This window comes from Opisthocomus hoazin, chromosome 1, assembly GCF_030867145.1.
Source record: "Opisthocomus hoazin isolate bOpiHoa1 chromosome 1, bOpiHoa1.hap1, whole genome shotgun sequence".
NCBI lineage: Eukaryota > Metazoa > Chordata > Aves > Opisthocomiformes > Opisthocomidae > Opisthocomus > Opisthocomus hoazin.
This window is the reverse complement of record NC_134414.1, coordinates 74460366-74532454: the sequence shown is the minus strand read 5'-3', so window position 1 is coordinate 74532454 and position 72089 is coordinate 74460366. Positions and strand designations below refer to the sequence as shown.

The 72089-nt window shown below is 40.9% G+C and overlaps 1 protein-coding gene across 2 annotated transcripts; it reads left to right on the top strand.

Moving 5' to 3' along the window:
• The first annotated feature begins 37749 nt into the window (after window positions 1–37749).
• MRPS9 (mitochondrial ribosomal protein S9) lies at window positions 37750–71514 on the top strand. Of its 2 annotated transcripts, none has more exons than XM_075425982.1 (11): window positions 37750–37836; window positions 44142–44321; window positions 52826–52888; window positions 52980–53010; window positions 55300–55379; window positions 61717–61799; window positions 64504–64579; window positions 66993–67161; window positions 68778–68886; window positions 69751–69920; window positions 71308–71514. In XM_075425982.1, the coding sequence occupies exons 1-11, from the start codon at window positions 37759–37761 to the stop codon at window positions 71397–71399; spliced, it is 1131 nt and encodes a 376-aa protein (XP_075282097.1). In that variant the 5' UTR covers window positions 37750–37758; the 3' UTR covers window positions 71400–71514. The 2 variants fall into 2 exon arrangements, with proteins under 2 accessions (XP_075282097.1, XP_075282092.1); XM_075425977.1 differs by lacking the exon at window positions 37750–37836 and adding an exon at window positions 38256–38387.
• Window positions 71515–72089: the final 575 nt, after the last annotated feature.

Here is a 72089-nt window from a genome sequence, read left to right as displayed (position 1 = left end):
CGCTCACGCCGGCCATCTTTCGGTGCTCTGCCACCACAGAAGAATGACCAAACCTCCTCCCAACTCATGAAAGCAGGGAGCCTTAAGCCATCAGTGTTTGTACAGCTTAATACTTGTTCTATTGAAAGGAAAGTAGCTACCTACCTGCAATTTGTTGCCATTACTATTATTGTTATTATTATTACTAGATGAATGCAGAGCTGAGTTTGTTGTTAATTGAGGCACTGCTCATCCCAGCCTTTAGTCATCCCTACCTGAGATACCACATAAGCACCCATGTAAATGAAAGTTTAGCAGAGGATTAAGTGCTGTCCTGCATAAAGATGGCTTAAGTACATGTTTCCCAAATCAGCCTATAAGCTGTTATTTTACCATACTGTCTCTGCAGTACTACTTTTTCTACCTCATTAGAATGAGAGGATGCTTGCATAAATTCCTCATATTGACACACAAGACTATGCCTGTCTCTCTGAGAATTTGGAGATTTCTTTCCTTTTCCCCCAAATTAATAAGTGCTGTCACCTGCATCGCTAAACACCAATTTGCTGCTTACCGCTAACAAGACCTCCACGTAATGTAGCTAACAGTAGTATTTCAAAAATAGAGCTCTCCTGTTCCCAGCATGTCTGACAAGAATACATTAGAGGCACCTGTCCCTGGCACCAATATTTTGTTTTCTCTTCTTCTATGTGGGAAGGAAGAAATCTAAAGCACTGAAATTTTCCTTGAAAGCAAAGAAAATGCGAACACAGGAATCTCTTTTCCCATCCTGCATCCCCTCCTCCAATCCTCTCCAGCCGTAGGGAAATTTTAAAAAGTAAGTAAACATTAGAAACATATCCATTGGCGTAAAAAACCCTAAAATTATCTCTTTCTCAATAGTTTTCATTTAAAACCATCAGGTAGCAGGAAATTTTTTAATTACATTTGAAACTAAGAGACTGGCTCTGTGCTCTCCAAGTCAAAGACATACATACTGCAATATACCACAGATATACTGCACATATCAGCTATCTTAAAGCAAGTCCATCATATCCGTTATCTGTCTGTGTCAAGACCAGTAACAGTGGTACAACAGAAACTCAGGACTGGTAAAATCTAGATGTTCCCCACCTCAAAGGATGCGAAGCGGCACAAGATGCTTCTGTATCCTTTGTTTGAATTGCAAGAGTAGTTCTGTAGACTGTGGGATGGGCTCCTTCCGTCCTTAGCTTCAGACATTTGTCCTGTACACCTTGAGACCCGAGGCAGACGCCTTGCATCTCTTCAGTGTCAATAGAGGGGAATGGGGGTTCTGAAGAATCAATTCGTCTGGTCAAATGTAGATGTCAGCCCTAGGAGATAATGAATAAGGTATCTCCTAGAAAAGCCTGTTTCTCCATATTGACTTCAAAAGGAGCATGAAGTGATGTAAACATGTTGGATGGAAACATCTGTGTTTAGTTAGATGAATCCCAGGATGCTGGGCACTCAGATGCATCCTCAGACTTTACACGTGCGCTCAGCTTCTTTCTACTAGGCTCTACCTTCGTCCATTGGCATTAGTTTTATCTGGATGTCTCCTATTAGAAAACAACTTGATTTTTTATCCCTGTGACAATGATAGTGTAAGCTGACAAAGTACTTTTATGCCACAAATGTCTCTCCGGTTTAGGGTGATTTGTGTATTCTTTTCAGTTTTCCCTAACACTTGAGCAGCAGATCTGAATAATCTTAGCCACGGATGTAAAGCTAGATCAGACTCAGTGCAGTTCCCATTAAAAATATCTAAAAAATATCCAGTGATCAACAAGGAAACTGGGTTGGGTCTTTTAAGCGTAATACCATGAAGCCAGCCAAGGCAGCACTGTAAATCAGTAATACTAATTTCAGTGAAATCCATTGACAGTAGTTGAGAATGCAGGTGTAAAATTGTTCCCTTTCTTCTTCACCTGAGAAATTAAACATACTATAGGAGTGAAGGGAACACCCAACCAGCACGTTTGTGGGGTTTTTTTGTCTGTAATTTTTTGGGGTTGCTGTCATGTGAAGAAACAGATAACATTGTCTCATTCTCTGTACAATTTATACGGGATTTCAAGTAGGATCTCTTGTCTTGTTCAATGTTTGATCTCAGCCCAACCCTATGTTCAAATAATGATGGACCATTTATAAAAAGAAGCAGCAAAATGTACTGCATAATCAAACCTTCCAAAAAGACTGTTTAATGCTTGCTGCAGTTGCTTACCCAGATTTGATTCTATTTCTTTATACATGTCTCTGCTCAGCTTTTTAGTAGGATTTCCATATATCTGGCTTTCAAGCACCTGGCAGTCCTGAGACACTGCACAAACCTCGCAGAAGTAGCTCAGATAAATCTGTGTAAGGTAAATGTGTAACAGAGTGACCTTAGTCTGAAGTTTCCTTCTTGACTGTTTTCTTGAGTAAGAATCTAAATGCCATTTGAAAAAGCTGACCGTTTTTAATGAGGAGTTCACTTTATAAATAATAAGGTTTTATCCACTTTCTTTTACCAAGTTAGTCATCTTTTGACTATTTCATCTGCTTCTAGATCATGTAGTAATAAGGAATAAAGGCACTTTATGGACCTGATTTTCCAAACACTTACCTCACTGTACACCAGAAGTAACTCTCCTGTAGTCATTAGGTCTGATTTCTCTCATACTTCATTCTTGCCTGGCTTCCAAAAAATGGGGGCGTGGGGAGGGGGGGACCTGGGCTGGGCAGCAATTCTGTCCCTCTCCTTCTCAGCCTGCTTTAAGCTGTGGCTTACAACATCCTCGGGGATCGCACTGGTGGAAAACAGCACCAAACATCAGGAGCCCCAAGCCTTGGAGGGTCTCTGTTTTAACTTCTGTACATGTTTTGCAGTTACATTAAGTCTCATTGTGAAGAAAAAAAAATCCGTGCATTGAAATTGGCACTATTTTGGTCCATAACCTTTTGTATTCACAGTTGTTAAAGAAAGCAGGTTGAGTCTTCACAACAATGTTAGTTTGCTGGCAAAAAAAAAGCCGCAGTGAAGTGACACTTCGATTATAATTAAAAACTTTTCAGTTGATTTAACAGTTCACTTTGGGCATTTTTTGAGCTGTGGGAGTAGCAGTGCTTTTAAGATAATGAACACTGTATGACTGCTAATGAAATCCACATATGCATACATATATATACACACATGCATATACATATATATGTGATCTTCATGCTATGTATTTTTCCATCTACATACATATATGCTCCTCTTAGGTTTACTTAAAAAGAAACCAAGTGGGAGGGAAAGCACATTTTGCAAATGTGGCTCTAATTGTTTCGTGCATGTTCTATAGATCATTACTGACTGTTTACAAACCTTGCTTGGAATGGCTTTACGGCAGTAGAGAGGGTAACATATCTTCATTGTTTATAAAATGACAGCTCCTAATGGATCATATTAGCTTTAACACAAACTATTAAATCCTTTTCATTAAATGATTCTGTGCTCTATTTTGGAATCTTGTTAGCTCTGGGAAGTAGGTGCAAACTCCTAAGGAAACACGAGCACACATTGAGACTATTATAGATAATGTTTATTAAATAAGCCTCTGAGGATGTTTTTCTTGGGTTGCTCTCAAGCATTTTGAAGGAGTCATGTTCCATGTTTGAGGTCCCATGTTTCTTCCTCTTAAACTATGAGCAGCTGTAGCACATGACCTACTTCTGTAGAACCCTGTAATGATTTCCTTCCTTCAGTGGCTTCAGGAGTCCCTCTTCTGCCCTGTGAAAAAAGGGACAAATATTTTAATCCAAGCAAAATGCTAAAGCAGGTTTTGTTGGTTTCAGGGAAGAAACTCAATACAGCTACATCACCAAGCGTAGGCCTCAAATTGGAACCATCTGGCCTCCAGAAGCACCATGAGATCTTTGGGGAAGGCATGGATAGTTTTGCCTTGGGCTGTAACTCATACACCTGCAGAACGGGTAGACATGTTGGCAGACAAGCTGGACTCGTACAGCAACAGGAGCCTTCTCTCACAGCGCTGTGGCAGTGCCGGAGTTGGGAAATTATCCTGACATGTTTAATAAATGCAATCACTGTACTGCGTGTTCTCTGGACGGCAAATGTTCAGCTGCACTCACCGTTCTGTTAATTCGGACAGGTCCGCACTGCAAGGCCCGCATCTTTTTGCCCTTCTCGCACAGAAAGCCCTTTTGAAGGCAAAATAAGGACAAGGGAAGAAAGGCGGTAGGCACAACAACATGCATTACATCTTTAGGCTGCCTCTTGCAGGAGGCAGCCTCATGTGATATTCATGTGAACTGGATTAGATTGAGAAGAGATGCTTGTTGGTAAATACTACAGCTCTTTGGGAACACAGAAAGGTAAAAGAATGCAGGTGTCAGTGCCATCTAAAACAATCCGTCCCCCTCGGTGGGAGGTGTGTAAAACCTCTACGCTGGATGCAGAAAGAAAGAGGAGCCACACGCAGACTCTGAAGGTCGCGACTCAAGAAACTGTCAGAAAGAGGCAGAGTCCAAGCCCAGCCAGAAAATGAAAATACACATCACAGAAGCAGGAGGACATATATCCTTTGACTCGAACATTATTAAGCAATTAGGATCACGGGTTTTCCCAGAGCTCTCGCAGCACCCGGCTTTCTGCCTCCAGCCTGGCGGATGGCAGAGCAAAAGACCAGAACATGACATTTGCACCTTTGTGATCTGTAGTTGCAAATGCTCTTTTGCACCTGCAAATTTGTGCCCTGACCCTACGGGCACTCTTCAGACAAAACTCCCAGCGGTCCCTCGAGGCTAAAAGGTTAAGGCCCGCATAGCTGGACATCAATACCGTGTTATTCTCCTTTCAGTGATGCAACGCACACGGCATCCTAGGCAGAATTTCTGATGCTGGGTCAGAAAGCATTGTTGCTCACATCATGCAGCAGACACACTGGAGGGGAACAGGTCTTGCCCAGCTTTCTCCCTACTCCTAGAAATCGCACTGACTGTATCCATCTTTCTCCTGGGAAAGTTTACACCCAATCTCAATCTCTCCTTTCCCATGCTCCCAAAGAAGTCCAAAGAGAACATTTTGGCCCAACTCTGCTTTCAATGTGCTCCATATTGCTAGCGTCTGGAGTCACGTACACGGGCTGCCCCACCCCTGAGCCAGGGAATAAAACGGACAGAGCGTGTGCAAGACCGCAGTCTATCCCTGTGAGACGCAGTGTCCTGAGCACTACTGGCTCCTGCAGTCTTGTTTTCAGAGCCAGATCTTCAAGGCGACTTTCTAATTGTTTCACCGAGAGCTAGACTGGGGTAGGGATGAAGGAAGACTACGTACAGTATGTGAAAAATGAGATGAAAAGTCTCTAGCTCTCCTTTCCTGCACCCCTCTGTAAATGAGAAGCAGCCGACAGAACCGTGCCAGGGCAAAACGGAAGACGGAGAGAGCAAGAGCAAAATTTTTTTTTTTAGATCTGTAGAGATATTATGGAGATTTTGTGGACAGTCAACTAAATATAACAGGAATAAAAGTGGAGCTACCTCAAAGGACAGTGCTCTGAAATTGGCTCCTTAGCTCTCAACTCAGTCCTGTCTGATTTTGGAAAGGAAATCTGACGTTAGGTACTGGCATGTAGGAACGATGGGATACAGCATGTGTTGCTGGAGACAAACTTCCTGCTGCAATCGTGTTTGATTTGCTTTTGCTTTTCACCCTACCTTGGCTCACCTCGCCTCGCAGCAACTCCTCAGTGCTGTCCATGCAGCCAAGGTAGCTTTGCCTAATACGCAGCTCCAACAGTTTCCAGTGCTGTTTCAGCAACAAGATGAGAGTTAATGAGGCTTAACACACTTCCTACAAAACTTTATAGGGAAAACCCCTTGAGTGAGAGCAGGAAATCCATCTTGTAAGAATTACAATGTGGTCTCAGTTCCTCAACTAGAAACTGAAGAGAATATTGATATTTTCCAAAATATCAAATACTAAATGCGGGGGTTCCCCAGCCAAATTTCCCTTTGGTTCAATGGGGCAATTTTTCATTTCAGTGTCATTTAGATTTCTGAAATAATTTATTATATGCTCCAAGAATATTGAAAATTTCCTGAAGCCAGATTCTGCTACCTCTATTTGTGCAGGCTGTGCACAGGCAATCCCACTGCTACTAGGGAAAAGAAGTGCTATTTGCTATGAGGGAGGGTGGGCAGAATCAGACCCTTCCTAAAGCCTTCTGAAAGATGGGGAAACGCAAAAGTGCTCAGGTTTCAACAAGTGCATTTTGACAAATCACTAATCCGCCTTGTGATCCCAACCAGCAAACCAGGGAGCTTAGCGCAGCCTTGTCGATCGCCTTTAACAAACAGAAATTCCTCCGTTGCATCCTGGGAATAAAAACGACAATAAAAGGAAACCTTTCTGGGGGGAAAGCAAATGCAGCTGTGAACCTGGGAGGCCAGGTAAAAGGATATGCAAGCACGTAAAGAGAGAACTACTTTCCCTTAGCAATTTTTTTCAGTCATCTGGCTCTTCCCGCTCTCCCTGCCCCAGTCCTGGGGGTGATGGTCCTTGCAGCCTTTTTCCAGACACACACTGAACCTGACCCACGGGCTGCAGCCGCCAGCCAAATGCCTGCTTCCAGATGTGCCTGCCGGCCCCAGCGGAGCTGCTCCCCCGCCCCACAGCCCGCGACCCCACGTTGGCAGCTACACTTTCCCGGGGTACCCACCAAACAAGCGGCTGCCCAAATCCCGACCTTTCCTCAGCTCTGCCTCTGCTCTGGTTTCTAGCAAACACCAGAGAGATGTTCCCTGTCTCCACCACGTTTCACAGCACCATCTGCCCCTTCCCTGTCCAGACATGGGCGTTTTCTTCCTGTGGAAGCCACAGTACAGGACAGGAGGAGGAGGATTGATTTTAGACCCAGGTCCCATCCCTGCACACAGCCAGGATGCGGCCAGAATGTGATTCCAGAACCAGAAGCTGGCGAGCGCTCTGTGGCCCTGGATTTAGATGTCGTTCAAGTGCTGCTAGAGGAGTCATGCGCATGCAGTTTTCAGAAACGGAGCTTTTTTATGAGATACTTTCCCCTTTCCATCAGTAAAGGCAATAGAGAGCTCTTTCTCCTCCGGAGCTTCAGGCCGTGGAGTTCATTTTGAAATGCGCACAGTCTTTTGAGATTGACAGAGTTCCAGCTATTGATTTTCTTGACTTGTTCATAAGTTAATATTTACCATAAACATCTTAATGAGAAAATTTTATTTTAAAAAATGACATTTTCAAAACAGCAGAAGCTGGGGAGATAATGAACCAGACACAACTTTAAACAAGATATTTTAAAAAGCATTAAACCTTCCTTCCCTTTTTTTAATTAGTGGTAAAAAGAAAATATGAAAAAAACCCTCCAAAAACCAGAAGGGTGATAAGCAGCTTTTATTGTTGAGTTCATTACCGTGATTATTTTGGGAGAGAAGACATTTTTCTCTTAATTCATGAGCAAGAAATGAGCTCTTTGGAGGCTGTAGTAAAATGATCTCCTTAAAAATGACTGCGAAAAGATGACTTTGCTAGAAAATTCCAGCTGGTTCAGCCATATCCAGATGCCTGAGAAGCTTCATTATGGCTCGACTAATTCTCGGCTGCCCTCACCACAGCAGAGCCAAGAGCAGGGTCTCCCAGGAGCCAGCATCCCACCGGCAGCGGCACAGCAAGCGGAGGATGTGGTGGGCTGGGGCACCATCAGCAAAGGCAGGGGCTTCAGCTGTGACGAAGGGCTGTGTCGCGACAGCCAGACCGGTTGTTAGCGTGGGGGGACCAGCTCGCTCCCCTCCAACCCGTGGAAACCGGGGCACAGCTTGCAGCCCCACGGCGGGCTTCGGCAGTCTGCCGGCCGGGCTCCTGCGCTCGTTTGTCTCCACGCTGCCCTGGAAACGGCAGCGAACATAGCCCTCTCCCTTCCCCTCGCCCCAGGCCGGTGCCGGGGAGAGCTGCCGACAAGCTCACCGACAGCGAGGGCAACGCATGAAAGAAAACACAGAGCTGATGGAAAAATGAAACGCACATGGCGGGGGAATAATATTTCATTTGTGCGGTAGCAGCCCTGCGCGAGCAGTGTAAATAAAGCAGGTTACTGAGACGTGAATATACCACTGTTTATAAATACTAGCCCTTCTGCCTGGAGACGTGCGTGAGGAGAGCTGGACACTCGTGAGGTCACCCCGCCACGTTTTATGATTTACATAAATCATGTCAACACCGCTAGCAAGGGCGGCGGGCGAAGGGGGCCGCATGAAGCAAGCCATTCAGCCTCCTGTCACAGGTCTTAAAACAGGTAGAAGCTGTTAACGGGCCCACCAAATCTCTTAAAATGCAGAGGGGATAAGGGATAATCCAGCCAGGGAAGCAAGGCGTGCAGCCACCCCGCGCGCCTCAGCCGACGGAAGCCTTCCCGGGCTCTGAGGAGCAGAAAGCCAGCCAGAAAGCGGGCGCTGGCGAAGCCCAGGAGCTGAACTTATAATTAATGTTCACCTTCACAGAGGGTAGTGTGTCACGCTAAGCAACTGCTCTTATGAAGAAAATGCCTGAGCCGCCTGGTGAAGGTGAAGAAAATGCCCCACGTCTGCTGCGTGCGGGAGCCTTCCTCCCCTTATTTATGAAGCGCACAGAAAATCAGATTCTTTTTTTTTGCCAGAGGAATCAGTATTCTGGGGCTAAGTGGAAGTTCCTTGGTAGGTTTGCCTTGCATCCGAGTGTCTGTGCTTTGGGGGCCGGAGAGGAAGGCAGAGTGGGGACAGACGTAGGACAGCGGTGCGCAGCTTCCCACGAATTCCCTTCCGACTTCCCAGGAGCTCCGTGTCCAACCGGGATCGTGCGATACAAGGCCAAAGCTGTGGCTAAGGATAAAAGTGGCAGAGACAAACAGTCTTCCTTTCGCTTGCCACTTCACAGCCGCGTATCGCTAAGGGCTCGTCCTAATTTTGGAGGACAGTAGTCCCTTTCGGTCCAATTTGCCCAGCTCCGGAGACAGATGATGCCATCAGGGGGGGTGCCTGAAACATTGAGGATCTGGCTCACAGTCTTTAACTCTGCCCAAATTTCAGCTCTAATAACATGTAATTATGTAAAATAATTGTAAAAATTACAATTACACATGAATCATGTATAATTATGCAAAAGAAATGTAAAAAATATAAAAGCAGTACAAAATTCTTATGATACATTGTTGGTATATGGACATGTACTATTCACTACCCTTAAATGCAAGTTGATTTAGAAATATTACTTTGACCATAAATCAAACGTGCTCTGTGCGATTCCTGTTGATCTACAGCTGTGACACATTCTCAGAGAAGAACAGATGTAAATATTAGAGAAAATTGAGAAACGTTCTGGGAAATGTTTTTCACTAGAAAATGTGGATTTGTCAAAATCAAAGCCTTAGGGAGGAGAGGGGAATTTTTTATGAATATGCCATATTCAAATATAATTGGAAAATATTTTTTAAAATTATCAAAATATCCTCCTTCTGTACTTTCAAATGAAAAGATGTAATTTTTAGACTGAAAGTAAGCTTCTGTTTTGAAATCTAAGTAAATTTACACGAAAAACAGAGAAAAAAAAATTCCTTAAGTCAAAACACTTCAAAGTTTACCAAAGACCAACATTTCAGAACTAACTTCTTTTTTATCAGATCTAAATTTTTGTATTTTATTCTTTACTTTCCATCCTTTTTCCATATTTGCACTTTTGGGGCCAATCCGAGACAGGAAAAGTTCTTGCAGTTATGCAAAATACGACAAGAGCAGAAAACCATTTTCTTTCACCTCTGCTGATCTGTAAAAACGTGTTTTTCAGCAGACCGCAGGCAGACCACGCAAGCTCCATTATCTCCTAGAGAGAAGCTGCTCCAAGCCAGAAGGTGGGGGGGGTTGGATCTCAGTCCTTCAGCCCCAGACCTCTCCACCCCAGGGGGCCAGCAGGTACTCCCTGCTCTGCTTCCCCAGTCTTATTTTGGACCCCTTTTTTCCCAGAGGAGAAATGCGGAGGTGCCCTGCAGCTGGTGCCTTCCCTCTCTGCCCAGAGGTGGCACGGCGGTGGGGTCCGTCCCTTCCTTGCACAGGGGGTGACCTCTGTGTCCCAGTCTGGCCAAGGTGACAGCTTGGAGAAGCAGATACCTGCTACTTGAAAGGAAGCTCTGGCTAAAAACCAAAAGATTTGTTTTTCGATACTGTGCCTTCCTGACGGTGACTTCTTTTCAGGGGCAATTAAATGCTAAGCATCGGTCTGTTAAATTTAGTGGCAATTTCTGTTGTAGGCAGCATCAAGTCAAGGACAATTTCAATTTCAGGGCAGCTTTTATTTCATGTTTTGAAACTGAGAGTGCTTTCTGTTCAAGAGCAGCTTTTGTTTGAAATAATATAGCCTAGCCTGTTTCTCCGTGGCCCTGATCCCACATCTCAGATAGGACCTCACTCGCAGCCAAAATCCTGCTGAAAATCAGGAGTTCTCAGCAGGGAGATCAAAGTGCCCTAAGCACAGGCTGGGACTTTCTGTGCAGCCTGTCTCAGGGTGAGGAGGGTTATCAGCATCCAGGGGGTTTCTCCCTCAGAGCCCCCCCAGGCCAGACCCAGTGGCAAGACCCTTCGGGAGAAGAGTCATCTGCAGGATTCGACTTTGGATGCAGACCCGGATCAGAGCTCTGGCGGTCTGGAAAGGTATTTTGTCCAGGTGTGTCACTCAGTTGCCCACGGGAGCGGGTGTGCGTACCCACTCGTACACGCCTGCACGGCCGTACTTCATCTCTCCACAGCAGGAGCTTCCCTGAGCTGCCTTCCTTAAGACTCAGGTTTTATATTACCAGGTAAATTTCCTTTCAGCTTTATTTGCATGGAGCAAGAGTGACATTCTGTGGCCAGTCAGATTTATGGCAGCGTTCTCTCGCTCTCTTTTTTCCCCTCCCATAAATACCTCAGGGTATAAACCATCCTCTGATAGTCTTTTGTTTTGTTTGTGGCTTCTATCATGCTTTGCGAGAAATAAAAACAAAGGAAATCTCAAACACATTTCTGTGGCATAAAATCCTTAGGGACTGCTTTACCACGAATTCCTGACAAATTCAGATGTCTGTGTACTAATTATTACTTTATGAGAGCAATGCCAGATCATAGTGTAAGTAACCGGAAGCACGGAGAGACTACGACACGTTCCTCAGGCTCCGCTCTAGCTGGCTCAGCCCGTTGTACTTGGAAGGGATGAGGAAGCCATGTTCCAAAACCTCATAAAAAATGAAGCGGAGAGCTGTTTAAAACAAAGCAGTGGGCTTTTTAGGCACTTATGTGCTCCAGCTAATACACCAATGACACTAAATTGAACTCATTTAGCTGTAAACATGATATTACACTTGACAGTTTCCAGTGGTAAAACACCAGACAGCCCTTGCTGAGGAGAAAAGAACCAATATACAAGGAGCAAAAGCTCGTCACGAGAGCAGCCACAAAAGGGCCAACGGGGGAAAAAAGTACCCAGAAAAACCCCAGCATTTTTCAGTGGTTTGGAGTCGTAACTCAGCTCAGACACACATGCTACCAAAAGCAACCTTTAAACAGTGGAGAGCAGGCACTGGAGTTTATGTTGTTCCTCTGTTTATTAAAAACGGATGGTAGCACTTGACAGAAAAATCAAACTTCTGGTCACGGCTCATTAATCTCTGTTGTATCTGTCAGATATGTGTGTCTAGAGTTTCAACAAGGCTCTAGAATCGAGATTACTACTGAGTTCTGTTGTTTTCTCTAATTTTGAATGAGGGGAAATGCTGCCAATCACCTTAGGCAAGAGGGGAGCCCAGGGCCACTTCTGCAGCCCTTTGCAGCAGGCATCTCCCTGCCCCGTGGCCCGCGTCCGATTTCAGAGGCAGTGACACCTCTCCTCTCCTCTCCTCTCCTCTCCTCTCCTCTCCTCTCCTCTCCTCTCCTCTCCTCTCTCCTCTCCTCTCCTCTCCTCTCCTCTCCTCTCCTCTCCTCTCCTCTCCTCCTGGGTTTTGGCTGGCTGCCTGCCTCCACTCCCTCTCCCCTGAAAACCAGACTCATCACTTGCCACCAAAGCGCATCTCCGTGGGTGTCAAGGTGCTGAGGAGGGCGATCTGCGGCGCCACTGGATGCTCCTTCATCCCTGGATTCCGCTCTTGCACAAAAGCGTTAATCGCGTTAATCTGCTGAAGACAGTGGAGCTCCTCCAGTGTAAAACCAGGGTAAGTGATGGGCTCAGCAGGCCTAGAGTGGGCTCAGCAGGACTGAGACGAATATGGTATGAAACAATTAGCTGCAGATGGTATAGGAATCTCGTTTTCTGGAAATACAGATTTTGCCTGGAGATCTTTCTATATATATTGGATTTGTCAAACTGATAATGACTTGAACATTTGGAGAGAGAGGAAAACCCACTGCAGGGCCAGATGCAGCTGCGTCGGGGAGGATGGAGGATGTGCATTAGCCCCGCAACGTGCCTGTCTCCCCATCACGCCGCCATGCCAATCCATGGCGGTGGGAGGATGGCTGAGGCCCTGAGCAGAGCAGGGCAGGGGAGCTCACCCGCTGCCTCCCCTTATGCCATTACTTTCCTTATTTGCTTTGGACATTGCTCATTTCACTCACTCATTCCTTTCTTCCCCCCTTTCTTCTTTTTTGTTTAATTATCGGTGATGCTGTTTCCAGAGCTAGCAAAACTGCCAGGCCCTTTGAGGACGAGGCACAAGATTTAGCTGCTGCTTCACTTGAGTGCAAAACAGAGGCAGCTGCGAGTGGAGGTTTCCAGCTCCGTCAGCTGGAGGACAGGGTGGGGGACTCCTTTCAATCCTGATGCTGCTAGCAAGGGTTCTTCTTCAGGCACAAACAGTGGATTCACACAAATACAGACACAGGCAGAAAAATAACAAAGAAGACTCGATGTTTTACAACTGCAGGTACGCCGCCGGCAGGCAGTCTGACACTCACTGCTCACAAACTGCAAACGGCAACAGCAGGGCCGTGTAAGAGGCGTGTTTGCCAGCTCCCCTCTCAATGAAACACACTGAGTTCCCCTCCAGGGGATGTCTCTCCCGCCTGCCAAAGTCTGCCCTCAAGATCAGCCTTGCCCGCTGCGCCAGCTCCAGGCTTGCAGGCGCGGCTGCCGCGCGGCGCATCAGGTGATGCGGGATGCCGTATCCTCAGGTGATGTGGGATGCCGTATCCTCAGGTGATGCGGGATGCCATATCCTCAGGTGATGTGGGATGCCATATCCTCAGGTGATGCGGGATGCCATATCCTCAGGTGAAGCGGGATGCTGTATTCCCGGGGATGCTCGGGCCTGCTGGAGAGCCTGCCGGCGCGGCAGGCAGCTGGACCGCGAGTGAGCGGGCAGCAGCCAAATGGCAAAACGCAGAGCTTACCCTTTGCCGTGGTGCAGCTCGCCGCTCCCGAGAGGCGCAGGCATAGCCCCGCGTTTCAACTGTAGCAGAGCTCGCCCATGCCCAGCACTTCCCAAGACCGTGTTGCAGACCAGATTTATAAAGTCTGACCCATTTAGGAACAGAATGCCCTATTAGCTCTTAATGGACAGGGTGAATCCAGCTGCCCGCCAATCTACCTGCAGTGTGGTAGGCTCTTCTAATCCTAAGGGTAAATTCCCGTTGTCACAATGTTAGCTCCTATTGCTTAGAATATTTTTCCAGCGAGGTTTTAGGAATCTGGATTACTTGGCCTCTTGATCTGTTCGTTCTTGCAGACACGTGAGCACCTATACGAGCTGGTATAACATGCCGCTGCTCAGAGAAGCCTGTGCAGCTATGTGTATATTTGCAGCACTTCTGAAGCTTCTCTGTATTTAACACAATTTTTTTCAATAAAGCATAAGTGACGTAGGAGCCCTTTTCAACAGTTGCATCAGCACTTAAGCCCAGATCCTTTAAGCTATTCAAGTGCTTAAGACACATACACCTCGGTGGAAGTGTTTCAGACAACTTGGCGGGTTAGATCAGTAGCTTCCACTGAAATCTGCCCCCAGTTCCAGCTTCCCCTCAGTTGCTTAAGTTGTTCCCTTGGGATTTAGATACTGAGGTGACAGGTACCTAAGATAGACAATAGCTGGGTGACATGCATAAGGTAAAGATGGGTGTTTGAACACTGTGGGATGCAAGATCATCCTTAGCTGAGTGACAGCTCAGGAAAAGGCCACGCGGCCCTCCTAGGCATCTCCTGGCCACCAATAGCCCTGGAGTAAAATTGTCAGGTGGTAAGTGCTGGCAGGGGCCCTTGAGGGTGTGACATTTCTTATGCTGATACAGAAGGCATGGCACAAGGAAAATCTCTATGCTAGTCGGCTTTTTGGGAGCTGAGCTGTAGCAGTGAGCCTCTCAATGGAGAGCACCGCAGGTCAGCTTGGACATAACTGGGAGCAGAGAAGGGACCCACACACCAGCCCGGCAGAAATACAGGTTTGTTTCATTGAAACAGAGAGTGGGGGCATTTTTAAAGGCAAGCTGTGAGGGAGCTGGACTCTATCATCCAAAAAACCTGATGCAACTGCTGCCAGGCAGGCAATAGCTGAGCATCCTTGTTGGGCTGTTTCACTTCTTAAATCTGTGCATCGGTCAAACAAAACCACAAACTACAAACCCAGGTTTTGTTATCTTCTTCCATCTTTTTGGGTGCCAGCTTTTTTCAAGGAGACATAGAGAAATCTGAGGTTACAGACCTGCTCCAAATCTACTCCTATCTCCAGGACACAGAAGATCCAGGAGACCTTAGCATCTCATAATGCATAATGTGGCAGCAGCACTCCTTTTCTTGAAAAGCCTTTGTGTCTCTCTGGAGAGAATTACAGAATCATAGAATGGTTTGGGTTGGAAGGGACGTTTAAAGGCCATTTAGTCCAACCCCCCTGCAATGAAAAGCTGGGAAGTTCCCTTGGGTGATGTCATTTTGTGCTGCCATGTACCAGGAATACCATTTTTAAGCAGACACCATGTCCTGTACCTTCACTGTTTCCTTTCTGCTCTCTGTTGCTGGTAATTTTTTTGCACTGTTACTTGAAGAAAAGAAAATGTAACATCTGTTACTTGAAGAAAAGAAAATGTTCTTTTCAAGTGTGTAAATATACAGAAATAAGTTACTGGTAGTTTGCTGGGCAGGTTAGTGGAAAGCAATTACAAATTATTTTATGCTTAGCAAAATATGGCTGAAGATGTTGTCTGCTTTGAACTGCAAAACCAGAAAGTACTACAAACCCTTTTGTTATATGAGACAGTGTGTCACTGAATAAAGAATCTTTTTTATGAAGGGAAAGCTAAAAAACTCCAATGATACTACATTCAGTAACACTGAACCTGCAACCTTTCCCTCTGCATCTCTGCTTCTACCATCAGCCATACAAAGCCCTTCTTCTTACCACAGAATATATCAACCGCAGGTCTCCAGTTAACTCATGTGTGAAATGTGCTTGATACCAAATGAATGGATGATCATAAAAACAGCGTTCCTTTTTCCTGGAAACAAAAACCAGTGGTGATACGTATTGCTTCTGTTTTCAGCCAAAGACTATAGTACCAGATGGCTAACACAACTGTAACAGCTAGCTGCATCTGGATTAAAAAGTTTGGATGGTGTGAGCTAATCTTTAAAAAATGCCAGATAACTTTTATCTCTTTAAATCATGTTACTGCTCAGTGTATTTCCTGCTCACGCCATCCTAGGACTGCTCAAACATGCCTCAGACATGTTCATTAAGCATCATTAAACTCAATAAAAGGCTAGTAACTTTGTTACTTTGATCTTTGTCAAGTCAGAGGTCAGCTTTTGGGATATGATCCAAGACCCACTGAAGGCAAGGGAAGATGTCTCACTGATTTCTGTGGCCTTTGAACTAGGAGCTTAGTGGTTATTTCCCCTTGTCCGCATCTATTATGGCTGCAGATGAAACTTCCACTGGTTAAGGAAAAGAACAGAGAAGACAGCTCGTCTCTCTGGATAAAATGACCTGGCTTTTCATACTTAAATATATTTTTTCTCATGGAAGCAAAGATGTTTAGGTAACAATGTTTGGCTAGCTATGTAAACTGAATGCTGAACAGACGGAGAAGAAATACATCTTTTCGCTCTGTACGATTATGAGATACCCGAAACAATAATTTGTAGGGAGACCCTGGGCTTAGCTACAGATGCTTGCATTGCAACAGTCAGATATAGTTTCAAATGACTTTTAATTCAATATCTTTCAGAATCAGCTAGAAATTAAATTCAGACGCTGTTGGATGGGAGAGTTTTTGGCAAGGGCTTTGAGTAAGAAAGCATTTTGATTTTGTGAACAGCATGACCAAAATCTGTGGATGATGGACTAGGCACAGAGGACACTGCTACTTCTCTCCAGAGACTGTGCCAGGCTACCAGACAAGATTCTGAGTGCTAGCTCTTGAGTTGGCTTTGCTTTTCTTTCCCCTTCCATTTTCTTTCCTGTAATGGTAGCAGCGTAGCTTTAAATTCCACAATTTCCCACCCTAATCCTTGCCACAGTGTCAGACACTGGATGGGAAGAGTCTCACAGTTACTCAGCGTTTCATGATGTTAAAATGCCAGAAGCATTCGAGTATTTTTGATGTGGGAACTTCTACAAAACTGCATGACTCACTCAACAAGGACAGAGAACAGCTTTGCAATGCCTTCTGCTGTTTCTTGAACGTTGGCTATCTTAATGGGGTCAGCAGTGACATTTGTCTTGAAAGCCATCCAGTGAGGAGGGAAGTTCTCACACATCTTCCTCACAGATGGTGAGACCTGCCAGCAGTTTTACGGCTTGGCAGTGAAAGGCTCTGCAGCTGTACGGGCATACCTGCTGGAAGGCTGCCTGAGTGACACAGCCAACACGCGCATTAAAAAAACCCGGCGCCGCTGGTGGGTTCCTTTGTTTAATCTTCCTCCAGCAAACAAAAAGTGACTTGGCTTCAAAACAATGGGAGGGAGGGAGAAAAATAAGGGGAGAGGGTGCTACTGAAAGATTTAGTTAAAGTCTATTCTTCTCTGGTATTTCTCAGAGTAGGGGTCAATGGTTTAAGTACAACAGGCTTGATTCACTGCCTGGATGGAGCAGATGGGGCAGACTGCCAGGGAGCGGCTTCCAAATAAAAGCTGTGGAGGGCAGCTTTAGCTTTTCTTGCAAACCAAAGGGCCATTATAATAGTGAGTAAGTGGGACCTGACCCTACTCAGCCTTCGCTTCCATCTGCTCCGCAGAATTCTTCGTAAGGCACTTTGGGTCAGAAGGGCCACCTGAACCAGTCCTCTCCCCGTCCGCCGGCAGCCTGGAGATCCAGTACAGGAGTTGGCAGACTGTCTTCCCACACAGGGGAGCACAGCGACTGCCTAACACCATCCAGCACCGGTGTGTTGTCTTATACTCTCACCTGGAGCCCACATTGTACTGCAAGATGAAGTGTTGAGCCAGCAAATCACAAAAGATGCTTTTGCCTAAAAGAGGGGACAGTCTCAGCAGGAACACGGACTATGATAGGGAAAGACAAAGAAAGAGGGAGCTGATGTTGTGCAGCATCATGGGCAGGAGCCAGCGGTCTGATGGCTGTTCTGTGCGTTGCAGGCACCGTGATGCTTTTTTCACCTGCGAGGAGGCTGTAGTGAGGCAGGTGTTTGTCTCTTCTCCCAGCTAACTAGCGATGGGACGAGAGGAAATGGCCTCAAGTTGCATCAGGGGAGATTTAGATACTAGGAAAAATTTCTTTACTGAAAGAGTGGTCAGGCATTGGAACAGGCTGCCCAGGGAAGTGGTGGAGTCCCCATCCCTGGAGGTGTTCAAAAAACATGTAGGTGTGGCACTTCAGAATATGGTTTAGTAGGCTTGGTGGTGTTGGGTGGATGATTTGACTTGATGATCTTACAGGTTTTTTCCAACCTATGATTCTGTTATTCTATTATTCTGTGAAAGCAGGGATTGAGGTAAGTTTACAGACATCTGCTGGGAGCTCCTCCCAAGAGAAAGGTTGAGCAGAAGAGTGAAAGTGCTTATCTGGAAGTGTGGTAAGAGGGCAGTAACTGTGGTTACATGGAACAGTTAGATGCAAGAGTCAAAATAATGGCAGTGCTGATAAGGTCAAGTAGGAATAGACAGTGAAGACCCACAAAAATGGAAATTAGTGGTTTGTATCATTTGCAATACAGGAATCAAGACAGGAATTAGAAGAGACAAGGAAAAAGATACAGTCCAGCTGCAGTCTAAAAGAATTATTTTTTCAGTAGAAGTCAAAATATATTTCAGTGGCACTCAGCTTTCCACGATTTGACTGTGGTACTTGTACAACTGTTATCCAAGACTCCTTTCCCTTCTCAGACCTGGAATGGACCCTAAGAAATCCCTCAGTGACCTAACAGAGGAGTACCTGGAATTAACACAGAAAGACAGGTACTTCTTATTGAAGTTGTTAGCATCTGAGCATCACCATTAGTCTACAGAGGAGTCTATGTTCTATATCTTTTCCAGATTTTTAGAGACCCTGATTTTGAGCTACTAGCACCCATGTTGTTTCCCAGACTTTTCCACAACTTGAGTCACAAGCAGGCAGGCAGAGCCAGAACAACATGCATATCTGACGAAAGGGTATTGTACTTGGGATTTCTATCCTACATATGGAAAAGCGTGAATATGTTTTTCCATGTCTTTTTGGGCACATACATTATTAGACAGAAAGACTGACAGACAAAGAGAAAAAAATAAATCATTCCACATATTGTATGTTCAGAATATTCCACTGTCAGTAGTTAGTTATCTGTGTTCCCATAATAACATTTATTGTTTGCTGATTCATATCCTTTTCAGTTCCTTCACACCAACAGCTGCCTGTTTCTGGAGTCTCTGAACAGGCACAGCATAACTCCCTTCCATATGTCCAACGTCTACCATTGCCTTTGCTTTCAGCCATGAAGTTTCTTAGACACCAAGACAAAGCATTCTTCTGCATGTGGTCGAGAGCTTTGCTCTCTTACACCACAAGCTGGGCAGTTAGCTCCCACATAGTTCGGTGCTCTGCTAATCCAGAAAAAACTACACTTGCTCAAGCCCAATGGGATTCTAATTTGGGACTCCTTTTCTCCACGGGAGTTATGTATGGACCAGACTATAGATATTCAGCCACAACTTAGAAAAAAGTGCAACCAACGTGTACAGGGCCAGGAAAAGAGAACAGTGATGCAAAACTCTGATACTGTGGTCCAGGAACAACAGGGATCCCACGACCAGGTGGAGTCATCATTTCTGTCTTCTGCCCTGCCCCTGCACCCTATCATCAGTGTGTAATTCTTCAATTATCCCTGGATTTCTGCGATGAAACCTTGACTATTTTGACTTCAGCTGACTTTGAAGAACTGGGTCAGAATGCATGTGTGACAGATAATAAGCTTTGACTATAAAAGCTATAAAAAATGCAGAAGGTGCTAGTTGTGCAGTATAGTCCCATCAACATATCACACCAGAAATCTTAATTTTGGAATTTCATGAGGTAATTTTAACCATACCATCTTCACATTACACTAAAAGTCCTCTTTGCATAACACCTAGGGTGGGGTCAGCAAGTGTAGCAGGAACTGAAACGTGGGCTTCTGGGCTCAGTGACTTTAACTTCTGTTGCCTGACATTCAAGACGCCAGTCAGGAGAGACACAGAGTGGCAGCGTGGGTTACGGTAGCATATTCTTTCATTGTCTGCTACTCACACCCTTATTTTCACAGCAGAAAAGGAAGATCAACAGGCCTGAAGCAAATTGGATGTAAGTGTTCCTGGACTCAAAATAAAATAATTAGACTTATTTTGAGTACTAAGACACATATGCATACTTGGGGGTTGGGAGTGAGGGAAAGAAAAGTACTCAGCATGGGTGTTAAGCAGAGAAAAAGTGTCTGCTTTGATGGTAAGTATTTGGTGCCCTCTTCTGCACCCATCCATATTTTTAAAGTTCTTTCGAATCAGGAGAAGAGCATCTGTCTGTCGTCCATTTCCACACAGCAGTGCTTTGCTGCTAGGGGCAAAGGGTCATCGTAGCAGATGTCAGCCATCGTGGTGATGGGAAAAGCAGAGTCTTTTTTTAGGTGAGAGGAACGAATTTGTTAATAGAGAATAAAAGGCTGTGAATAGAAATAAAAAAATATTTAACTGAGATTTCATTTATGAGATCTAAATTATTATTTTAATAAAAGTAGATAGTATTTTGATTGTGACTGAATAAGAAACATACCACGTATATAAGGTATATAATCAGTTGAATCACATGCTGATCCCAGGACAATCTCATCCCAACATTTTATGAAATTACAAATAACATATAGTGCACACAATTCTTCATAGTAATTTAAATGTCACTTTGCTAAATGAACTTGAAGACAGATTTGCACTTCTTGAATGCAGAATATTAATTTCTATTTTTGCCATTACTGAAGATAATTTTATGCTAGAATTTCAAATACTTGAATCCAAAGGTTCACTAATTCTGCTCTCAGCTTCCGAGTTTCAGCAGTACCAAATTCAGTCGGAAAGCTTGCTAACTACCTTTCTGTTTCTACCTTGAACTTCACTTTATCTGCAGATGCACAAAGCATTGCAAATGTCTTAACAGCAGTCCTCCACCAGTCTGCCACAGCCTGGGCATCTCTTGTTTCCCGCAGGATTACTCATGTATTTTGAAGAGGGATGATATAGAGGTTATCAGTGTGCTAGCTCAGAGTTCCTCCACTGAGAACCGAAGAGAGCAATATCTAAATCATAGATGCTGTTATGAACAGGACAAGCCTCAGGTTCCGTTACGGCTGTCCACCTGAGCCTCTGACCCAGGGCAGGGTTGCTCGGAAACACCATCTGAGCAAGCAGCAGAGGACTGAGGTCTGGTTTTACCCTTCCAGGTATGTCTCTGATCCTGTTTATTGCTGGTTGACTACATGAGAAGAAATCCGTTTGACATTTTAAGATTTACTTTCTTGGATACATAGGTTTGAGCAGCTGCTGCTAACCTCCCCTACAGTTTTGAAGCCAGTTTGTTTTCAGTCAAGCTAAACCTTAGAGCCAAAACTGTCAAACTTGGGTGACTACATTCCACATAAAGACACGAAAGCAATTGGCCAGATTTTTGAGGATGAAAAACATTCAGAGTTTGCATCAACTCAGCACCTCCAAAACTCAGGCCATTCATTTAAGTGAGCAAATATGTATTTAGATTCCCAAACATAGATTCCTATTTGGAAAGGCTGGCCAGTATTTTCGATTTCCTTCAGCAATGAACTGCCAGGCTTACCAACCTGTCCTGCAAACTGTTACCTTCCTTCCTTTTTTATTTTTTTAACTTCGGCTGAGGGAAGATATGTCTTAAATCTAAATACAAAATTTAATATGTATGTCAGAGGATAGGTAGAAAGGGATATATCATAGAACAAGGCTCAGGAAAGTATGCAGACTGCCACTCTCAGCAGTCACCCGACCTCAAAAGCACACTCAGACTCGGTGCACCCAGGCGAGCTCATCCCAAATCTGACATATTATCATCCCTAAGCAGATCTGAGCAATACAAGAAGTCTTGCTATACTAGAAGATCTGCATCTTCTTGTGCAGGAGTGCAAATCCCAAATGCGGGAGCATCTCTGCAAAGCTAACTTTAGCTTAAATGTCGCCCAAGTTTAACTCCTACATAGGATCCTAGCTCCAGCGTGGTGACGCCTGTAGCGTTAACTGGCCCACCCACGGACGCAGTCCAACACCTGATCTCCCTGTAACAGGGACATACGTTTGCTCCATGGGAAAACTTCAAGGATGCACAGCCCTTCAGTGCCTTCTGCTCATCGGAAGAGGTCAGCCTTTTCTTATAAGCAATTAACTGGGGATGTTTGGCTTTGTTTTGTTTTGCAGCTTACTCCGGTAAAGAAATCCGTAGGATGCCCATCCACAGCTCTTGGTGTTACTTACAAGCATAGTGTGGACAAAACAAATGCAAGTGTTATTTCACAGCGTGGTTGCTTTCACGCAAACAGAGCTAACACAAACAGAGTAATTTAAGCACAGATAATTCATGTTAGCTGTCCACTGAAGACACATCCATCAGTGGCGCACAGGAAGTGATTTTACCCTTGCTTTGTTTTCACTCAGGTTGCTAATTAAGAGAAGTTAATCTAAACAAGTTTGAACTGGACTCAAAGTGTCAGCCTCAGGACTTTTTTTTCTAGTTTGCATAGATCAAATAAAATTAATTGATGTAAACTTGTTGAACTTTTCTAGTGAAGACAAGATCAAGTGCGGTAGCAAATATGAGCACAGACTGCAAAAAATAGATTCCAGATCTTATAGCACCTCTTTTTGTGATGTCTTATACTTTTATATCATATGACCATCTGCAGCTAAGTGGAGCTGGCCATCCAACAAAGGGACCAGTCAGGTCACTGAAATATGCAGTTGCCCTTTGCTTGTATTCCAATAACTCTGATGGATAAAACATTGTTCAACATTATTCAGGAATGACATCAAACATTTTGCCTCCAAACACAAAAAAATACAGTCTAGACTGAGAGGAGGCTTTCAGCATCCTTGTTTTCTTCTCAGTTTTGCAAAAAATTCTCTTTGAATTCATTATTAAATGAATGCATGTAAAAATATTAAACCAAAGCTGCCCTTTAAACTCAAACAAGGATGAAGTACTAGTGGAAAGAGGAAGGACATTTTCTTCCTTTTACTGCCATGTCTACAGTTTTTGAAGGTGATTAACTGTTGTATGCTCTAATATTAAAAGGATTTTTAAAAGGCATTTTATTGGGAAGATTCCTGATTTAAAGAGGTGCTTCAGGAAGTAATCAGCTGTTTTACTATCGTGTTGAGATAGCTATCTCTCTGCCACTGTAAGCTCAAGTAATATTCATATCAGTATAAGCAATGTTATGGCATACAATCTCAGAATAAACTGTGTGGAAAGTGGCTTCTAACATTGCATCATCTACGTAGTAAAAATATATGCCATTAATAGAATGTACTTACAAAGACAACACACAAATATCACGAGTAGGCTGCCTAGCAGAAACAGACTTTATCACTATGTCATCATCATATTCCTCTAACCTAATACAACCATAATAACTCTGATGAGTCAGTTAAGAACATGATGTCAGAATAAAAATACTTGGGTCTTCTTTTTCAGTGTCAGTCTACGAACATTGGATCAACTGCCTCAGCCTTTAAACTGCTTGCCTCGTGTCACACTGCATCAACCAAAATAAGCAGAGGGACTTGAGCTAGAAGTCTCTTCTTTGAAAAGGAGGGGTCTGGCAGGGGATGAATTTCAGAGGATTTTCCCTGAGTTTAGAAAGCATTCCCTCTGCCGATTGGTTTATCCAGGCTTTTTTGTGTTTGAGTCTGTCCTTACAGATTCCAGAAGCTAGCTGTTCTACCAGGCCCGGTAACAAGGGTCTGAAAAAGCCCCTTTTAACTCTAAACATCATCTACTATATCCAGAACCTAAAAACTCTAGCAATGTCCTCAGTCCAAGGGTCATGAGGAAACCACTCTGATCTGCTACTTAAGGTGGCTCGGCACTGAGCAAAATACTGTCAGTTCCTGAGGAGAAACAGCTTAATTCATCTAATTCTAAACCTATGGCATTCTACCTAAATACACTGATGAAAGGATTGAGCCCAAGAGCCAAAGTGACTCGTAGCTGCATCCTGAGAAAACAACTCAGATCTCGTCTGAACAGGATGAGCTCTGGATGTGTGTGCTGCCACCCAGCTCCCCACAGATCAGGGCAAATGTCACCTCACCTAGCGTTAACCACCCCTGCGCTTCAAGGGAGACAGTCATCCCCTTCTAAGCCCGGGACACCCAGACTGCAGCATGAGGGGAACACATCCCAGCAGAGGCAATACCTGTGCACAGGGACCTCAGGGTCATCATGAAAGGGCATCTTAAAGCCAGTAGAGGTTTTCTCCTAAATATGCCTGAAGCCAGGGCACAGAAGATCACATTCCTTGGCCTATGTCTGCTTCAGCAGAGTGCAGGAGAGAAGCAGGCAGAAGGCCAAGAAGGTCTGGACTGGGATGAAGAAGAAAGAAAAGAAGAGTTCCTGAGGGAACCAGAGGAGGAAGCACGGCTCTTTGCCATGCAGACCACAGGACAGCACTTGGTGGGTTTGGTTCTGCCTGTACTCATCCTCTAGCAGAGCAGCAGGCAGCTTAAACCTCAGCCGCATCCTAGGGCTGAAGCAAAGTCAAGTTGTGTCACGGAGCCTTGCTTACACTTGGCACGCACTCCTGACAGAAGGGTTCACCCGAGACCTGCTGCGCTGTTCCCGAAGCTGCTACTGGCTTCATCGATGCAAGTGATTCTTGCGACTTTGTTATTGAGCCCATCTCTAGGGCTATATACTAATAAAGTAAACAGTGTCAGGGAGAGTTCCTGGGCAGGAGAAGTCCATCAGCTATACTGTAAAATTACACTGTTAGAATAGTCCCAGGAACTGCTTTGGTCTGCGCCAAATGGGACTTCACCAAACATAGTTCAGGACTTGGTGCAGCCCTGGCACCGCTTCCAGCATGTGGTTTGGATGTGGCTGCCCTTTGCTGTAGGCTAAGAGCTTCATTAATATAGTTGCAAGTCACTTTGTGACAGTTTGCCTCAGTGCCAGAACAGGGCCCCAGGACGCTTCGCATACCACCAGATGTAGCCTCAATGCCTGCCAACTGAAGACATACTCAGCCTCTGCAGAAATTCAGGACCAGATGTAAGACGTTCTTCTCCAAAGGTCTGGAGACACTGAGAGGGTGGGTGATGAGACAGATGGCTTCACTTGCCCTCAGAACTCCGGGGCACTCTCTGACATCTCTCTGGAGAGCAACACATCATCCACGTGTGCTGCTGTTAGCCTGAGTTACGTTTGTTGATGTAACTGAGGAAAGTATTGGTTTTGGTGGCTACCAGAAATGGAAACTGAAGCACCACGGAGTGCGGGATTGCTGCTGTTATAGGCAATATGAAAACGAAAAGGATTATACATCTTTCCACTTAGGTGTTCATTTCCATAGTTGTAATTTTCAGATGAGAGGGTTACATCCTGCTGCAGTCTTAACTTCCAGTAAACACAAATATGGTTGTTAACAAATACATACTGTGGCCCTTAAAAAGTACAAATCATGTGCCTTACTACTGTGCAATAAACCTCTTGGATTCCTTTTATTTAATTAATCAATGCATAGGGAGATTTTTATTTTAACATCAAGTCATTCCTTAACTATTAGAGCTCACTCCCTGGAGAGAAATATCCCAAATTATCATAATTATGACACAGATCAACTTCTGCAAATTTTACATTATGCATTTAACTTTTGGCATCATAAAATGTGAAGTGCACAGTATACATGATGCACCTTCCTGAGCAACTTAACGGTAGTATTACCTACTTCCTAGCTTTGCAAATTTTTGTGCTTCTCACATGGAATTACGCAAACACTAGCCACTCATCTCTGTCACCAAAGTAAGAGAAAGCATTTATTTGCTTCAAAAACTCTTGCTATAAACCATTCCTCCATTATGGTAACCATTCAAAAACTCAAGTTTTAGAAAAATTCCCAATGAAATTCCTGAAATTATCACAACAGGTTAATTTTTGAACTGTTCTTTCAGGGCTGACGTATAAAAACTTCTCAAACAGATGTCTTCTGCCTAGATACATTCATTCAACTTGTCTGACTTCCTTCTCATTTATTTTTAAGAGGCAGGAGCTCTCTCTGTTACAGTAGCACTGACATACCAGGACTGCTCCCAGCAATAGTAATCTCTAAGATGCTTTCCAAGAAAGAATGGTTTCTCCACAGCTTCTAGGTGGTAGCCTGCTTGGCAAATGAGTTATTCAAGAAATTAACTTTCTGAATATACTTATTCTCCTGGGTTTTTCTATATATTTACTTGAGGAAAGATCAGAATAGAACACTGTTGGAAATTTTAAGATAGTCTTGCCCCTTGAAATTTTGGATTGCATTTTTTAATTAAATATAATTCATCTGTATTTTGTAGTTTTGATATAAGTTGCTCTGAATCTCTGGTTAAGCAGCCTAAGGACATATTTAAGAAATTGTTTCTCTGCATTTATGAATAAGAGCTTTTATTCTCAGTCTCGTTTATTTAGGTGCTTTGGACACATACTATCACTTCCTTTCTGCCATAGTCTTCTGTCCCACCATCATCATCTGTACATTTTTACTCCCAAATGCATATTTGGAATTGTCACTTAGGAGAACGCCTATTTTGTCAACGTCCTTCTATGGTCTACTTCACTTTGTTCTGTTTCTTTTATTTCCACATATTCATCTTCATTTCTTTAAATATTGACCTAGAAATTCTTTAAATCTGAACTAAGAAAAAAGACAGACTACTTTGCTGGTTTGTGTTATAATTACTTATAACGTACTATATATACCATTGCAATAAAATAAATTTAAAAACCATATATATATATAAATCCAGAAAATCTACCACAATTAGGACAGTAACAGCTTGTTAGCGAAGAGTGAGAACATTGCTGTGGCACAAAGGTTTCTAAATTATTCCAAAGTCGAGTAAAACAATGACATAGTGGTATTAAAGGGAAGAATCTTCAGATATGGAATATGGAGGAAAGTTCAAGAATGTGGATTCACTTGGAGCTACTCAAAATATTATCATATTCCAACAGTAATGCTTTTATAGATTAAAATCATAAGTATAACTGGCAGCCTAAAGGCAACTCCAAGTTATTTAGAGAAGATGAACCATCTTCTCATAAAAATGGGTTTCATTCTTTGAAAACATTTGACTTCCATCTGATACAAATTATAAAGCAATTACAGAATAGGTACAAAAGAGAGAATATTAATTATTCTTTTTATTCTTGTCTTTGATTTAAGGATATGATCTTACTCGTGTTAGCATAAACATACACTATATATGTTGGTGTAATGAGCATATTTTTAAGTAGAAAAAAGATACTTCCCTGTCTACTCCCTTTTATAGCTCCTCCTTTGGGTCAGCCTGTTCAGACATCTTTAGCAGGGTTCAAAGAGGCTGCAAGATGCACATACATAACTTCATAAGTGTAAATGAACTATTTATTGGCCAGCACCCACAAAAGGTTCCTAGGACTTAATATTTAACCATTAGTGTGCTTGACACCCTGAGAAGGCACCTGCTGACTCTCTGCTGGCCGGGCAGGCATCAGTCACAGGGGGAAAGGCTGACCTCAAGGGCTCCTGAGAATCGCCCCTCAGTGTGGCAGAGCTGCCATCTTCTGCCACAAGCTGAAAGACCCTGACCTGAAAAAATCCCACTAATTGATCCTGGAAACGCTTAGGACTTGGTTTTGAAGTCCCTTCTTGGGGTGAATGGCATTAAATAGTGTTTCATTAACGGTAACAGCTTTGGTCACTGGGTAAGAAGCTCTTGAAAGAAATATGGCAGCAGAATCCTGGCCTTGGCTCAGTCATAAGATGAATTTCAAGTGAACAGAATCCCCCCATTTTTGCAAATACATTCAGTCATTTATCCTCTGCTTTCATTGATGATATCTGTTCTTCCCAGAGGAGATAATTGTTCTTCAGTTTCTGTTCACAATTCAGATCTTCAGGTTCAATTTTTTTATAATCTTCCACTCTACATTTCCATTAATTTGCTTCACTGACCTTAAACTTCACTTCCGAAGATTCCTAATTTTTCAATTTTTCTGACTACCATATTCACTATCAGTAAAAGCAGTGCCATTACTTAGTGACATTGACAAGCTGCTCTGTGTATTCTAACAGTTGAAACAGACACATTACCATCATCTAGAACTAAACCTTAACTGAGAGATCTACTGAATATTGCAAAGAAGGTTTGAGAATTCATGAGGGTCCTCTAATATTTTAAAAGGAGAAGACTCACTCAGATATGTTGATTCATTTTGCCAGATTTGTTCTACTACTGGAGTGAATTTATCGTCTAATTTCCAGCGTGAACATGAGAAGATGAAAATTTGCTTTCTCTGAAGACTTTCGAACAATTCCAGTTTTGTACATCAAGTATTTGCATTAATCTGAGAAAAAATCTGCAGACCAATGAGTGTTTGCAAACATTCTCAAAATAATTAGAAGGTGCTTGACTATCTTATGCTGGCAGAGTGTAAAAACCTCTTTGAATAAACCTAAATAAACAATTCATAGTAACATTTAAACTATATATCATCTGCAGAAAATTAAAAACAGAAAAAGGCAAAACAAATTTTGTTTCCCCAAGCCTGCTCCTCATTGCTAGGCCAACTGTTTGAAGGCTCCAATAAAGTGTTTAAAAAGCGACTTGAGCACTCTCGTGAGTGTACTTTACAAAATAATTCCTCATTTAATTTCATATTCTTCAGTGTATTGTCCATTGGATGAAATGGCACTGAGACAAACCCCTCATCAGAAAGGTTTCTTATTTGCAAGTAAAAAGTACACAACTGTATTTCTTAAAACACTCTATCAGCTTGAGTAAGAGATATCATTATCAGGTCAAGATGGAGGAATAGCCTTGACAAGATAGGAAGGAAAATGTTCACATCAAGACAACAACCATAGTCCTATCAAGAAAAGTGGTGGGAAAAGGATAGGTCCAGGTATGTAAGGAATATCTCTGCCAGCTGTATCTCTCAATCCTTTACTTACCCAGATGTCAAGAAAAAGTAATTCTAGTGCAGGAACAATGACAAATGCCTAACCATGAAAGAACTCTTTAAATATTATTCAAAGCAGTAAAGTTAATCCTTTGTTCGAGCTTTTTCAGAATTAGACCTTTTATGACAGATGCATCAAAAAGCAACATTCTTCCCCAAAGAGTGACAACACTGGCAGTTTGCCAGGAAAGCACTTTTAAGAACCAAAGTAACCTTCCTTAATCATTCCACTGTTTAGTCCTCACTCCTGCAATGACATTTGCCTGTAATGGGACTGAAGTCCTGCTCTCAACAGTTGCTGGTCCTAGAACTGCTAAACACATGGTCATCTTTTGTTCTCCTATTTTAACAGAATGAAAATCCAAGGAAAATGAGCACATAAAAGCTATCCATCTAGTGAGGATCTGATCTAGCAGCCACAAGATCAGTGTCACACCTTCCGCAGACTCAGGCAAGTCAGATCAGTAAGGTCAAGCCTGTATAGGCAGGATCAGTAAGGTATGGAGCTGTCCCTGACGTATATCAGAAAGCAAAACACCACATGATGTCATCTATTGTGGATAAGCAAGCTAGGCTTGCTTTCAAGTTCTGGTTTAGTGCTAGCTGCAGAGGAAAGAGTGCTGACAGGAGAGCGACACAGAAATACAGAAGAGAGGTGAAGAGAAGAAACATCTATACCATTGATCCCACAAAAGAGTTGCATGTAGTTGACTCCTCTCCCCTTTTTAGTGTTTGAAACTGTAGGTTGTTATTTTGAATAGTATCACATTTTCCCTGACAACGCCACTCTAAAAAAGATTTTTTTCTGAAGGTTCCTTGCATAAAAAAAATTACGTGTATTTCTTTCTATATTTGCTCAGAACCTCTAGATGCCAACAGAAACTTTTAACGAAACTCCTGTTTGATTCTCTTTTTTTCATGTATCCAGAAGAGTGGAAAACTAGCAATCACATCCCAGGGGACAGTGAAGTCCTCTCCCAAGAGATATGTAAACAGCCTTTTCATTTTGCTTTGCTTTTATTTAAGTAAATGGAAATAATTTAATGTGATCTGTTTTAATCATATTGTATATCTAAGCACAGATTGACCTTTCCATGTAACTTTATAAATGACTGAGAAGGCTTGGCCAAAGAGACAAAATGTCTAGCATCCTTTAAAATAAGCTGCAGCTTACTTACCACCGCAGGGTTTGGGATATTTGCTGCCAGCCAACCATGTTCAGCTGGATTGTGGCAGCACATTACAAACGACACTTGACTTGTGCCATCAGTAAGTAAATCAGTCAGGTTCTTACTACGCTCACAGAAGTTGGAGATTCCTTCCCTTTTTCCTCCCCCAAATCTGAAAACTTTCTCTCCCCTGTTTCACCTCCCATTTTGAAACTGAACTATCATAATCTGAGAAATATAGTTGCTTGCTGCAGATGTTCAGATTTAGGCTGACATGCACTATCAGATTCTCACATGTAAGGAGGTGATGATTCAAGCAGTTTCTACTGATACTTATAGTAATCTTAATTATGCACGCTATTTCATGAGTTAGCTCCAGCCTGCATCATTTGCCCTCTTAAGTGGTTTCTTTGATGGCTGAAGACAGCAGAGCAAGAGATGTCAAAAGAGAGACTGCCTTTCTACCTGCAGGTCAGATGGTTGAGAAGAGAAACCGTGCAATAGCGCTTCCTACTCTTCTCCTCAGGATTATTTCCTGCAGTTGGAACTTGGCCCAAAGTGGTCAATGGCTGACAGGTTCTCCAGGCTAGCGTAAAACACCTGGACGCAAAACCATTTTCCAGGCACCAGCCTAGCTCTCAGAGAGCAGAGTGCTGCTTCTGTGTTCGAGTTAGCTCTTGCACTGGTGTTCGAATGCTAAAGAAGCTTCCCATGCTTACGTCCCCCTCCAGCTGTACCCACACAGGACTGTTGTGGGCTAAGCTCTTCTACTTGCGCAGCGGAATGACAGGAAGGGATCTTCTCCAAGTGGCGTGCTGACTGCGTCTTCAGGTCCTGGCAGCCGCCAAGCAGACCATGGGTAGTGCCTTGTTGCTGCAATAAGAGGGAAGCCAAAAAGAACAATCAGCTCTTTTCTCAGAACATCTGGGGAAGACATCTGTATTACGTTAGATACCTGGTTTTGCTGGACACTTTATAGCCTTGACATCAATTCAACACAGGCACATGAATTGCTTGTTTCTGTAAAGAGTTCTACAGCAGAAAACTGCAGATTATTTCCCTTATTATTTGAATATAATGGTCAGAAAGTAAGAGCAGTACTTGGTGCTTTTTTTTTTCCTTAATCCATTTCCAATTTGTCATTCTTTTTCCTTGTTATTTCTGTGAAAGATGCATCGTATGTGTTTCTTTAGACTTCCTGTGGAAGCCCTGATGATTCAGAAGCTTCTGCTGCTACGGCTGTTTTAAAACTTGAAATCTTATAACTCACACTTTCCTGCACTTCATTACTTCAGAGACTGGTCCAAAGCCTGTTAAAATAAAGTTAAAGCTTCCTTTTCAGCTCTGAATTGGCTGCTATTTTGGTCTTCATTTTCATTTTGAGGGGAGAAGAAATTTAATTCTGAAAAACCACTTTGTCCTCTTTAGAGCATCTTCAAGAAGCACGGAAAAGTGTTAGGTGCTGGATCTGCCATTTCCAGAGCTCCAAAGACACCGAGAAGACCACTTTTATTCTGTAACTTTTCAGCTCCCATCCAGTTTTTAGCAGATGACTGCAGCCTCCTGCCAGATTAGTTTGTGGCCAAGGTGACCACATCCTCGACAGCCTGGTCTCCTCAGCAGGAGTAACTTTGTGTCTGGGACCACAGCACTCTATGGGATAGTGCCTGGTCATTGACCGTCGTGCACCCTGAGTGAATTTTATTCCAGCAGCAAAAACGTGAGGCCACAGGAAGGCGCACCCCAGCTTTAAAACCAGAATGGAGCCTGCTGTCTGACAAAGATACAAATGGAGTTCACAACCTCCAGCAGCATCCATAAACTGTACGTTGGCAAGTCCCTCGCATTGTCCCAGGAGGGCACACTCTGAGACGTATTTTATGGTTATCTGGTGAGTTAGACAGGACATACAGTGTCTACTCCCTATCTATAAATGAATCTTGGGAAGCATCTACAATCTGAAAAACTACAGTTTTCTTCTATTTATTCTGAATATATGTATGTCTCCAGTACTTAGAAAAATCAGCAATGAAAAGTTTATAAATCTGAACAGGTTCAGTAACAGCAACAGCAATAAATTTCCTTCTGTGTGATGAAGAGATACAACCACTACTGCTCTGTGTCTATGGATGGGGGAGATTATTTGTATTTCTGGTTCTATTTCAGGCTGTTCCAAGCAGCTCTGCTGTACAGGGAAGATGGCTCTAATCAGCGCTGCTGTGATTCCATCAAGGTCACTTCGTCTCTAGGCCAGTCCTCAGGCCTCTTTTATTTAACAGCATGGGCACAGCTTCTGGATCTAATGTCAGCTCTGACTCAAAGCTGCTGCTAGGATCAGTAATGACATTAGTCTAATTATATAGAGACAAAAAAAAGTCTGATGCAAACCCTAGTCTAAAGAACAGCTCCAAATGATTCTATTATTGAAATACTGAATCAGCAATAGCAACAGTGATAAACATATGGAGGCAAAGCGTATGGTAGACAAACGACAAAGACACATTACATAGTCTAAAAGCACTTGCCAACTAAAAATAGACTCAGACACTGCATTTGAATCTCTTTGGGCTGATTCTGGCACCCATGTGGAATAAATGTATCTTCAGATGCCTCCAAATTACATCCATACAAGTTCTCGTGCTTTTTGAGAACTGTTTCTAAATTCAATGGGGGCTACTCAAGCACATAAATTACGACAGAGTTGGAACATAACACTGCAGAAAAGAATGCTCCCCAAAATGCCTTGCAGCACTCAGCGATACTCAGAAGATGTGGGAAAAATCCCCCAACCAACAGCCCTTGGACTGTGAAGAAAAGATGAAACAGATGCAGGGCTGTGATCCAAAGTGCAGTGAAGATTTGGGTAACACCTTCTTTCATGGAGAAGGAAAGCTGTAGGAAGGAACAAAACAGAGGGCACTGCTTTACAAGCAAAGATCTCCAGCTATTTTCGATTTGCCTTTACTGGTTCTGTGCTCAATCCAAATCACTTTCACTATAAAATGAAATATGATTCCTCTGTATTTGGTGTTGTCGTGTAAATTTGCTTTATTTTCATATTTGATAAATACTGTTGGAATAATGATTCTTGAAACCTCTCTCACATCAGAACTGATTGACAGCCCCCTGCTTGCTGTGCCTTTTATAGCGCAACTTAATTGACAGCCCTTAGGTAGCTAGTGTACGCAGGCTATGAAATGGAATGTGCTCGCTGCACATTTGCAGAAAAGTAGGTGCAATTAAATAGTTGTTCTCATTATTAGCTTTTTAAAGTAAAATTTATGTGTTTGCATTTAAGAAGTCATGACTTCTGGATATATCAGCCTTTCAACAGTGATGAAAAAGATCAATGCAAAACAATTTCTATGTTAAAAAGCATACACATGCCATAAAATATCTAGAAACTACTTAACTGGAACAGAGTTAAAATACTGCTGAATTCTCTGCATTTTTCACATGCATTTTATTTTTTTCAAACACATACTGATGACCTGCTGAAACACGAAGTCTTCTGTCAAGCCACCCTTCTCCAGTGCTCTCCCTAGCCAAAAACTGAAGTGATTGTTGAGTTCCAGTTGACTGGACCTGCATGTTCTTAAACATCCCTGGGTCTAAAGAGAATCCAGAAAGTGGCCCTGGTTAGGCTCTGAGGAATGTTCTCAGCACGTGTGGATGCTCTGTCTAGCATCCTCAGGCTCTGCCACCCAACCTCTCATTCCCTGGACCAGCACTGATGATTGGTGTCCGTCCCCAGAACTTCAGCCAAAATACTTATAGCCTAAGGAAGAAAGGCACAGAGGAAAGAGAACAGAAAATAGTTTATAAGAAGAATAACTATAGTTCAGAATTCAAACAAATCTACTCTTTTATTTCTGTTTGGGGAAAACCCTAAAAATCCTAGCCATCTCTTCAGGAGTGGATTTAGATTATGGCATTCTGAGAAGTTCTAACTCTCCTACATCTATTTGCTTTGTCTTCTGACTCATGAGGTTTCACCCTCTCTGTTGCAGATTAGCTTGTTCTGTTGCATGGCAGCAGATCCCGCTACATTGTCCATGAAGTCCTGCCCTCTTCTCCTGCATAAGTTTCTTGCATGTCTAAGCCTAAGATACTACCTCCAGCTCATTGCAGGTCAGGAGGCTTTGTCAGGGAAGTATCTTCGTATATTTGCCCTGTCTTTCTACACTGCTGTAAGCATCTATCATTTGCCACTGCTAGAGTGAAGCCACCAGACTCGATGGACCTTTGGTCTGACCCAGTACTGCCATTCCTGCCATCTTTTCGTCTGCACTTCTGAGGCAGCAAGCTGGAGATCCATACATCTCCATCACTGCCACTGGGATACCTGTTCCTCAAGCAACTGGTTTTCACATTATCCATACCAGTAACCTGAACTCATGCTAGCTACAAATCTTATCTCTGATTACAAAAGGACACCCCAAATCTCACTGCAGGACTGTCTGCATGTAGGCTGGTAATGTAAGCAATCAGCAAAATGGGACTGAAGCTCAGCCTTAGGTTTGTGCTCAAGAATTTGCATATACTGCAGATGTGCCCCTCAGGCTGTCCCCTGACCCATGCACGTGCAGGCTCAGCCTGGTTTCCTTACTTTGCATTCAGTGATTCTTCATTCCAGAAACCCCAAGCCCCACACAGAAGCACCGTTTTCTCAATGTCAGGCTGTCCCTGAAAGACAGCACTCCAAAGCTTTTACCATCCCAAATTCTATGCTTACGCTCATTACCTAGTCTCGAAACAAAAGCAGGTAATGCACTGCAGGCAACAGTCCCCAGTTCTGTGATTGCACAGAGCACGATTAGGAACTTACATGAGTGTATGGGTAATCAGGTTCACAATTTGAACCAATTCCCAGAGTTGAACACTGCCCAGCCGGGCTCCAAAAGGACATTCCTTCCACACAAGAGACTAAAGATCCGCTGAGGGCTTAGTGAAGCATCAGGGTAGTTTGCATGGATTAGGTAAGCATCTACACTCTGTCAACTACATACAGAGATAGAAAGAGAAGCCCTTTGGAGTTATTCTTGGGATAAGTAGATTAAACATGGTTTTCTTGCATTTCCCTCCACCTCTGTCTTAATAAACTTCTGACAGAGGGATGGGGATGCAGGGGGTTGAGCACATAATTAACTTCCACTCATTTGTATCTTACCTTGGCTTGCACTAAAAACTGATTTTGAACTGGCAAGCCTAGACTCCCGCCATTCAAGCAGAAGTGGCAATCCTTCCACTAGAAGGAAACCTTCTGGGCCACGTTAGCCATGCCCACCAGGGAATTACATTTTCTCCAAAGTGTCCCAAGTAATAACTACATGCACTCGCACCTAGCTACACGATCAGTCTAGCAGCTGGCCACCCAGGCATCTCTGGAGAAGTGTCTTCCCGGGATAAGCAAGCCCACATAAACTCCTTGGCAGCAGCAGGATGGTTGGGAAATACACCTGCATCCAAGGATTTCAAAGAAATATGCGCAAAAAATCTTCCACCTTGAAGGGGCAGCCCTTAATCTCTATGGGCTGACTGCTCTAAAGACACAACATGGCCCTTGTCACTCAGTGCTGGACTCCACATACACCGAGCGCTCGTCAGAAATTCTGTAACCTTGGACTGAAGCTATAGACCACATACAGACTCCTATGTCATTGAAAACGTGCTCCAGACTGCTAAAGCATTCAGTTTTATTTCACAATGGGCCCAGGAGTTGATAGACTTAAGGAGTTGGGAGAGTTGTATTTACAGCAGCCAGTCTCCAAGTACAAACGGACAATACTGTATAGGTGGCCCTGCTCCTCGAATTTAATTCATAATTAATTGCATGTGGGGAATGAAAACCGTCCACTCTAGCGGTGCTTTGTTTCTGTACAGCTGACAGGGGTGAGAGGTAACAATTGCTCAGTGCCCTGAGGACGGAGGAGCTCCTTCGCTGCTGAACAAAGCCAAGCCACAGGGAGACAGATGGCAAATAAGATTCACCACAGGCCTTGAAGAGGCCGTACCATCCCTGGCTTTCTCCACCCCTTCAGCTCTGCTGGCTGCTCCAGGAGGTGGGTCAGTGGGACTGTGACCCTAACCTAACCCCCTTTTTCTATTTTGGAGAAACAGCTGGAAACCAAATGCCATCCCTACACACCCTGCGAATGAAAGCACGGCTGCAGTTCCCAGCGCTTGGCCAGGTGTGCACAGGAGCGAGACACTCCACTGCTCTCCTTCAGTGCAGCGTTCATTGCATTCACTTCCAGGTAGCCATGTCAATAAAACTACCGATGTTTTCATTTTCACAGTTGGTAACTGCAAGAATCAATGCACTTTTCCAGGCAGCTTCTCCCTGACCTCCCTGCATGGGTGACTTCCCTTGCCCACCGCCAGTTTTCTCCTACCCTCTTTTACATCCCAGGGAGGAAATCATACCTGCGTCTGCACGGGGGGGAAGCAAGAGCCACCCATGGAAAAGTGAAAAAAAAACCCCAAACCTGGCAAAACAGAGATTCACTTCCAGAAATTCCTCTCAAATAGTAACTGCTCCTAAAGCAAAAAGTCTCAGTAAGTCTAAAGTGGAACTTTTAAAATTTTTAATTAATTTCCACTTTTCCTATGGTAGAACACGCTACTGCCAAAATCCAGTCACCTCTAAGGGTATATAGCAGGTAACTTGTGGAAACGATGAAAACTGTCAAGCTCTCCAGGTTCAGCGTCCAGACTAACGTCACCTTGGGAGGTGACAGTATTGACCCCAAACTCTCCCTGGGCAAGAGACAACCTCTGCATCTCCAAATCCTGGCATTATTTTCACAGAATGTTTGGGGTTGGAAGGGACCTCTGGGGATCATCTGGTCCAACCCCCCTGCAAAAGCAGGGTCACCTACAGCAGGCTGCACAGGATCTTATCCAGGCGGGTCTTGAATATCTCCAGAGAAGGAGACTCCACAACCTCCCTGGGCAGCCTGTTCCAGGGCTCCGTCACCCTCAGAGGGAAGAAGTTCTTCCTCATGTTCAGACGGAACTTCTTGTGCTTCGGTTTGTGCCCACTGCCCCTTGTCCTATTGCTGGGCACTACTGAAAAGAGTCTGGCCCCATCCTCCTGACACCCACCCTTGAGATTCATAGGCATTTATAAGGTCCCCTCTCAGCCTGCTCTTCTCCAGGCTAAACAAGCCCAGCTCCCTCAGCCTCTCCTCATAGGAGAGATGTTCCAGTCCCCTCACCATCCTTTTAGCCCTCCGCTGGACTCTCTCCAGCAGCTCCTCATCTTTTTTGAAGTGGGGAGCCCAGAACTGGACACAGTACTCCAGATGGGGCCTCACTAGGGCAGAGTAGAGGGGAAGCAGAACCTCCCTCGACCTGCTGGCCACACTCCTCCTAATGCATCCCAGGATTTGGATTTTTCCCTGGGAAAACCCCACTGCTAGGGTGAAACACGCTCTTTGCCACACCTGCCCGGAGCAGCGCTGTTGCGCCAGGCACGCAGCAGCTCCCAACGCCACCTGCTTTACCAGGACTCCCGATTTCGGCCTTTCCCCCCAGAGGCCGGGCTCACCAGGGCAGAGCCCGCATCAGCTGCCGCGCACATGCCCGGGGCCTGCCGCTGCCCCGGTCCCCGCTGCGACCGTAACGCGGGTTATAAACCGTCACTTCAACGACCAGTCTGAATTTTAACGATGCTGACGCGGCTGAACAGCTGAGACCCGCTGAGCCACCCCGCCCGACACGCGGCGCCACCGCCTACCGCGGGCCCGGGCCCGGCCGCGCACGGCACCGCGGGGCGCAGCGCGCAGGCGCGGACCCCGGCTCCGCCCCTCCCAGCCCCGCCGGCCAATCGGCGGCGTCGGGCTCCGCCGCGCCGCGCTTTCCCCGCCCCCCGCCGGCGGCCGGGACCGGGTGCCGCAGGCATGGCGGCGGCCGCGGGGCGAGTGCTGCGGCTGGGCGGCCGCTGGCGCGCGGCGGCGCCGGGCGGGCCGCGTGTCCAGGTGAGAGCCGGGCCCGGGGCCTTCGCCGTCCGCTCCGGTGCCCCGGGCCCTGCGGGGGGACTCTGCGCGGGGGCGGCGGGGCCGGTTCGCGTCCCCGACGCGGCTGCAGAGCGGGAGGGGCGGAGCGGGGGCGTCCCCGCCGGGGCGACAGCGGCCTCCGGTCTCGGAGGCCCCGGTTGGGCCGGGGTGTGGGGCCGCCCGGCCGGCGGGGCTGCGGCCTACCGGGCGCCGGAGGAGGCGGCGTTGGGGCGGGGAGGGCGAGCGCCGGCGCCGCGTTCGGCGAGCTGCCCGTCGGTTTCGATGGGCGCCGGTGTCCGGCTGGTTGCTGTTTAGTTAAAAAGCTTACCCGCTGTCGGTGGCGGGGACAGCCGCCGCGTTTGTGCGGTGGGGTCTGGTACACCCGTGCCTGTATTGAATCGGCGACCACCAGGCGGATGAAAAGGCGTGCTGGTAGCACTTCCGAGCTACGCAGTAATTTGGGACTATGGGGCCCGAAGAACTGTTCGGTGGCTGAACTAAAGCAAGCCCCGGAGCAAGAGAAGGTAGATGCGGTAAGGGAATGAACGTGGATACTGGGAGGAGCGATTTGAACTGTTTGTGTGGTTACTTCTAGATTAACTTCACCCGTGAGGGATGAAGGCCTGGCGCCCTTATGGGCAGTTCTTTGCGCAGCGGTCAGAAACACACGCGCTGAAGCTGCGCAAGGAATGAGAAAGAGAATAAGGCCGAAAATAGTCTAACACTTTATTTCGTTCTCAGTTGGAACAGTCTGTGTTGCTTTGGTTATCCTCTGTCAGAGAGATGATTGTGACAGTAACTTAGTTTTCCTGGCCAGGCAGCTGCTTGAGTTTGAACTGACGAAGATTTGTATTGTAAATGAGGAAATGATCTCAAAGGAGGAGTCACTGTAGAAGGTAGGGGTGGAAGGGCCTTGAGAGAGCATTTTTCTGCTGCTCTCGCCCCCAGGGATGAGATTGGTACCTAAAGCTATAGCTATATACAAGTCATCTAACTGCCTGTGGACCAAAGGCTGTAAAGGGAACTGATGGGCGGCAGGGCCCAGGAACTTAAGAGACCCTTCTTTGCCTTAAGTGTAGTTAACCTGTGGAACTGTTTGGTGAAGGTGTTCAGGATACTAAGTGTTTACGTGAATACAAAAAGCAACTTAAGAAGCTCAGAAGAAAATTAAGGAGGACTATTAAAAATAAGATATCAGCATGTCTTTGAACCACACGTTGCTGGGAACTGGGCAAGTGTCCTGGGAAAATTGCCACTACTTGTTAGTCCTCTCCTTGTGCCTCTCATACTGGCTGCTGTTCAGGACAGGGTAATTAGTTGATGTACCCTTGTTCTGACCTGCTTATAGCCATTTCTTACCTCAAGCACTTACCTGACCTTACTGTTAGGGAATTTTTTTTAAGATGTCTGTCCTGAAAATCTCTTGCTGGAGTTCAGCTCATTACTTCTTTTTTGTACTCAGAAGTCTCTTGCATTGAGAGAGGAAATGGGAGAGGAACTTTGTCATTCCAGTTCCCTTAGCTTTGACTTAACAACACATTTAGTTTCCTATTCTTTTAATGAGCAAACCCCACAGATTTAGCACAATTTCTGAAGAAAAAAACATGATCTGGCTTAGCTACTGTCGGTCACTTCTGATGCGATTAAATAGCTGTTCTCAACAGAAGAGTTCAGAGCACCGTATGTGCTATTTCAGTTGATTGGGTCCGGTACCTTATCTAAATAACCATGGATGATATATGTACTGATACCAGAGAGAGGTGATAACACTTGGGTGACCGTCTTTCAGAACTACATGTTTGGAATGGAGTAGCTTTTTCTGCAGGTGTTAACTAAGCTGGAGTTCAAGAGCCGGTGAGCATTGAATAACTTGTGCCTCAAAACAACCAGATCCAAATTCTGTTCCTTATTACACATGTCTGACACTTGCCAGATATCTATACAGTTAGAGCTGTCTTTATTTCCATAGTATACAGTCTTAAGCAAAACTTATTATGTAAATTTGGTCAAATATGCATAGAAAGTAGATTTTCTGGGTGGGGGAGACGCAGTTTTACAGTTACCTGTCAAGAGACTTCATTTTGAGAAAAAGTTTCTTCTGATGAAACGCTTTGTCAAATCAGGTGTAAAAAGTAGTACAAAATCACTTATGCATATTTGCTGACACCTTGTGATACTTTCTGATGTGTTTTCCAAAATGCTGTTGAAACGTAAAGCTGATACTGATTCACTTAATCAGTTCGTAGGCTGACTGAAATCTGAGATTATGTAAATACTGTTCTAAGTAAATCAATTAAAACACACTTTTTGTAACAGCACACTAGAAAGTCAAAACTCAGGTACTGAACAAAAAGTCGTTCTTCAGAAACTCAGGATGGGTCTGAGCATTTACATTCTGTGTGATCACTACATAATACACGTTTTTTCTTGTGCAGTGAGTGACCAAAGGACTGCATCTTGCCTGTCTGCAGGGTTCAGTAGCGCTAGCTGTGCCAGTAATTGGAGCAAGGGGCACAGGGCAGCTTTAGTCCTGCGTGCTGATGTGGTTATACAGCTCCAGCTCCACATCTCCGAGTGAAGTTCTGTCCCAAAGAGAGCTTTTTAGTCCAAATCCGTTTGTGCGCTGCATGGTTTTGGGAGAAGAGATGGTTGAAGTCTGCCGGCTTAGAGCATGGAAGCAGCATGAAAATGGTGCAACTGCATGTGTGCCACTTCATTTGGTGTTGTCTTCCATCTCTGTAACTATGTCATGTTGTAAAATGGACAACATTTTCTCTTGAATTCAAACCTCCTGTCTCTGATTCCCCATTCCTCCCATTCCAAAAGTACAGGAAGCTTGATTGCTATGTTAGTGATATGTATTACTTTTGTATTCATATAACTCCAGTGAAGCAAAATGAACAGGACAAGTAAACAGACAGGTCCTCGTTATTTCCCTTGTTGGAAAAAAACAGGCCAGAGAAGTTGAAGTTGTCTGAAAATGCTTATTTTTTTCTGAGGCAGATTTTACTTAAGATGATTTTCTATAAATTTACGTGTTCTCTGAAAAATCAAGATTTGCCAAGCTGTTTTAATGCTAGGTTCCTCAGGAAGGGGTTGGGAGGGAGGAGTTGATACCAAGAAGTTGTGTCCAGAAGTAAAGGCTTTCCCTTTTCCCCTGTCCTGGTGGATGTGTCTGTTAAAATTTCAGGAGGACTGTTAATAAATGTTATTATTTAAAAAATGGTGACGCTGCTGTAATGCCTTGTGAAATGTGTAAGAAGTGAATACAAAACTCTGTGGCTTCCTCTAGAACGTAGAGGAGCGTGCTTTCTCGTTTGACTGAAACACTGGAAGCGTTTAGCTGTGCTTTGCCATTTGTGCCTGTACCAGCCATGAAATAGTACTCTTATCCCTGAAGAGGTACCCAATACAATAGATATTAATTTGCATAAGAGGCTGTTTTCTAATTATGAACAGTTTATGTGTCCAGGGACTTTTGATTAGTGATGAATTGAAACTAGGGAAGAATATGAATAGCTTGAGGGAAGGAGGACAAAAATGAGAAAATTACAATAGAAATTCACAGGAATAAAATGAAAGCAATCTTTTTTAAAAGTATTCTGTTTAAAGCGTAGCAGAGAGAAAGCAATTTTGGGCCAACTAATAAGGAATCATATGTTCATTAACAAGAATTACAAATAATTAGTTACTATTAAGGCAAGTAAGACAGAAGATGAATTGAATTCTTTCCTGAGGAGTGACTAGGAGAGAAGAATAGGGAATATGCAGAAATACCTCTGCTTTCCTTTACTGCTTTCTAAGGAAATCACTGGAGCCTTGCCTGTGGAAAATGTGTACATTTAAAATTTTGATTATTTTTCTTTTAATTTTGTGTATGTCAATATAACCGCACAGATAACATGACTACATAAAAAAAGAAAAAGGAAGGGGCAAACCAGGACTAGCATTGCATATGATACATACAGGCTGTGGAGAAAACAAAGCAACAAGAGGCTCTTTGGCACTAAATTCTGCCTGAGAGCTGTTTTTAAATCTTTTCTAGCAGAGTTATTGGTTACTTTTTCAAGGTACATACCTTGAGGGGCGTGTCTTTGTCAGGCTATAAAAGTGTAGAGGGTCAGTTCTTTCTGTCTCGTGTGACCTCGTTATTCGAAGATTACTTTCTATATCAAACATTAGTGAATTCATGGGACCTATCCTGCAGCACAGGCATGTGCTATTCATTGGTTTAAGGCAGGGTATTGTAGTCTTTACTCCAAACTGAAATTTTGAGTGAGGTTGTTAGTTTTGTATGTTGAAGCCTGAGACAGTCACAGACAGGTAAACAGATCATGAATAGCTTTACGTACGTGCAGCAAATTGGATATGTTGGACCAGTCCATCCTGGGCTGCCAGATGTCCAGAATACCAACCGGGCTCTCTGAAAGCACAAGAAAGGACCAGGCAATACAGAACACCCAAAGCTGCTAGGCGCAGGTGAAGGTCATGTAAGCTAACTCGTGTTACTAACAGAAGGTGGAAGTTTGATCAGCTTTTGTGTTCGTCTTGCAAATATATCCAAGTAATCTCATTTTGGTGAGGTGTGTGTTTGTATCATTGTGGTTATAACTAGGTTTGAAGATTGCTGTTGTATTTGTCTTGGTTACAGGAAGATAGCAAGTATTTTATGCTATCCCTATTAGCTTAACTTGAATGGTAAAATCCGTCACAATGGTCAGCATGTCTAAATAGTGAAGAGAATACAGTTCCTGTGACTCACAGAACATTTAATGGTTTCAAATACTAGTTTTATTCTGTTCCTTGCAGTAGGAACCCTAACTACGTGACTTTGTTGTGTGTGTTTGGGTTTTAATGTTTGGCTAAAGGTAGACTGAGGCTGCAGCTCCAGGAGCAGCAGAAGAGATTTCATAATTTGCTCAGAGAAATGAAGGTAAAGAGAGGACTCCCCCTCGGCTTCCTTGCTCCCAGTTGTGTGGTTCAGCCACCTCCTCCTGTCAGCTTTTGCTCTTCTCCAAGCCTTCTCTGAACCGCTGGGACCTACCAGCTCGGCTGAGAAGTGCCCGCTGACTGGGAGGAAGCAGAGGGTAGTGTTCTGCCGCATTTAGGGAGCTGAGCTGGCTTGCAGAAGAGTTCGAGTGCCAGAGCTGGCACAGGGCGAGTGAAGGGAGTGGAGCAAAGAACGCTAGCGGGGAGAACCGTGAGATGGGCTCGCTCTGCCTTGTGAAGCTGCGCTGTCTGCTCACGAAGCCAAGCCGTGGCACGCTGAAGGGGCTGGAGAGAAGTGTTTCAGGGTACTGTGTGGTGAACAGAACAGGGTGTTTTTCTGATTCAGAAGTGATTCTTTTTCTGTCTTTGCTTTTCTGTCCCACACTCCCTTTATTCTTGTAATTCCTTCCCTCCCCCCCCGCCCACAGAAGACCACACAAATAATCAGTTCTCATTCACTTTATGGAATAATTAGGCTGTGGAGGATCTTAATACTGATGTTGTAGAAACAAAATAGTGCATAATATCAGCACTAGGCCAGAACTGGGGCATTACTGCTCTGTCAGTGAAGCTCCTGTTTGGCAGAGAGTTTGTTTGAAATTAGTCATCTTAACTACTGATTGTCTTGACAGAAGAAAAACTGATTCTGTGTTCCACAAAGGTCAAAACATAGTTATCCCCTGAGTTGTGACTTCTGAGCTGGAACAATGCTCAGTAGTATTTGCTGGTGAGAACTACCCTACTAGTTTTCTAATTGTTCTAGCCAAGGCTGTGCAATAGCTTAAGACCCATTCTGGCACTCTGAACAAGGAAGGAGCACCCCATAGCCTTTCCAGAACCTTTGGCAGTGTTTGTGCAGCCACGTGCTTCTGAAAGCCACCGGAGAGCTGCCCCGTGGATGCTTTTCATACTTCATGCCTTCAGGCGAAACCTGCTTATTTGCTGATAGATTTTTATTTTCTTTTAAGACTGCATCGGTTGTTCAGTGCCGTATTTTGCTTATGCTGGATGTTCCTGACATAGGATACTACATTTCTTTCCATCAGAAGAATCTTCTGAATTAATTGTCATGTGTGAAAATGTTCAACTTCTAGAATGTGTTTATCTGTTTATGGGCATTAAACCATTGGAAGAAACTGGTTTCATGAGTAATACTGCCTTTTCTAACTTATTACAAGAATGTGTTGAATCTTGTTATAGGTGTGAATGGCTTGTTATACTGTTCATTTTATTTAGAGCTCACTGTGCCAAAAATACAAAATAAATCCTTTGCTTTTGTTTTTTCTTTTTTTTGTTAGACATTAAGGCTAATCTATACCACTACAGCCATGCAGAGGAAAAATGTAAGAGCCTCAGGACCTGAAAAGTACACAGAGGCATTTATTAAAAAACAGATTGAAGAGTTCAACCTAGGAAAGAGACATTTAGCCAACATGATGGGAGAAGATCCAGAAACTTTTACCCAAGAGGATATTGATGTAAGTACAGTTGCTCTGTTGGAGAAGTAATTTACTGTAGAGTTTCAGATATTGAAAGCACTTTACTTCAGCATGAGCCCCTCAGCTCTCTGTGAATTTTAATCAAACTGTCAGAATAAGAAAGAATGCTACTATACATTGCAAACATTGCAACTGTGACTGTGAATAGAGATTCTAACCCTGCTGCCATGTGAGGTCAGACATCACAGTACAGAGCTGTATACCATATCTTGCTAAAGCACAGTAGGTTCTTTTAAAAAGTACTAATGGATAATCCCCTTGATCTGAGGTTATAAGAGGCACTGTAAAGGTTTATGTAGCACTTCGAAACGTTTACCCACAATTTGACCTGCTGTGTATATTTAGGTCAGGTTTTCTTGTATGATACTGTGGTTGCTTGTAATGCAAATTAAATTTTATAGGATGTTTTACAACTAACACTCTGGTTTAGGGTAGGGATTTTAATATAGACGTGAATTTAAGCTCATATCAGTAGCTCCAAACATGCTATTTTATTGCCATTTTCTCTGGAAGCTGACAGTTGGGTGGTCTCCTCTTTCTCCGTGTCATTTAAGCTCATGTATAGATATGCTCCGTTGCACTTGGAAAAATGTTTTTTTGCATGGATTTTTTTTAATGTCCCACCTGGTCTTCACTTCTGTCATTTTTGTCTTACTTTATCACACATCAGAGGCAGGAAGGAGAAATGTCATTTGGTGACATTCACTCTTAGGTGGAGCTGCATGAAATCTCATGGCTGAAGCTTTCTCTGCGCAGCAGCAACACTATTAGTGTATCAGCAGGACCCTTAGGGTAGATGTAGTAATGTGGTGCATGCCAAAAAAGAGGTGTGTGTGATTTAGTTTTTTCAGGGTGAGGAGATTGTTTGTTGCCTCTCTCGGTGGCAAAATTCTGTCAGCATAGCTGCGTCCACATGAGAGGTCTTGACAGCATGCTTATGCCAAGAGAGAACTACATCTGTAGGTGGTGATACAGGCTGATTTCAAACACATTTGACAGGCTTCAAAGTAAAGTTCAGAATACTCCTCTGAAAATAGACAGCAAAGTAGAGAAGAGACACATAGTTAATGGCCTGCTGAGAAAAAGGCTGAAATGAGACTTGAGTTTTATCACGTATCCGTAAGAGAAGCTTGACTTCAAGTCACAGATCCATAGGAAATCGAGCTTCATGAGCACAGAGCTATGCAGTGATACAGCGACTACTTTCGTTCAGAATCGTAGATGTTACTTTGCTGTTTTACAGATGAGAGCCAATGCAGAGACCCTTCCAGTCTCAGTGCAGAGCGGATAAGGTCCTGTCAACAGTAAGAGCATTCATCGAGGCATCTGGGTCAGCAGTAATAGCAGCCTGTCTGTTTACACTGGCTTTCTTATTGCTCTACAGACTATAAAATCTCCTGTATTTTTCAGAGGTTTTTTCTTACCTTTAATGAACTTTATCTTTTGAGTTACTTTCTTGTAAAGTATACATGCTCAGACCTGCCACTGGAATGCCTCCCATGTTAGTACGGTGTGATGGTGGTGTTAATAGTTCAGTTTGTTTGCCTGCAAGGTTGATGATAGGAGAATGCATTAATCTGCAGTCTGGCTTCCTTCCTTGATGGGGTCTAGGGGGAAGACTTACGGACAGCAAGACTTCAAGAAATGGAAAATGACCGTATCTGAGTAGTGTTTTCTTCTTTATGAATCCACGGGACTATGATCATTTGCACCAAATTATCTGTGCTCTGTCATTAGTAAAAAGCAGATTCATTCTGGAAATTCGTTTTTACAAATGCAGTGCAGGTGACAAGTATGGGACTGCTTTGCAGAATGTTTCTGAAAAGCTGGAGAAGCAGAGCCAAAAGAGTAGTGTTTTGTTTGGTGACAGCAAGTATCTGTGATACGTATTTGATTTCTTCATCTTCTGTCAGGTGTTGGAAAATACTTAGAGTGGGTAGTAGGGTCTGCTATGCATAATTAAATTTCTGTTATAAAAATACAAAAGCTGCTTAAGCGCTGGCAGGAGAATTATCAAACTTTACATTTCGAACAGTAATAATTCTTTCTGATGAGTGCTTATATACCTCCATGTCTTCTACTGTTAATCAATCTGTGCAGTATATATCAAAAGTAGACATCATAGGATTCTGTCCTTCACTGGAGTTTTAGGTAAAGCTAAACCTTGTGAAGTTTTAAACAGGAAAATAAGTTGACTTACTTGGTAATCCTTCTGGATGTTGTGGAAGCAGAATCATCTCTTACTGATGCTATTATTTAGGAATGAAAAGTTAAGCTGTGCATTACAACTGTATTTCTGGAGGAGAAAAAAAAAATCCAGCAAATTGATATATAACTATGCAGAAGACTACCAATTGCTTTTTAATTGGTATTATAGACCTAACTCTGAAGCTAGGATGTTTTATTCTCCTATGTGTGAATATGTGCTATGAAGTTTCTCTAATTGATTTGCTTTGCCCATTCCATTTGATGTATCATTTTTCATATTTCATATTTCATAATTTGTGTTCATTTCTAATGAACAGAGTCGTTAGGACAGGCATGTCTAAGTACAACTGACAGCTAACATTAGGTGCCAGATGCAGTTTATAAAGCTATGTAGAACTGCAGAGAACAGTTTAAATAAATTAGCACCTGTACATTAGTCTCACTTGCTGGTAATTTATAAGCGAATCAGTAGAGATGACATTTAGGTAAGTCATTGATCAAGTTAACAGCTGCATACCCACTGCCCAGCTGGGATACCTAATTAATAGAGATTGCAGTCCTGACCTAGTGCTTTTCCCTGGTTGAGTCTGTAATCCTTTTATTTCGTGATTTAACTTTAACTTATGGTTGTAGTAAACAGCCCACCTTCATTTTCCACTGTCAGTTCTGTGATATTCTACTTTAAAGCTCAGAAATCTAAGTAAGATTAATACAAGAAAAACATTTTAATCTTCCTGACCTATTTATGTGCCAGTATTTTTATTCATTTTTATGCAGTCACTAAATGCTCTCCCAGATACGAGCTTATCATAAAGCAATACTCTTTCCCCATAAGAGTTAGTAAAACTCAAAAGCTAGAGATCTTTGTTCGTTTTCTCGTCTGCCTTATGACCTAATAGATTGTTGTCAAGCAGATGGAATAATTTGCATCTAGAATATGTGTTTATCTTCACTAGCATATATATTGTTGCAAAAGTACCAGTAAGGTTGTTAACTATGAAAATGTTAAATGTGGAAAAATTTCATTCCTTATAGGATATAGTTTCTTTCAATGAATTAAGACTTCTGTAATGAAAAATAGGTTGTATTCAGTTGCTTTTAAAAGCGTCTCGGCACATCTGATTTCTAAATAGATTCAAATTTTAGCAATGCAAAGTGTTAGAAATGAGTGAATGTTGACATATGTGAAATGTTACAAATGTTGTTCAGAACCAAATGTATTTCTGAATTCCTGTTGTCTGCAAGAAGTGTGTTGTCCAGCATTGTCCTTACAAGAAATACTGGATTTTGTATTGTTTTTTGAATAGTTGAAGCTAGAATGCTTTTTTCAACTTTTTTTTTTTTTCCAGCGGAGCCAAACTCAGCATCAGTGTTTTCTTACTTCTGCATCAAAGTCCATCTGAAATGATGACTGCTGTAATTTTTTTCTCTCTTTGAAATACTGTGCAGTGTTTTGAAAAGTTGAAATGAACATAGGAAAGATAGGAATAATGACTGTTTCTTTCAATGGGTTTTGTTTTGGTTTGATTTTTTTTTCTCTGCAAGCTCTGGTCAAGACATTCGTTTTTGTCTTGAAAATAATTAAGTAGTATAAAAATGTAGTATTAAAAGGAGGTGGGCTTTTTCATATAATGGTAGTGTGTTGTTTGTTTGTTGGTTGTTTTTTTTAAGTGATGGGTTAAAATGATACATCACTGAACTTGAAATTTCGTTCTGTCCAAGCTAGAATTTGGCTTTAGATAAACAGACAAATTATTGGGATGGTTTCAATAAATTTTAGTAGTTGGTTGTTAGAGGAGGATTTTGTTTTACAAGGTGAACTTAGGTGTGTCACTGATTTTTTTTTTTTTTTTTTTTTGTGTTAACCATTTCTGTCTTGTTAAATAAAAAAGCTATTTCAGAGTTAGCATTTCACGTCCCGTTTGTGTTTCATTCATTCCTGGTTCTACCCCAACTGTTCTGTATTTTAGATGCCAAAAAATTCAAAGAATACTGCTACTGTGGTTAGAGGGAAGAACCAGCAAACATCTCAATCTGAGAAATGCTGAAGTACAGTGGCTAATAATGTGATTCAAGAGGCAGGGTTTCAGAAGGGTCTCGTGATCGAGTTGAGGAGTAGAAGAAGCTGAAACAGGCATTTTGTTAAAACATTATGGCATAAAGTGTCACTCCTCACCTCAGTGTTGTGATGATTAAAGTTTTGTGTATACTTAAAAAGGAATGAGCTGGTTTCTTGAGTACTCTGCCAAAAAGGATGCTGCTGCAAGGGAACCACAGGGTAGAAGTTTTGGGGGTTTTTTTTTCTTCTTTTTCTTTTTTCCTGGTTTCCTACAAAATACCTTTCCTCACTGGATGTTACTTAGGTAACTATCTTTTCACATGATTTGAATAACGAAAATTAGTGAATTTTTTAATGTTTGAGCCGTAGATGCAAGAAACGTTTGGGAAGATGCTTGGGCAAGATCAGTTTGCCCTGCTCGACCTTTCCTACTTATGGCGGGTTATTTTAGGGCTGAATTGTCTCAGTCTCCTTCCTCTATCCCAATGTGACTCAGTCAACTCAATTTGAATTGAAGTGTTGAATTCTTAATTTCTCAAGATGTTAAAAAAAAAAAAAGTAACCCAAGCTGAACTTGTTTGATTCAGAGTTAGTCTCTGATGTTTGAGAAAGTGAGGGAACAAAACGTCTCGGCTTGCAGATAGGTAGGAAGGGAAGGAGGATCAGAAGTCAGTGTGTGCACCAAGCCCAGTGAGGAGGGAAGATGAGGGTGTGGCAGGTATACTGAATTTGCACAGTATGGCACATACAGTGCTGGACAGATTAGTTAATGGATTGGTTTGCATGTTTGAAGGACCGCCAGATACGATTTTTTTTTTTATGAGGGATGGAATCTTGTTCTCATTGTTCCCACTGGCTTGAATTCAAACTTTTAGCTGCAAGTGAAAGGCAGTGTGGTGCTCTGGGCAGTGTATTAAATGATCTGACTCCTCCACACGTGATCTTATAACAAGATTCCTTTTAGTTTGTTACAGGAATGTGAAGTTTACCAATGCGGTTTCAGAAATGTCTGATGTAAATCATGTTGTTACTAACTTGTATTCATCCTGCTCTATTATTTTTTAAGGTGTGACTACTGTTTGGTTTTTTTGTGTGTGTGGATCAACAGTAGAGTCTAAAAACAAGCACTTTCAAATCCTGAAAGGAAATGGTTAAAATTTTGTTTAATAGCTCAGAGTAGAAGCAGGCTGTACCCTTTCCACCTTTTTCCAGTAGTTTATGGAATTATTTTTGGAAGCACTGTTGTGTTACTAGGTACCAGGATTTTTTTATCGTGTTTCTGCTGAAAATGATATGGATGTTTCTTTTTTAGAAAGTTTGTGTTTTGTTTCCAAAGACAATGGCAACAGTGTGATTTAACAAACAGAATTGTGAAATAGCAGCTCAGAACCTGTGGAGGCTAGAGTGTGCTGAATGAATCTTGCATAGTTGAAATGGTGGCCTGAAGAAAGTAGGTCTTGGTCATATTCAGCATGACATTTCCTTTCTCATCTAGAGTTAAGTCAAATTAATCACTGGAAGAACGGTATGGGCCATGACCCTTAAGCTGAAAACCACTCCTAGGATGGAAAACTGCAGTTAAATGTCAAAGGTTTCTTGAGAACTTTACTGCTAGCATTTAAACCTTGATTATAAAGTTTTAAGGTGGACCTTCACCTGCTTTTTGTATGTTCAGAAAAATGCAGAATGTGCAGTTAATTCTTTACAGGATTTTGACTCCAGACATGGAGATTCTTGACAGGAAGCCTGTGTTCCAAATCTGAAGACATTGTTAAAAGATTTGAGGAGAATATTTCATGGCTATTTATGTGCTCCAGCTGTAGTTTGGAGAGACTAATTCTGATGATATTCCTAAGGTTGATCTACTATCTTATTTTATTGCTAGTACACACGTGTGTTGAGAATTACAGTTTTTCCAAAATACTCCTTTTCTGCAAAACCTGAACATTTGCATAGACAAAATCAGCTGCTATAAGTGAAGTTTCTGAGAGGCAGACTGACTTGCTGTGAAGTTGCTAAAAGTACAGTCTGAGGACACAGCTATTTCAAATTAAGAAGAAGCTTCTGAATAAAGTTGAACTTGAGTCTGTTGCATCCCAGGATAGTTCCTAACAGGATATAAAGACAAATACCCCATCTTTGATTGCATTTCCATAAAAAGGGAGAAGGCAGGAAGACTCTCGTTCTTTCCATTTTGGAACAACAAAAAAGCAAACTTAAAAGTGAATTATTATTCTTTGGCTAGTTGCGTGTGGAGAGCCTAAAGTGGATGTTAGCATTTCTTAATTCAGGGTTTGTTTTTGCTTTAGCATAGTAAGACGTGAGTATATACTCAAGCAATATAAACTAAACTTTCTAGAAGTGGAAGGTCTCAGATGGCAGCCACTCTTTTCAATGTAAATGTTAAATTGTTATATTTGGCATTTATTAGGGAGGCATAGTTACAGTAACTGTTCTGACTGAGATTCTGGAAATGCTTGTATAAAGACTACATCTTAATTGCACATGCAGTCAGTCTCAGTATCCTGTAATAAATTCTTTTAATATATAAGGTGTTTGTTTAACATCATTTGGCTCACAGCAGATTTCTCTATTGTCATCATAATTAATCCCCATTTGTTCATAAATAGGTGTTCACCTACTGTGTGTATGCATAAAATGCCCATTGACTAACAAATGGGAATACAGTAGTCACTAAGAGAAACAAAATTACCATTTCATAAAATCAAGTTAAGCCTTTTGTTTGCTTCAGAATTCTCAAAATTTCTGTTCAGAATGCCAGTAGGGGATTAATGAAAGTAATAGGTTAGGTCTTTTTACACTGCATGCATATTAAATCAGTTGAAGCACTGACAAACCACTCCACGTCCGTGGAAAAAATTACCAGCAAGTAATAGCCCTAAGGTAGCCTAACCAACAAAGAGCCATTCTTCTTAAGAGGAGATTTTAAACTCTGATTTTATTGTAATTCTACTTTTCTGTACTGTATAGTGGAAATTTAAACGAGACCACTGCCAGAGGGGTTTATTCAGTTAGTCCATGTTACTGTACAAGCACAAGATTTCTATATCAAGCTCTACTACCCACTGTCTGAAGTTGGCTACGCTTGCCAGACCCCTGTGTCTGGGGAGTTTTGATGACTAGCTTTTTCTGGGGTTTTTTTGTTTTTTTTTATGGAAATAAATAGCTCTCCTAAATCCGTATTTTTGCTTTATTAAATTATGATTTAGTTACATTGAAGAGGATGAGTAAGATGGTGTTGAACAGAAATGCATGTAATTGGGCTTAACCTTATAAAGTGCTTTGCCTTACATTTTGCCGGAATGATTTGGAATATTGACAATACCTACTTTATTTGTTGGAGGTATATAATACTAACTTTTTACATCACATGAATTGCGGGTAGATAATTGGTTAAGTAAAAGCAAATTGTATGCCTTGTAGTGTACTTTGTGAAAACAACGGTAAACAGTGAGTGTGTAATGAATGTCGTACATTTTTCTAAATTGTTTTAGCAAACCCTTAGGTATCTAAGGAGAAGGAAGATGGTATTGAAGAGTCTTTCTTCTCTGAGCAATTAGTTCGAGTTGAGCAAAGATTGTAGTGACTCACAGTTGTTTCTGAATGCAGTGATCAATGATATGCTTGTTTAGGCTATGTAAAATATATTCTGCTGCCATAACAAATGCTGCTTTTGGACAGGAAACTACAGCTGTAGAAACTGGGTTTCTAAATGTGTAACACTGTGCTTTGTCCAGTTGCTTTAAATACAATTTCCGTGCTTGGTCTGTCAGTAGGCACTGTTAACAAGCAACGATATTTTCAGAAAGATAGACTAAATGTTCTTATTTCCTCTAGAAGTCACAGCGCTTGAAATTTTAGGGGGAAATCACTGTGTATAAAGGTAGTCGTTGCACTTGAGTAGTTCTGATAAGTTATGATAAATGCATACCATAAAAACTCAACTTTGCAGAAGAAAGTTCAGTCATTCTGATATAGTAGAGTACAGCCTTCAGAATGAGGTTTTACTTTTCCTGAGGATTCCTGAGGAAATGATTTGCTTTTCAGCACAGCACATATGCAGCACTCTTACTGATTTGGTTGTCTACTGTATGAAAGTTATGCTATTTTTCTCTACAGGAAAATACCTAAGAAATTTTTTGATGATGCTTTTGTGGAAAAAAAATACATATATGATCTTTATTTTTGTTTTCAGAGAGCTATTGCTTATCTCTTTCCTTCTGGCTTATTTGACGAACAAGCCAGGCCCATGATGAAGGTAGGATTTTTTTGTTGCATTTCTGAGTAACTGTAGCATGATATTTTAAGTAACTTTTTCCTTTTGCTGATATTTGTTTATTTACTTGCAGCATCCTTCTGAAATCTTTCCAGAGCAGAGGAGTAAGTGTTCATAGATTATTATGATATTATTATTGTTATTATTTCTAAGTATTAGAATTTTTGCATATGTGGAATTCCTTATTTTCACAGATTCACTTTTCCCCCATGTTTCTAACAACTTCTAAGACATGAGCAGTGAAAACCTTATCTGATATTCTAGTTTTTAGGGTATAAAGTACTGCTAGATTCTGGAACATCAGTGGTCTTTTCAGATGTCTTGTTAACTGACTATAGATAAATGTTTTTCATTTTGTAAAAATAAACAGTAGATAGGATGCTGTGCAGAATCTGTTAAAATCGGGGGGAAGACCTTTTGTTGAATTCAGTAGCTTTTTGTCAGAGCTGTCTATCACAGCCGTAAAATATTCATTAATACTATTTTAAACCATAAGTTTTTCTGGTAACTTCATTGCTCTAAAAGCTTAGAAATTGCAGCTTTAAAATTGCCAGTTGAGAGAACAGGGAGAGTGGAAACTCTCCCAGTCACATGTTGGTTTTTGCCTGAAAGTCCCAGCTCCACGCTTATGTCCATACTGTCTTTGGTCTTGCCCCTGAGACACTGTGTGAAGTCCCAGCTGTCAGAGATACGCCAGTATGTTGGTCAGTGAGAACTTCACTGAAATCATCAAATTAGTTTTACATAGAATACATTTAAAAGCTATGTCAAAACCTGACCACTTCCGACTCATGTTAGGTATGAACCGGTAGCATGGGTGTGAAATTCTGCTCTCTGCTGAGCTATCAAGTCCCAGATGGACACTTCTGATTATTGGTGAAATCTTACCATTTGCCTTCCTTCCTTAATTTCCCTGTTCCTGGAATTAATTGATACTTGATGTTTTGGGGGCTTTGTGTGTCTTTTGGAAAGCTGTCTAAATAATCTAAAATTTTGGAATTTCAGTTTTCAAATGGTATGATGCCTTATTTTCTAACTTCACAGTATTGTGAAGTAAAAAGTAGACAGCAAAAGGGTAAGGGAGAGTTAATCATGATGCAGCTTTAAAATCCAAGGGCTGTTTTATGGCAGAACTGAACTACTATTCTATATGTTTTTAGGACTAAAGAATTCTTTGAAATGCTAGTTGTGTCCTGAGGAGTGTAAGAACTAATTAATAGAAACGTATATCTTTGTATTTACATCTAAAAATAGCATTTTCAACAAGAATCTCTTGTAAGGCGGCATTGTCTTGTCCATGCATTGAATCTTTGATAGTTTTGAAGTACAAAACCGTAAATTTATACTGCAGAATGTTCCCTGTACGGTAATTTCAACAAAATATGCTTTCGCAGCTGCATACATGCAAATTCACACATTCTGCTAGTAGTATGTGTGGGTAGAAGCCCTCTGTATTCCTTCTGTTCTAGTAAGTTTTGCATCTTTCCATTCAACTTCTGCTGTATGATGTCTTAGCGTTCCAGTGCGATAGACATTGTGCTTATCAGACAGGTTCTCGGAGTCTTATCTTTGCCTATGGCTTAAATAGCTTCATTTAAACATCCCTGGATAAAATGGCAGTTCAATTTGTAAAAAGCTCTCAGGTTTTTATTTTTGTCACTTTTCTTTATTTGAAAAAGATCTTTGTAGTGTTATATTTAAGTTGATTTTTTTCCAAAGTTGAAATTTATTTGTCCTTAAATAACATTTTTTTTGATTAATAAAATAAACTGGATGTGCTGAATGATACGGAATATATGTTTTCTTGCTGAACTAATTATGTCAAACATGGTATAGGTCTTTGTCTTTAAATACTCCAAAAGTATTAACATGAACATGTCCTAAAATCACCCAAGTTCTGAATACACTTGTTACCGCAGAAGAAAATTGTATGAAAACTTAAGTATAGTTTAGACATACTATACTAGTAAAAAAATTTGCTCTGGATTTCAAGCACTGTTTTCCAGAGCTGTTAGTTTTTCATCTTCAACAATCATATAGACTTCAGTTGTCTCTTAATTTGTACTTCTTCCTATTCTGAAATGGATACTGCTATCTGTAATACGAACTGTACAGTCCTTGAAAGTTTATTGAAGATGTACATGAGGGATATCCTCATGTTAAACAATATTTGGAAATATTATATTAAATATTTGGTTATAATTGCAGATGGAGATTGGTTTGAAACAAAGTAGTCTGATTTCCAGACAGGTCGAATACCCGTAACATGTCTTTGTTCTCTGATATTTAAAAAGGTAATCGGTGTTATGAAAGTGGTTTATAACTGCCATTAAATACAGGGGCTTTTTTAGTGAGTGTATATTGCTTTCTTGTCTAATCTTGCTTTTCATTAGAAATCCAGTGGGGAGAAGATGGCCGACCATTTCACTTTCTTTTTTATACTGGCAAGCAGTCATATTACTCATTAATGCATGTAAGTATGTTATAATGTGTAATAAATAATGTTAGTTCCCAGTCAAGTACATGTTACTGTAGAGATGTGTATCTCGAGCTCTTGAGTTTCCTCATGTTTTCGCAGTAGGCCGTAATATCACCACTGAAGCTGAATGCAGTGTATATTTTTATGTCAGTATATCCATTATTAGGGGCATTTTTATGTCACATTTAAGAGAACAGACTACAAAATAGTTCCTGTTTTAATTTTTGGTTTATTTTATAGTTTTGGCTATGGACTGGGTTTGAGTAGTCTGAATGTTTTCTTGTAGACTGTTTCTGGTTAGTAGCATGAGGTTTGTAGTGGAGAATGCATATATAACAAAAATGGCTAGTTCTAGGAAAATTCATTGTAGAGTAAAAAATAATGTTGTTTTTTTTTCCCCTTGAAGGGCAAAGAAAGCTATAGGACATGTTATTTGTACTGACATTTAGTGTGAAGAAAATTTGCATTTAAACTGCTTAATTGATTTTTCTGAGCCTGTTCCATTCATGCAAACTTAAGGCTTTTTCTGATTAGTATGGTTCCAGGAGTGAAGGATCTGCATCTGTTTACCTTTATGAAAAAAGCTGTATCTAACAGAACATCACTAGACCCTGAGTCTTAACATGGATTGTGAGCAGATGCTTCGTATCTGTGACCGTCACTGGCGCAGGCGTTATCTGCCTCTTCAGAAGAGTTTATAGAGAGATATGCATGTTTCTTACGTGTACTTACAGAAGACAAAAGCATTAATCATGCATGCAGAAATATTTAATTGGACAATCGTGTCAGATTTTGTTTCTTTATTAGGTAGTCTTAAAAAGTTAGTTCTATGTTTAGTCTGTTGTCAAAAAAAAAAAATCTTATGTTGTCAAACTCAGCACACAGCTTCACTGAGTGTAGTGTTTTTATTAGAATTATCTGGTATTTATTTGCGTTCTGCGTACCTAGAGGACAAAATCCGCACTTGTCAGGTACATTTATTTCTTTGGGAGAATAAAAACCACCCCTCCCCTCTTTTTTTCTGTTGTTGACCTTGGGCAAATGAGCTTCTTGCCCTGGCAGAAATGAAATGAATGATAAATGTAGAGTGTGTCTTTGCTGAGTAATGGAGCCGCGGCGGAGGCTTTCCACAGAGGTTTTCTCTCGCACAGCCTGAGGCAGCCCGAGGACCCCTGCTGTTCATTTAAATAGGTATGTCAAATCTGCCTCGAAACGCCGCTGGTTTGATCTGTGGTAATATTTGTGAAGGTTCCATATGGACTTGAGCCCCCTGCAGTGCTAAGAAATAATGTACAACGCTTCATGGTGCAGACGCAAATTTTCTCTGAAAAGGGATGCAGTGCTGCGTTTTAGCTGTCGGAGAGGATGATGGAGCTGACGCGCTAGGCCTGTCAACTTGTTACACGGATGGCTTGCACGCAGCGAGGCTGTGGAAAATCTGTGCCTTTTAACTTTTCTACTTAATCACGGTTGTAGCATTGCCTTTAGACTGTATGCTACATTAATTCTCTTCCTGCCTTCTGCCTTTCATCCCAAGTTTCACGGAAAAAAGTAAAGCATGCAGGTCTTGTAGAGGAGCCTTATCAAACAGCTGTCATCCGACAAGCTATTTGCATTTGTTTTGGCTGAAACAGAGCAACCCAAGGGCAAGATGTTTTTGTTGCATTCCATCATAATGAAGAAATTACAAATTTTACAAGGAGCACAAGTTTATTTTTAGCTCTTCCTAGCAGTGAGAAAGAGCACGCAAGCTTGCCTTGGAAATCTCTAAAAGAATAGTGTGTGTCTTGTTTCTAACAGCGTGGCAGCCACCCTCAAACAAATTGGTTTGGTAAATGCATTTTTCATTAGTATAGGAGACTTGAGTTTCTTTGACTGTCTCTAAATATTTTTCATGAAATAAGGGATTTAGGTGTAGAGAAGCCTAAGTGAGGTTTAACAGGGTGGTTGGTTTTTTTGTCAGCTAAATGAAAGCTGAAATCTGCATGAAATTCCCAACGTTGTTTTAACTTCTTATGAGGCCAATGTGTACTTAAGAAAATGTATTTTGAAATCTTAAAGCTAATTAATTCAGCTAGGGAGAAAAGGGTTGTATGTTACACAGCCTAGTGTAAGTAATCAGCCTCATTTGAGGATGTCCTTTAAATGCTACATTAAGTCCAATAAATCAGATTAATATTTAGCTTAAACTTGTATACCACAAATTACTACATAGACTCACGTGGAACTTCAGTTTTATTAATTGCTGGTAATATAACTGATCACAGCATTATTTAGTTAATGTTAATAAATAATATTGCTCACTTACTAAAACAGGCTGGGTATATTCACATGTATTATAACTGCGAATATATATTGTTATGACTTGAATATTAAATTAACTTTCATAAAGGATATTTGCTTTACATTCCATTGTTGTCTTTGTTCTGCCTGTTGAATAAAGTTTAGCTGTAGGGAAGAAGACAATTTTTTTCTTCTGATGCACAGAAGAATGTTTATTGCATGAAATACCATTTCTTGAATGTTTGATAGTATGTTTGATCATCATTGAACTTAAAAGTTTTTAGAGTAATGTCATGTTTTTGTAATTTGTAGAACAAGATGAAATGGTCTCTACTTACCATTCTATCTAGCAAAATAGGAATTTTGTGTAATTGTACTTCTTGTACTTCTTTAGAAATATCAGAGGTTGAAGATCAAGGGTAAATGCTCTAACAATAGAGCATTTTAACTTTTGAAAACAAAACCTAAAATACCCTGAAGTATATGCTGAAGTCACAAACACTTAAGAAGAAAAAAAAATACAAACTGTGATGTAAAATGATGTAGTCTCTGCAGCATATTGTAACCAATATATTAAAATTAGATTTTTATGGAAAAAAAATCTTGCTTCTAGGGTTCCATTTGCTAATTTCTTCCCCAAAATTTTTATGCAGAGTAAAATAAGAGGTTGTTTTTTTTTTTTTAATTTTGAGAGCATCCTTGTAGAGATCTGAAATTTGATCTATTAGAAATGGAAGCATTTCAGTATATAGCCAATCTTGTAAAATCAGCTATTTTGATTGTGTTAAAGCTGAGTTTACAAGACACACAGATGTGTACGTTCATGAATTGGACTATTGAATCCTGAAGTGATTAGTAAAATCTTCACCTGCTAGCTTTGAAAAAGCAAATGTGCCTTCAGATGCTTGCTTTAGCCTTTGGGGAGTGAAGATTTGTCAGATAAATTATTGGGCATTACATGTTATTCCTGATTTTGCAAAGGCTCTTCCACATACTTGACTTCACACGTGAGTGGTTCTTTTACTCTGTTGACTTCATCTCTATATAGAGATTAAATACATGCATTAATTTTTTTTAATACTTAAGACCAAAATTTTATTTCATGCCAGTCCATTTTCCGTGCCAGAAGTATGCAGGAAATTATATTTAGTGTTTCTCTAGCACTTACTGGTATTTTAAACTACTACTTTTTAATGTTGTTTGACTTCATCTGCTGTATAAGGGTTCTTTGTATGAATGGACATGATTACTTTAACTAGATCAGTTTGAAGAGGTGATTTTAATTCCTAGAAGCGCACATTCTTAGAACTTAAACAGGCTGTGGAGTGTTGGTATTCTTTGAGAATACCTAGGGAGGGTCTTCAGGAAAATCTTTCTCTTCCAGCTGCTATAAAGCTTTCTTTGTAGTTGGAACAATGAATTTCTGAGGCAAGAAACTGGTGGGTGGCAACCCACGCTTCATTTTGTTTGCCTGTGTACATCAGTCATTTCCGAATATGATGACAAAATCCCTAAGTTTACCTTTAACTTGTATCAGGTTACCTGAAAAGACCTCAGTTGCTGTGTAGAAGCAATTCTGATTATAGTCAGTCTGTCCTAAGGTAACGGCTGTGGTTCCCTCCCCCTGCCCTTTTTTAAAGAACTGTGGTATAGCTGTGTTTTTGTAGAGCTCCTGGTTTGTGTGTGTGGTTTTTTTTTTTTTTTTTGTTGTTGTTGTTTTTTTTTCCCCTGACTAATCCAGTGGATAAATGCATATGCTAGAGTATAGTGAAGATGATGGGTACTGGTGAGGAGGCAGACCGGGCTGCTTTGCCGGGTAGGAAGGTGACACTCAATGCCTTGTGAAGGCAAATGGTAAGGCATGAGGCTAGCAGTAAATTGAAAAGCCTCCTTAGGCACTTGTAAGACCTAGTAACCCACTACTACTTTTGATCATCTAACACCAAAATATCTTCTTCATGCTTGGTTTGACTTCTTCCAAATGTAGAAACTCATGGAGCTCACAGGAGTCTCGAAGCCTGGTCCAGCTGAGCGCTCCGCAGCTAGCTGAGGGCGCAGCCCTCCTGCCCCTTCTCTTCCCTCCCTCGACAGGCCAGAGCAGGAGCTTCCGTACTGATTCTTTTTCGTGTCTAACTACAGATGTGTAAAAATTGCTTGGTGTCAGGCACATCTCATGCCCTCTGACACAAACCATGTCTCTGCTTTTCCTATATAGTCAAGAATTTTTGCAACCTAACAGTTGACTGAATGGAGCCGTTAATATTATTAGTGACGTGACGTGAATCTTGCCCCAAGTAGTGCTACCAAATCTTGTTGTCTTAGAGATCTACAGATACATTTATGGGGTTTGGAAATATTTGAAAATATGATTTATTGTGCTCTATTTATATTCAAACACAGGAAACATCATATAAAAGACTTTTCTGAAGTTTAAAAATTTTCCTAGTTCCTATCTGATACCGTTACCTCTTATCAAAAATAGCGAATTTCTGAAAGACCTACAACTATAATATGTGAGCTTTTATGCTGTCTCAAAGAAAAGTGGACAATTTTGTACTTCAGGATTTTGCGCTGTGGAGTTATTCCAGAAATACTTCTGTTCCACTATACTGTTAAAAAAAAAAAATCACCAATGACCTGCATCAGAGTCTTCAGTGAATTGTCCCTGTTTAAATGCTTTGAGTGCAGCTCGAATAACAATCTGTTCTTAGTTCATACACTTTATGGACAAATTTTTAGTATATGTACAGTTGTGGTTTTGCAATAGTGAAGTAATCAGCATGAGGGTAGATGTTTATAACTAAGCAAAGTTTTTTGTGTGTTTTTTTTCAATGTAAAGTGTTGAAGAAATTTCATTGCATCCTGTTGCAAATCCCAATATTGTGTTAAGAACTAGTACTTCATTGGTTTATTTTTGACAGTACAGAGCTGTTTCACATTTCTTCTTTTACTGTTTTTTGTAAGTAATACAAAGAAAAAACCCAAGCAACCATTATTCCTTGTCCCCACTAATTCTTACACTATAATTTCTAGTATTTGCTAAAACTCATTACATTAATAAGGTCTTTGAAAGTGATTATAAGCTTGCTGTTTTCACTTCTTAATGAAAGTAAATTATTTGGCATATAAGTCCTTTGTTGCAGTACAATTTGTTTGTTTCAATATTATTTATAGTTATTTCTCCAAATACTATGATTTAATTTGTGATTTGAATCACAGTTGTAATTGAGAGTAGTAGATTATTTTAGGTGATAGATTTTAGAACCAAATAGTCTGAAATTTTACGAACTGAAAATACTTTATTAAAAGCGTGTTTCTTCTGTAATATTTTCAGTGTGACTTTTTGGAATGTTGTTTTTGTTTTTCTAAAGTGGTAAATCACTGTCATAGCATGGTTTGAAAATAATAGCATAGCTAAGAATTTTGAGAAAACTGTTTTAAAAAAATACTGAAAATTCAGAGTCAATATGTTTGTAACACTTGAAAGAAAAGAAATTCTGATTATGGCAAGTATACAACTTTGTCCCTATGGACATGGCTGGGTAGGAGGGAGTTCTGACTGATACAGACCACCAATAAAGCTGATGCTCTAAATGTGGCAAAAAAAAATCTAGTTAAATTATTTAAAATCTTAAACCATGTCTGTATTTTGTGGAAGTCAAACTAAAGTGTGGATGCAGTGGTGACGTTATTGTGTAGTATGTTTTGGAGTTGCATCCGTTATACAAATGTATACAGTTGAGAATTTTTTTTTTACGAATGTATGTAAGAAGGCAACAAACACTGTTGAAGTAATATAGCAGAATTCAAAATTAATTACTTTGAACTGCATATGAAAATATAATATATACTATCTAAATGTTTGTTGGTTTAGATTTCACTTGCTATATTATTTTTTCTTAATTGTTAGACTTCTGCTTGTTTTCTGACCTTTTATGAATTTTAAGTGTTTGGAGAGCAAATCCACATAAACATGTGTTTTAAATAACAAAATATTAAATACTAACTGGAAAAATGTATTTAAATACTTTCTCCATTTACCTTTTAGGAAACATATGAAAAATTGCTAAATGTTCAGAAATATCAAGACGAACTGACAGCTCAAGATCTTCCTCCTCAGAAGGAAAAGAGGTAAGCTGCTTCTTGGAATATTGATACCAGTTTTCTTAAAATACTTCAGTGTGTTGTTTTGGCACTTCTCATAGTTCCCCACTCTAACTGCCTTTTCTTCCACAAACACATTTTCTGAGTTTTTCCGTATTCCTTGTAAAATATTTGTATGGTAATTCCAGGCTGAAAAGCCTTATCTGTAGTACGGACATGTGGGGTGTTCACTTCTCACTGCTAAAACAGGGAAAACCCGCCTATTTCTCTTGCTCTTTAATCTCTCCTGTATAAAAATTCTGAAGTGTGATTTGGAAATAAGTAGAGTATATCCAGAATTCATTGTTTCTGTATGTGAAATTTTCTAATTATTTCTTTAATAAAGGTCTTTTGAAAAAGGAGGTATACTATAAGAAAAGGCATTTTAAAGTACCAAAGAAGTTGCTTATCTGTTCGTAAAATCCTAAGGCCTGAACATGAGCTCTCTAATAGTCTTTCATTAATTACAGTTCTTGACTATTTTTACTTACCAATATTTAACTTGAAGAGTATTGAAATACTTAATTTCACTATTTTTCTTCTAATGCCTTTGTACAGCTAAATCATCAAAAACTATAGTAATTTTAGAGAAGTTTATTTGGTTGGATTAGTTTAAGTATCACCATTATTAATAATTGACTTTAGTTTCTCTTCTTTTTCCTCTAACTTCTCTGGTATGCACAATAAGCTCTCCAGCTAGTTAGCCACTGGACAGAAAAGGTACATGTCACCCAAAAGCAGCTATGGGAGATGCTATAGTTGTTAGTTTCTCAGTGCATCAGTCAGGATTGTCTTTGAAATGGGTATATGCTTTAAGAACTGTTTGCTCTATTCTTGTTTTTCTGTTTTGAGATTTTTTTGCAAGGATTTTGTGATATATTAGGATACTAATTTGAGCAAGTATTTAAAAGAAGTGGATACAGCTAGGAATTTTTCATTTTTTGCATTTGCAACTTTTCTGTATAGTTACTTTTTTGCTGTCCCAGTTGTTCTTATCTTTGTTCTTGCAGTATATTTTCTAGCCAGATTTATGTGCTGTTCCAGTTGCACATCATGTTGGTTTGTCATTTCTTAATTACAGCTATTTGTTATTTATGTTAGGAAGAGAAAGGATTAATTTGCTGAGATTATTTCAATTTCTTAAATAACAGACGTTCATGTTTCTTCATGATACAAATAGTGTCCTGTGACCCACAGAATGTTTTATCATAGATTCATGTTAGCTTCTGAGCAGACGAGAACAAATGAATTCAGTTTTTTCATGTAGGCTGCTGAAAAATAACCTGACTGCTTATAGAGCTCAGCCAGTGGATTTACTGATGTGAAAAATGACCTAAAGCTAGTCAGAGTTGAAAGGTTTTTTTCCTGTTAGGTTAAGCTCAGAGAACTTAAAGGATTTTTGAGACTAATTTTCCACACTGGTCGTGGTACTTCCTGTGAGATTAGCCTGGATAATTTATCTCCGAAGTGTAGGTAGAGGATGGGTGGGAAGGGCTGTTTGTTGGTGTGGTGGGCTTTTTTTTGTTGTTTTTTGGTTGGTGTTTTGTTTGTGGGGTGGTTTTTTTTGTTTTTTTTTTTTCTTTTTCAGCAAATGATCTATTGTGGATGCATTCTGTAATATTAACTGTAGGGTTAGGACCTGATCTTGAACCACTTAGAGTTTATAGCTTTTCACATGTAAAAAATTTCATTGACTTCACTGGAAATAGCAATAGGTAAATTGAGTCTGTCAGGATTGGAAACTTTCAGAAATAACTGTTAAAACCAGTATTGTTTCTACGTGAATGTTTCTCGTGCCCTGACTCAGAAAAGCATTAAAATACATACTTAAGAAGTAGTACTGCTTAAAATCTCCTTCAGAAGGAACACTTTTCTGAATTGTGGCTTCCTAAATGCTGCTGAAAACGTTCACTAAAATTGTTTCTAAAAATCCTGAAGAAGTAAGAAACTAGTTCCAGTTTTGCCTTAAATTTACCTGATAATGTTGGCATAGATATTTATGGTGGCATTTTGTTTTGTTGATCGCTTTGTATCATACGTATTTCACAAAGATTTATTTCAAGCGTTGGTTTTTCTTTGTGTTAGCATCTATGTATGAGGCTTTTTTCTTAGAAGTTTTTGCTTTTGCTGTCATCACTGCAGTTTCTGTACTGAGCAGGTCAAGATTACACAGTAGGTAAAATACAGTGTGTCATAGCTGTATTAGTACTTTCACCATTCTTACTGCTAGTGGAGTTTTTAGTATTGATCAGGAAAGCGAAGACCAGAGACAAAAATGTGTTACTTTAGAATCTGATTTTAATGTTCTGCCTTTGATTTTGTTCTTTGTTGCTTGTAAACCAAACTTTTCTTAGCAGCAGGCTTTTAAAACTAAGTCTTAAGTTGTGGAGAACATCGCCTTCTATAACAGTATTACTCCAGCTCAATCATGTACTTCAGTAATATGAATAACGCATAACTGATACTCATAATTTTCATGTGATTAATTCAATATGTGAAGTTACCATCCCTTTCAGAGAATCTTTTAAAATCAGCATAGGCCTTCTCACATTTACTATAGGAATGTGATCCGTATTCATTTGTAATGGAAAATGTATTTCTGAACGAAGGCTGACTGTATATATGGTCCTTTGTGATGTAACTCTAATTGCATGGTTAATTAAAGGGAGAATATATGTGATATTTTAAACAGAAACCTGGCTGGCACCAGATGGCTGACTAAGATTGAATTGGAAGAAATGTTGTTAGAAAAACTGTCAGAAGATGATGTAAGTAATTAATCTTTCTAATCTGAAGGAGACTTATGTCTTAAAAATACGGACTCTGGGTGCATTTTTGGATACTGAAAAGGTACTATGTAGAAGCAGGTGCTCTTCAAAAGAATTTTCTTCCTTCTCATAAAGTCTTCATTTGTTCAGAGCACTGTCACATTTCATGTTGTCTTGAGAAGTTCCTTGCGCTGCTTTTTTTTTAATCTAGCACAGTACAGAAATATTAAGGATTTTCCATTGTTAGTAACAAGCTTTTCTCCTAATAGCATTGTGACACTTAGAGCGCTTGTTCCTTGTCATATAATTATGTAGTCAGGAATGAAGTACAGTAACACTTTATAATTGAAATAAATAGTCATTTACTCTAGGTACAGATGAAAAACGGACAGGGCTAGAAACTCTATTGCTTATTGTAAAGAAAGGGTAAATTTTCGAGATGGGAAACATCATGGATTTGTGTAGTAGTAAACCTGCACAGAGTTGTTCTGATTGTTTAATTGTTTAATCTTAAGAAGGACATGATAATGATAGAAAAATCACAGAGAAGGCTGATCAGAAATAAGGAGTCCATTTTCTTAGTGATTCGCTACAGAATGAAGTATCAGAAACAAGATACACAGCTGCATAGATCTGTGGTCTAATATAGGTATCTCTTGTTATATTCTGCTTGATATGAATATGGTGGGAGAGAGAGGAAGGATTTGCAGTTCCCCAGTATCTGCAAACTGTGTCACTGTCTGGGAAGAAGACTATTCATCCTGATAGGCATATACTTTTTTCTCGCTCAGAGCTTTTTGCTACAGCCTCCTAAATAGCATTAGATTTTGTAACAGCAGGTTCAGTCTGTGTGGCCAGCTTTAGTTTTTTTTTGGAAGTTTAAGCTTGAATATGATAGCACCATAGATATAACATTATTTGTATGAGCATCTCGGGTATCTTCTCACCTAGAAACAGTGTTCTTCAATCTCTTCTGTCCTGTGGACAGCATCATTGCAAAAATAGCATTGCAGCAGCAAGCATGCCCTTTGCTCACTTGTCATCCAGAACAGTAACATGTGATGGCTTCCTTGTCTATGGGCGATGCGAAAAGATCCTGAGTAGATTGTGGTCCGTAAGTGCAAGTTAGAAATCACTGTTGTAAATTCTTCATCCTGGTGTACCGAGGAGACTTGGTCTATCTTGCTCACAATAGCAGTTATGACTTCAGTGTTTTCAGTAGCTCCTGCATTTGGAATTTATTTTTATTATGCGATTGCAGCAAGATTTTCTGTGGTGGTGATGTTATTAAACAACATCAGAGCTACTGATATCTCTTTTTCCTTTGCACTCTGCAAGTGAAAACTGACAGAAGCTTTCTTTATCTATAGCCTCTATAATTTTTAAATGTTTGTATTTTTATATTTCTGCTCTTCAAAGGCTTTACCACATGTCTGTATCATATCATTATACAGAAGTAGCTTTCTAAGTGAGGTCAGAATTCCAGGGGCTATTGCTAGGTTACAAGAAAAGTATCAATTTTGTGCAGAAGACTCTGGTAATAGAGAAGAAAATCTACTTTTAATAACAGTTTGTAAGTCAAGACAACTTCAAAAATAAGGTTAGGATATCTCTACGAAAAAATCCATTTTAGATGATAGCATACCTTAATATCCAGTGACCAGCTGTCTAGTGCTCCTTCCAGTAGCACTTCATAACAGGACACCCCAGCTTTTAGTGCAAATGGGTTAACACAGTGGTGTTTACTCTTTAATCACATGTTGAAGAACTTTGGAGGGGGTGTAAGGGGGAAGGAGAACCACACAGTAGCAGAGGATAATTTATTTCAAGAGGTTGCCCTTTAAGTCAAGGATCTCTTGAATTTTTAAATAGCTTGATTGTTCGGTTTTAAAGGAAATCATAAACATTAAAGTAACTCAGCTTGAACAGCCAAAGATAGATAGATAGGTATTTCCTGTACATATTATGAAATATAATCATTTAAGAGGTTCAGTTTAGTGAAATAAAATTATTTCCAAGTCAATGAACATGCTGACTTATTGAGAATGAGGTGAAAATCTTTTCCTTTTGCCATTTTAATAATATAATAATAAAAGAATGAAGACCCCCCCCAATGTTTTCTTTTTAAGTGAGGTGAACTTTATTCTAATACAATAATCCTGTGTTACAAAGGGGTTGGTTATGCTTTGAATTAAAGTTTCATTGTTGCCCTTAGAAAGAACTAGGTATCTTTAGTCACATAGAAAATGATGCATCTGCATGCTGTTCTTAAATCAGCATGTAGGTGCAAAAGTGTCATCTTGTCAGAAATCATCAATAAAAATGAAGTAGGAAAGATCAATTATATAAAAATAGAAAGTTTTAGCAAATGCAATTACACTTGCATTCTTTAATGAAGTCGTCTTGTCTACAGTATTCGAGATTTATTCAGCTTTTACAAAAATTGGTGACATTGCCATGTGGTGACATCGAGGAGAAGTATATACAAAAGTTTTCCAAAGAAGTTCCGCAACAGTTGAAAAAGGTAGTTATTGAGCCTTTGAAGTATGATGAGCGAGGAGTGGCCTTCAGCACCAGTGAAGGTAATAATTTCAAGTTGGTTGGTAATGATGCAGGATTTTTTCCTCTTCACACTTCCTTTATAGTATGTACAACACTGCTGAATGAATCACTACTTCATATTATATGCTTATGTATAATTGTTAATTATAATTTTATGTGCATGTATAATTGTTAATTGTGTTACAGCATACTAAGTTATGACATGGCATGGTAACAAAGTAGAAGTTTTTGGCACAGAGGCTGTCAGCTGTTAATTGTTATCTGTATTTCTATGCAGTAGTACCTTTGCAGAGAAGACGGTGTTGTGCTGCATGTTGTAGGACACAAAAGGACTTTCATTGCTGACAAGAGCTGACTGTTGAACGTGAAGGGTGGGGGACTGGGGTAGCACAAACACAGGTGGAGAATTCAATGGATGTAACAGTGTTGTTGCTTAGTATAGAAGTGGCATGCTTAGACCACTAAGTAACCTTTATCATGACTTTTGTAGGCAGTCCAGCAAAGGAGAATTTTGAAGATGCGAAGAATAAATAGCAAGGCTTTTGGATATTTACAAACAGCCTAGGAAGATACAAAGTGGGAATTCCTAATTCTATCCTAACATGGATAGAAAAGTCTGATGGCTCTCTGGACAAAGCATACGTACACACACACTCTTTATGTCTATGCTGTACATTTAAGAAGAATCTATCAGAGATGACATGTATTCTTAAGCAGTAGGCAGTGGATGATAATAAGAACAAAGGTCATGGAGAGCTTGAGGGGCAAAATGGCTAGAGAGCTCTGTTCTAGCTGGGTTGGCTTCAAGATGACGTGACAACAAGGAGATGTGAGAGCGCCAAACTGGGATTTAATCCACACTTGTGTTCAGTAGCGTCTTCATAATAGTAGTTACTGAAGTTTGATAAACATGCAACCCATGTTATTTAAGAAAAAACATCAGATTTTGTAAGTTTAAGAACAATCTTGTTTGTGTCCCATCACCCCCTTAAATTAAGAAAAATGTCTGATTTGTTCCATAATTCCTTTATCAGAATGATTGCTTCCATTGTGCTACAGAAGATTGGTCTTAGGATTTAGCAGAGAGAGTTTATAATGTTTTAACTTCAAGCTAATGCACTTAGAACTAACTGTAGGTAGTAACCTGAGGAACCTATGCTAAATGATGCATAGGTGTTGCTTATACCAGTGTAATTAATGTGTTAACCTTTTCCATGTGGATATTCTTAAACTTTTGTACCTTCATATGATTTTATAAAGTATTTTAATATTATTGGAAATTGTGCTGATGGTGAACGTAGGTGTTCAACCGTTTATTTTCATACACTGTGACATCACCAGGTCAAGAAAGTGTCCTGATCTACTGAAGTTGTGGGAGGTAGTGTTACCTCTACCTCCTCCCAAAGCACACTTTCTCCACCCCCCTTAATAGATATTGATTAAAATATATTGAAACCTACCTGTTCATTGTTTGTATTTATTTCCTTCTCTTAATGTTTTTGTTTTTGTTACCTCAGCCTCCGAAAAGAAACAGCTGGTAATGTATGAAAGTGTTGAGATTTGCTTAACTTCTTGGGTGCTTGAAATTCCGTAGAATATTGGAGCCTTGTAACAGATTGGTTTTAATTCCTTTAAGGTACAAGAAAAACCGCAAGAGCTACTGTAGCAGTTTATGACAATGGGACTGGAAAAATTACAGTGAATGGAATAGACATTTTACATTACTTCCCAGTGCTGCAGGACAGGTGAGAGCACTATGAAATGCTGTTCTTGCTGTACTTAAACTATTCCACCAAAAGTCACGCTATGCAATTATATTTTGGTGCTGTGTTCCACAGAGTTCATGATATATTCTTGTTTCTGTATATCTGTCTGTTTTGTGAAAGTTGATCTTGCTTTTCCTCCTGGTTTTCGGGAGTCAGTTGTATAAGGATTGATGGAGAAGCCTTGTTCTGTGTTTCTTGTCTCTCCCTTGCTTGAAGGGGTGCAAAAACCAAGAGCACAGACTATTTGGATAGTTCAAATTTTAGTCCACTTAGGGCTTGCTGTTTATTTTAAAAATAAATCAATAATAAACAGTGTCTTTAAATGTTTTCCTAAGAGATTTGCAGACTCTATGCATATGTAACTATTCTGGCATACAGTAACATAGTGGAAGCAAATGGGGTGAGACACTTCATGTAAAGCTTCAGATTTTGGAGAATGCACCCAGTCTGATGTACAGGAGACTTCTCATAAGAAGTTGACAGAAGATGTCTATCCCTTATGTGATTTTTATGTTATACTGTGGTTTCTGAGCTCAAGAATAGAGTGAAAGATTGCTCAGTTTGAATATCCAGAGCTGATGGATCTTGGCATGTATAGGTAATCAGTGAAACAAAATTAATTGTACAACTGAACTTAAAATACTTACCACTGGAAATTTGAATATGTTCCTAGCTGCTAATTTCCCATTTATTAATATCAGTAGGAAATTAGAGATATGAATGCCTTTCTGGATCTCTGCCTGAAAGTTAACTATTTTCGTGTATGCTATGATAAGAAATATACATAGACTGTAACTTTGTATACATGTATATATTTATTATGATTATTTTTTTTATTTTTAGAGAACAGTTGTTGTTCCCTTTCCAGTTTCTTGACAGAATTGGAAAACACGATATGGTTTGCACAGTCTCTGGTGGAGGAAGATCTGCACAGGCTGGTGCAATACGTTTAGCCTCTGCAAAAGCCTTGAGGAGTTTCGTGACAGAAAAGGAGGTGGAATTCATGAGGCAAGGTAGGAATTTAAATAATTTCAATTTTTTTTAATGTGTTTCTGGTAATTAACGGAATTAGTACAAGGATCATTAAGGATCAGATAGTGCAAATTTGAGTAAATAATCCCAGTGAAACCTTGTGTATTGTATGAAAGGGATCTGCATTTATTTATAAATTGTTTTAGTTTGTTTCCTTTGTGTACATTTGGGATGACTTCTTGAGCATTTTTCCAACTGTTCATGACCTCTTAGTTCTGTTAACCAGCTTGTGTTGCCTCAACAGAGAATCACAAAACATGAATGTATATTCACTAACAAATAAATCTGGATCAGGCATTAGTGAGCTGTAAGGTACTGAGATTATATTTTATTTTACTTGGTTAGTCACATCTTGTTCATGTTTAAAAAAGCTTTATTCTCAGACTTAAACACTAGAGGGTTAGCGTTGAAGGGACGGTAATGAGCACAAACACATTACTTGCAACTAGCCAGACTGAAGGAGCATCTTTTCTCTCTTGCTTTATTTAGAATTTACAAGATATCTAGGATAAGATAGAACTTATTTGGGTAACTGCAGTATTTGATGCTTCTTGGTGATGTAGATGCCTTGCTGTTTCAGCAAATACAGAATTAGAACAGTGAGCTCTTAACTCTGTTCTTTCGGGACTAGCAGGGAGAATATCTTTGTATATTACTGGCACAACAGCTGTGAGTTTTTTCACTCTACCATCCGTGGAAGTAAAGCTATCTTCATGCTAGTATCTTTGCAAGAAGTTTCTTTGAGTATAGTTTTTCAGTACTGACAAGTATGACTTGCTAGGAATAGCCCTGTAAACTGACATTATAAGGAGGTGGGTATTACAAGTGAGATCAGCATAATTCTGAACATGTTCTGGACATTGACAAATATACTTTGTAAGCACTTAAGTGTACTTTAAAGCAGTGGTCTCCGAAGTCGGGTGTGTGCACCTTGGTGTTGCACAAGATCCATTGGGGTGCAGGAAGAAAATCTTAGAATTTCAGTAGTGTATATAACTTAAAGATTAATAAATACACATATTTTGGGAATTCATGCTCAAAAATATTTTACTGGTAGGAGTGCACAACCAAAAAAAGTTTGAAGACCACTGCTTTAAAGGCTTAGGCAATATAGATATAAAACAACGTGGGAATTTTTTTAGTGGTTTTTAAAGTAAAATGTGAAGAAAGTTCAGTTACTAAAGAAAAGTTAAAATGTTAAAGGATCTGATGAAATTCCTTTCAGTGTGTTTTATACTGAACTCTTATCCTTCGAGATGTTACAATTAATATGCAAAGCTATTGGCTACCTTGAATCCCTCACATATAGTACATCTGTAATATTAACTAATAACAGTAAATAAATGGGTGCTTTTCTGTGTTTTGTAGCTGGACTACTAACACTTGACCCACGTGTGAAGGAACGAAACAAGCCTGGTCAAGAGGGACCCAGACGGAAATTCACCTGGAAAAAGCGATAAGTTTGAGTATTCAAAGAATGACGGAATGCTACCAGAGTTTCAAAACGCCAGAATTATGATTTTAAACTATTGTATAAATATATTCAGTAATAAAGATTTTTTTTTTCCATTATAACTACTGTTTTCTCTGTTCAAAAAGCAACGAATGACTTTCTTCAAATTTATTTAAAATTGTGCTGTGATTTGCCAGAATGCTAGATCTAAAATAGTAACTTCAGTGCCAGCTTTGCATCTTGGCTCCACTGAAGTCAATAACGATTTATGAGACCATTGGTGGATTATTACTTTTAAAAATCAGTCTATTTGTTTAGTGGTCTAAATTCTGGAATTAGGCAGCTCCTAAACAGGTGTTTGGGTAACTTTGACATGCCTCACGTTTTGCCCCACAGGTACTGGAGGATGAGTGACAACTTCCCACCTGAACTATGGTGGAGTTGAGAAACTAGCGAGAAAGGTACTGACAGTTGAGGGGATGTTGGGAGAGGAACAGTCGTGGAAGACAACCTTTGCCTACGGAATCTGTTGTCTTCAGGATGCCTCCCTAGGCTAAGTAGGGAGTGATTCAGAGCAAGTACCTAAATTTAGGTGCTCTGAATCACCCTCTGGAGGAGTCAGTTTTTCTCTTCTTCCCTCAAATGCAGAAGGAGCTGGAGTTAATCTTTTAGAATACTCTTCTCTACCCCTTAAACC

Excerpts from the sequence above, each read along its gene's own strand:
- MRPS9 (XM_075425977.1), top strand. The coding sequence starts at position 38,271 with ATGAAAAGGCGTGCTGGTAGCACTTCCGAGCTACGCAGTAATTTGGGA. Across the intron at positions 67,162-68,777 it reads GGCCTTCAGCACCAGTGAAG|GTACAAGAAAAACCGCAAGA; the intron begins GTAATAATTTCA and ends AATTCCTTTAAG. Across the intron at positions 68,887-69,750 it reads TTCCCAGTGCTGCAGGACAG|AGAACAGTTGTTGTTCCCTT; the intron begins GTGAGAGCACTA and ends TTTTATTTTTAG.